The 72,089-nt window shown below is 39.9% G+C and overlaps 1 protein-coding gene across 1 annotated transcript; it reads right to left on the bottom strand.

Annotated features, from left to right (window-relative positions):
- Positions 1-1,889: 1,889 nt before the first annotated feature.
- On the bottom strand, positions 1,890-59,155 carry C7 (complement C7). Its single transcript, XM_004017017.6, has 18 exons — positions 59,037-59,155; positions 53,152-53,207; positions 51,514-51,589; positions 48,632-48,773; positions 46,355-46,502; positions 45,235-45,373; positions 36,133-36,303; positions 34,620-34,863; positions 32,392-32,502; positions 28,813-28,979; positions 27,392-27,620; positions 24,629-24,800; positions 22,416-22,503; positions 17,060-17,192; positions 12,829-13,020; positions 8,464-8,554; positions 5,061-5,245; positions 1,890-3,080 (listed from the first exon to the last, which is right to left on the bottom strand). Exons 1-18 carry the CDS (start codon positions 59,040-59,042, stop codon positions 2,899-2,901), a joined length of 2,532 nt encoding a protein of 843 aa, XP_004017066.2. The 5' UTR covers positions 59,043-59,155; the 3' UTR covers positions 1,890-2,898.
- Between the last annotated feature and the right edge of the window lie 12,934 nt (positions 59,156-72,089).

The following is a 72,089-nucleotide window of genomic DNA, read 5'->3' on the forward strand; positions in this document are numbered from 1 at the left end:
TACATACCTTAACCAAAACAAAAGTAATTAACAGTATGTGGTGCAGCTGTCTCAGGGAACACTGAAAAAACCAGCTGCTCGGTACCTGCAGCTCTGAACAGCTACTCACCAACAGGATGGTCTTGCAGGTCCCATGTGAAGCTGAGATTAGCCATGACCTGCCCTGTTGAGAGGGGGTGCCCTCAATCAAATGAGCCAGTCACCTGGCTTGTTGTTAGGAAACTCAGAGTTCCAGGGGACATTTGTCAGACATCCCCCTTGCCATTCTGCATCCCCACCATACCCCACCTGAATACCAAGAACTTTCCCTCTGTTTCACGGGGATTACAACCATCCTGGACTGTTGCTGCTGGGAGGGAAGTTCCAAACAGAGCAGTTAGGATAGGGCTCATTAAATCTCAGGGCATTGATAAACAGCACTTCTGTTGGCCAATTGTTAGGAAATGTGTGGAGTGTCGCAAGAAGACACAGTCCAGTGCAATTAGGAGAACTTCCAAAGCAGCTTCTCTGCCCAGGTGACTCACAGGGTCCACTGAAATTGTGAGTGATGGGCAGCAGGATGTGAGTGGGCTCCCATGGAGCTCCCTGCAGCGAGTTAACGCCTGAGCCAATTCCCTCCTCTCCTCTATCCCCCAGTAGGTCCAGACAACTTTCACTTCAGCATTTTCTGCCTTCTCCTCCAAGGCTAGATCCCAGCCAGGTGCCCCTCACCTGGTCTGAGGCAGAGGAAGGGGCAGACGAGGGCATTCTCCCGCTGCCTCTGTTCTCATTGTGTCAGTTTTCATGACATAAACAGTCCTTCCAGCTTTCCTAAAACCTTCTCCTTAGATGTTCAGGAACTCATTTTGGAAATCTCAAAAGATTTTTAATGTTGTATGTTACTTTCTTCCTGCAGCCCTGATGCCATGATGCTAATTCTCTCATAGAGAATTGTGAATGGCTCTGTCCAACTAGAGAAAAAGCCAAGGATAAGGATGTTCAGAAAAAAGAAAAAAAAGGATGAAGTTTAGTATTTCAAGACAGCATCTCTGTCCAATCTCATTCACTGGTCCCTGTTTAGCCACCAATTAGTCACTCATCCAGGATAGAACCTGGAGGATATTATGCTAAATGAAATAAGCCAGACACAAAAAGATAAACACAGCGTGATCTCACTTATACAAGGTATCTAAAACAGTCAAACTCATGAAGCAGAGAGTAGAGTGGTGGTTGCCGAGGGCTAGGGACAGGGAAAACGGGGAGGTGACGGTCAAAGGATATCAAGGTTCAGTTATACAAGATAAAGGAGTTCTAAAGATCTCCTATACAACACAGTGTATAGCTAACAATGCTGTAATGTATATTTAAAATTTTCTAAGAGGAAAGATCTTATGTTGTGTTCTTTCTGTTCTTATCATGATAATAATTACAATGAGAGTGGGAGGCAACTTTGGGAGGTGATAGATACGCTTATGGTCTTCATGGTGGTGATGTTTTCACACACGTATGCATGCGTGCATGCTACGTCGCTTCAGTCATGTCTGACTCTTTGGACTGTAGCCCACCAGGCTCCTCTGTCCATGGGATTCTCCAGGCAAGAATACTGGAGTGGGTTGCCATGCCCTCCTCCCAGGGATCTTCCCGACCCAGGGATCGAACCCACATCTCTTATGTCTCCTGCATTGGCAGGTGGGAAGTGCCACCTGGGAAGTGTCTCACAGATGTATACTTATCCCCAAACTCCTGTACAGCTCTTTACATGTCAATCATACCTCAACAAAGCAATTTAAAATGCTTTAAATGTAAAAAAGAGCACATTAGCCATCCTTCATGGCAAGATTCTTTTAAAATTAAACATAACAGATTTTTTTAATGTCAAAGAATGGTATCTTTAATGAGTTTTTAAATCATTGTCATTTAAACTAAAGTTTTATTAAAATGTATCAGAAAATACAGATATTATTTGTGTATAAATGCATGCTTAAATCCCACTGAATCCCACTCATTTAACCTCATACAGCTGCTATTTTGGTTTGATGAAAGATGAATAGGGGATAAATAGAGAGCTAATGCTTCAAACGGATCTACCTGTGGAGTCCCCGGAAAAATCTAGGTGTGTATCCGTATTAAAGAACACTCTTCACCCCAATATGCAATTACTCAATAGCTCAAACATAAATGATGCTTCCTACCAAAAAAAAAAAAAAAAGAGAGAGAGAAGAGGAAGGCAAATTACAGGAATTTGGCACATACTAAAGAAAAGCTCCAGCGTGAAGCCTGAATTGTATTTGTTCTCAGACAAGAAGGTAGCCATCACAGAATGGATTCCACTTTGATGATGGGTGATTTAACCTTCTGATAAGATTAGGGATCTCCAGGTGTCCTGCCTGGGTCAACAGGGTGAAGCCTGGGATTACCATTTGGGATGGAATAATTGTATCTGTCTTCCTCCATTCCAGATCCCCTTCCTATTCGGTTTTACTGAGTGAAGACAGCCTCTCTAATCTTTCTGTTTTCCTAATCAATTTGTAGAATGTATTCTGGCTTATGAGTGGAGTCAATCATACTTAAAAGAATCATAGAGCATTGAAATTTCTCTAGTCTAACCCTCTGATTTTCAGATTTAAAAAAAAAAAAAAAAAGGCAAGGTCCAGAGAAGTACAAAACATTTGCAAAGGTTCATCAATATCCTTCAGACTGACATTTTTTAGAAAGAGAAGAGAAAAAAGATCTGAATTCGGGTCTGGGAGGACAAAGGGCTGTGGGATTATGCAGGGGTACAAGTTGGGGGAAGGGGACACGGAGGGGAAGGAGAAAGAATGGGCCTGCGTGCTTGAAAGCCTACAGGGCTAGCTGTGCAGAGCTTTAGTTCAGCCACAGCGCCTGAGGGACTGCGAGCCGGCCCTCAGGCGCCGGCACCTACGCGGCCTCGGCGGCGCAGGGCCGGATGCCGGTGACGGAGATGCTCAGTCCTCTGCATCTCAGGACGCCGGCCTCGCACTCCGTCATCGTCTGCTCCCTGCCGTTCACCTCTACGCAGACGCTAAATCCTGCTTCCTCGCACTCCGAGGCGGCTCTGCAGACACATTCACTGCCCTCGGCTGGAAAAAGAAGCGAGACAGGCCTAATGGCACCTGGTGGAGGTGGGGGAGGCCAGGCGCATCCTATCCAAAGTTATGCAAGTGGTGACTGGAGAGCTACCGGTGTTCCTGTCACCCACTAACTGCCCTGCCCCGACTGTGGGCTAAATAATACAGACGGTAAATAATCTGCCTGTTACGCAGGAGACCCGGGTTCAATCCCTGGGCCAGGAAGATCCCCTGGAGCAGGGAGTGGCAACCTGCGCCAGTAAAGGGAGGCTTTTTGCTCCAGAGTAAGCAGGTTCTGAGGCTGGTGCCCGGCTTCCTGTCAACTGGACGCCCATGGGGCGGTTCACTCCTTCAGGTGCTGCCCAGGGGGGCCCCAAACATGATGTGACCCCTCAATGCCCAGACCGAAGGCGGAGACCTCAGCAAAGAGCCGGGCAGCAAGCCTTAGAGGGAGACAAAGAAAAGGAGAATTAACTTGCTTTGAGAGAGAGGAAGTGAAACCCAAAAGGCCTCATACCTCGTAAAGACCAAACAGAAACGAGTGGGAAGGAAAGCTGTGAGGGCGCTGAAGGGGTGATGCTGGAACAGGCATCCCCCGAAGGAGGGTAACCAGGTCAGCCAGCAGACTGTGATGACTGCCAAACCGAATGTGTCGCAGACATGGCCATAGAGTTGTGTGTGTCGCCTTTTCCGCTGCAAATGGGACAGGGGTGAGGGGAAAGATGCCCAGGGGGTACCAGCCAGGAGCAGGAGGCCCTGAGGAGCTGGTAGAGACCTTACAGATCCAGAAAGCACCATCAGGCTCCCAGATTTATAGATGGGAAAACTGAGGACCATGGCCTGGCTTGGGCAACTCAGCTCTTCCCCCTTAGAGGTGGGGCCCCTGGTGGTAGTGCTGTTAAGTGCTGCCAGGACACCAGGACAGGAGACCAGCAAGTAGTATCTCCTTTTCCATCACATCCTTCTGATTGCTTCTAGGAGAAAGTGTCAGCCTGGCACTGGTGCTTCCAACATGCCCCTTTGTTGTTGCTAAGTCAATAGGTCGTGTCTTGATTCTTTGCAACCCCATGGACCATAACCCACCAGGCTCCTCTGTCCATGGGATTCTCCAGGCAAGAATACTGGAGTGGGTTGCCATGCCCTCTTCCAGGGGATCTCCCCAACCCAGGGATCAAACCCTTGTCTCCTGCTTGGCAGGCAGATTCTTTACCACTGAGCCACGTGGGAAGACATTTTTATGGTTACTTAATATTTATGGTAAGGGATATTTCCTATTAAAGATGTGCTATAAAGTTTCCTCTTTTAAAAATTGTTATTTTTATGTGAGGCTGTTTCTTTTTTAATGAATATATAATATGGATACTACAAGGACAGAGCAAAAATCATGAAGGTGAAATGTGATATTTGGGAGGACATTCAGGCCATCAGGGCTTCCCTGGTGGCTCAGACAGTAACAAATCTGCCTGCAATGCAGTCAACCTGGGTTCGATCCCTGGGTAAGGAAGATCCCCTGGAGAAGGAAATGGCAACCCACTCCAGCATTCTTGCCTGGAGAATTCCATGGACAGAGGAACCTGGCAGGCTACCATCCACGGGGTCTCAAAGAGTCAGACACGACTGAGTGACCCAACAAGTTCAGACCACCATGGAGGGTTCTGCATCCACCACTTCCCCTCCCCAGGGAAGGCAGCGGGGGAGGATAGTGGGGATAGCAGAAGACTGGGGTTTGGTCCCTGGGTCGGGAAGATCCCCTGGAGAAGGGAATGGCTACCTGCTCCAGTTTGGAGGATCAGGCAAGGGAGGCATTTCGCTCCAGAGTAAGCAGGTTCTGAGCCTCATGGCAGGCTTCACACTCAGACCAGTCTGAGTCTTTGACATACTTAGGGATGTGCTGTCATCCATTGCTAAACATCCATAGCAAACTACATTTTTGAAAACTTCACTCCTACTACTGAAGTATTTTTATCATCACAAATATGAAATGTCCCTTACCATCACATTTTTCCCATAGTGGACACACACCGCAAGCTTTCTCAGCCGAGGCAGGCAGAATGCAGCTCTCCCTACCAGCCACAGTGTAATTTCTACCCTGGCACTGGAGAACGTGCATCTTGCAAACGGTCAGAGGCAGTATTCTTTTGCTTCTCTCATCTCGAGCACATACATGCAAGGAGGACCTGAAACAAAATTTTTAAGTTACTTCCTTTACAAAATTTTCTTTCCTCAAAGCTGAAAATGAAAAGTGAAAGGTGAGGCTCTGGGCTCAGTGCCTCAGATGTTGTCTCCCACAGCCAAATGAGGGGACAGAAATTCAAATCCCCCACATTTCTAAGGCCCAATCCCCTCCAGTCTTCAAAATGAACATATCTTGCTTTTTATTTGCTCACAAGTTTTATAATCTTAGGTATCTGGTGCCGATCTAGTTTCATTTAGAACAGATCAGATACAGCAAATTAAAACAGAAGGCAATGGTCTGTTAGCAACAGGTAGATTGATGACAAAGGAAGAGACAGAAAATTAGCAAAGATCACTGGAGGAGGGCATGGCAACCCACTCCAGTATTCTTGCCTGGAGAATTCCATAGACAGAGGAACCTGGCGGGCTGCAGTCCATAGGGTTGCAAAGAGTCAGACACGACTGAAGCGACAGCACACACACACTCACTCAGAGGGACCAAAGTCAAATGCGATCATGTGATTGGGGCAGGAGGAGAAGGGGACGACAGAGGATGAGATGGCTGGATGGCATCACCTACTCAATGGACATGGGTTTGGGTAGACTCCGGGAGTTGGTGATGGATAGGGAGGCCTGGTGTGCTGTGGCTCATGGGGTCGCAAAGGGTCGGATACAACTGACTGACTGAACTGAACTGACACCTATGGCTGATTCATGTTGAGGTTTGACAGAAGACAACTAAATTCTGTAAAGCAATTATCCTTCAGTTAAAAAATAAATAAATTTTGAAAAAGTGGGACTACTAACTGCAGAAGAAAGCAGCTCTTCCCAGCCCAGCAGTCCTGAGAGTTCACATCCACATGATGGCATTATCCGCAGCCAGTGACTAAATTCTCAAGGGAAGATGAACTGTATTTTTCAATGCTATTTTTAGAGTATCTATGTTTACAAAATAGTTCAGAAATATTTCCGTGAAATGTGTTACTTTTTTTCCTTATGCATGGGTGCTAAAAAAGTGCCAGTATTTGAAATGTCACAAATAAAAACAACCACTTATCTGAATACTGATGGGTAAGGATGCCATTACTGTAGTGAAACCTTAGACAACAAAAGGCAATTTTGAATAACAGACAGAATCTATATTTACTTACATATATTTAGCTCTAATGTTTTCTTCTCTAACCAAGAGCTAAATTTGTTTGGACAAAGAAATACAGAAATACATAACAGAAACAAATCCTTGTATCTTTTTTTTAATCTGTTTATTTAAACTTTAAATAGAACTACTTAGAACAGCTTAAATGGCAAAGCCTTACAAGCCACCTCCCTTGTTATCAGTGCACATTCAGTCGCTCAGTTGTGTCTGACTCTGCAACCCCATGGACTGCGGCTCCACGGAGGAGCCCAGAGGACAGGCTCATCTGTCCATGGAATTTTCCAGGCAAGAATACTTGAGCAGATTCCCATTTCCTACTGCAGGGGATCTTCCCCACCCAGGGATCAAACCCATGTCTCTTGCGTCTCCTGCATTGGCAGGTGGATTCTTTACCACTTGGGCCATCTGGGAAGCCCATATCAGACATTTAAACTCTTCCCAAGTGTATGAACAACAGGCTGCAGATAAGCTCAATGAAGCAAAGAAATTGAAAGGAAGATGAAGGTGAATCAAGGTAAACAATGATTAACAGAATAACCGCACAGTCAGAAGATTCTGGGCTGAACTTTTTTGTGTGTTTGTTTCCTTTTTCTCCTTTTTCTTTCTTTTTTTTTTTTAAGATTTCCATTTATGTTATTCAGCTATATATTCTCCTTCACACAAAAAGTTACTTCTTATAGGATACCCCTTAGTCATCACTACCCAATGTAGGTATTCAAGGAGTTGGATATGTGTTTTGATGACCATACTAACTGAAAGCCAAGTAATTGGCCAATAAATTTGTGTTTTGATTGTTAACCTTAGAGGTGGTCAGTAAGCCCTAGGGACTGGATGTTTTCTATTTGCCTCTCCAGATTCACCCTCCTCTCTTCTTCACCCTGCCTGGGAAGCTGAAGTGTATGGACCACAACAATAGGCTTCCTTGTCCTCTAGCTTCAGGCGTGTTTGATCATTGTGGGGTTCTGGCAGAAGAGGAGGGAGGAAAGAGAGTACAGTTGGGGTATTTATTCCCCTGGCTCACTGCTAGGCGCCTCTGAAGCCCCTAAAATGAGAGACTCAACTCCTCAACTAACCCTCTGTCAACAGAGTTTCATAAAAGCTCCTCTCTCACAACTTCTGACTTAGGCATGGAAAAAAATGGAAACCAGTTCAGTTCAGCTTCTACCAGTTCCGGAATACTGCCCTGTTATGTGCAGTTTTCTTTGCTCGACCCACATTTCTGTAAATAGTCCCACCAATAAATCTCCTCTGGTCCTAATTTAATCATGCCATCTGTATTCAACATGTAGTAATTACTTCAGCTATATTTCTGCAAAAGAGTGATTTCAAGTGGGATGCTGTTCTTGGAATGCAAATCCAGAAACATATTTCAAGAATTAGAAAAGCAGCTGCTTTTTCCTCTATTGGTATTGCTTTAAGAGTTTATGTCTCTGGGGCTTCCCTGGTAGCTCAGTGTAAAGAATCAGCCTGCCAATGCAAGAGAGACAGGTTCAATCTCCAATCCAGGAAGATCCCACATGCTGCGCATAACTAAGCCCGTGCACCACAACTACTGAGCTTGTGCTCTAGAGCCTGTGAGCCGAAACTACTGAGCCTGCATGCCCTAAAGGTCATGCTCTGCAACAAGAGAAGCCACGGCAAAGAGAAACATGTACACCGCAACTAGAGAGTAGCCTTCGCTTGCAGCAATGAAGACCCAACACAGCCAAAAATAAATAAATTAAATGATTTTTTTTTAAAGTTTATGTCTCAAGGGAATTTCAGCCCTAATCTCCTCAGGCTCTAAATCCCCCTGTTTTGTCATTTTGTCCCATTTTATACAGAAAACAAGCAGCCTCAAGCAATCCTTCAGCCCTTCTCACCAGCCAGACTAGAACACTGCCTGACACCACCAATGGTCAGCCCTGGTGATCCAGGCAAAAACAGGCAGCAAATGGACTGGCCTGAAATGCAAAGGGCCTTGGTGCTTGTTCAGCAACACCTTTGACCCAACAGAGACTAGCATCTAAGAAATCATTCAATCTATTTTGAAGAAAATAAAACAGAGAAGAAAACAGAGCTTACCCACATTCATAGGGCATTTTACAAACACATCTCGAATTCTGCAGTTTCTCCCAGGGCTGACATTTAGGCACTTTCGGTGTCAAAGGTGCTTCTAAAAGAGAAGAACAATGGAGATGTGACCATTAGGAGAAGAGCTTGTTTGTAGTAAACAAGGAATGTTTCAGTTGTTGAACCAGGCAATAAATTCTTATAATCAATAAATTAATAAAGCTTTAAAGCATTTTATAAGAAGTACAGCGTCACAGACCCAACAAATAACGTCTTTGGTCATAATAGCCACCATTTCTTGAGCATTGACTCTTGATCCTGCCCTTTTTATGTGATATTTAATTCTTAATAAATAGCCATTTAAGAGATGAGGAAACTAAGAGTCAGAAACGTCAAGAAATTCATGCTAGTTAACAAATTGGCCAAGCCAGGATTTAAGTCCATGTTTGTCTGAACTGAAGTCCCATGGTGTAGGCTCCCTTTCTTCAAATAGGTGGAGTTTAAAATATCATAAGAGAGTAGCACTGAAACGTAAACATTACACATGTAAAAGAGATAGCTAGTGGGAATTTGACGATTGATGCAGGGAGCTCAACCGGATGCTCTGTAACAACCCAGAGGTATGGGATGGTGTGGGGAGTGGGAGGGAGGTTCAGGGGGAGGGGACACGTACATACTTACAGCTGATACACATTTTTGTATGGCAGAAACCAACACATTGTAGAGCAATTATCCTCCAATTAAAAATTTTAAAAAAGAAGTTGGGGTTTAAAAACCATGGGTTATTTGGGAACGTTCTGCCTGCTGTGCCTATCACGAGACAGAAAGCATACCCCTGACCTATACAAGAACTCTCAGTATCTCAAGGATGACTATAATAATCTCTTACATGTAAATGTCCAAGTGGTCTCCCCTCAACAGTGAGTAAATGTGTGGAGGTGTTTACATTGGTAAAATCCTTTCCTTCATGTTTTCTACAAACTGATAGAAAGCCAATTATCATTCCAGTTTTGTCAGGGAAACACCTTGGTCCGACTTGCAAGAGCTTCATTTGCCATGGCCGCAGCTAGGCCTGACTGCAAGGCGGGCAGTGTTCATTTTGCCATTTCCACTTGCCTTGCCATTTCTGCTTCCAGCAGCTTCATTACAATGGAATTCTGTGGCATATACTTTTTCATCATCAAACTAGTTACCTGTTAGATACACCTATAAAGGTCATGTGTCTGAAGGTCATGTTTTTATGGATGTACAAACTGTAGAACGCTTCCTTACTTTTGGAAAACTTAAGAGCTTTAGACATGACAGGAAAGTCTCATGAACAAGGAAGGCATAAACTTGTAAAAATGGTACCAAGGTGAAGTATGTCTGTCGTGTCCAGCATTGCCTGTAGCAAGTATTTATTCTTTAAGCATTTTTCTTTAAGATGGTATTATCTTAAATGCGATGTAGTATCCTGAATTGGATCCTAGACCATGAAAACGACATCCGTGGAAAAACGTGATGAATGAAGAGTCTGTCGTTTAGTTGACAGTGTTGTACTAATTAATATTAATGCCTTGGTTTTCAACTAGATTGTGTCAAGATATGTGAGGTGTTAATAGTACGGGAAGATGGGTAACTTTTCTGCAACTTTGCTGAAATCATAAATGATTCCAAAATAAAATACTTTAATGGTGTTATTTAGATCACTGCTTCTCAACCAGGGACAGTTTTGCTCCCCAGGGGACATTGGGCAACGTCAAAGGACATTTTCAATTGTCACCCCGTGAGGCAGCAGAGACCAGGGATTCTGCCAAACATGTTACAGTACATAGGACAGTCTCTCACAGCAAAGAATTATCAGGTTCCAAAATTCCAATAGTGTGGGGGTTGAGAAAGTCTGATCTAAATGTACCCAAGGTGAAGTTCAATGATTAAGCTGTGTAAATGAATTTTGCATTATTATTAGCAGTTTTTTGCTAATCATTCTTAAGGATGAAATGTTAGATTTTACATATTTTCTAAAAGTTCTCATAATTGCTTTGTAAAAAAATCGCTTGTGGAATTACCTAGACAAGAGACTTGCATGTGAAAAGAACATGGCTTTGTCATCTTCATAACTTAATTAACCAAGTAAACCCACTCTTAGGGCCCACCTACAGAATGTACCTTCACTATTTTAAAATCAAATATCTTCACATCAAGTCTAAATACTGCTGGGGGTGGAGATAAATGAGAGACAAATGTTTAATGGGTAGAGTTTCAGTTTGGGAAGATGGAATGTTGGATGACAGTGATGGTTGAACAATAATGGGAATGTATTTAATGCTACTGAATTGCACATTTTTTAATGGTTCAAATGATAAATGTTGTGTGTATTTTACTACAATTAAAAAAGCAAAAGACTACCTAAACAGCAGGTATTTTAAAACTCTGGAGGCTAACAAACCTGGCCTTTTTTTTGTTTGTTATAGGCTTATTTTAAGGGCAGTTATTATTGTTATCCACATCTTTCAAACAATACAGAAGTTTGGAAAACATCCTTAATTAGAGCCTTAATAGAATTTGCTGAGGGGAGAAAATTCATACCAAATTGCGCTATAAAGTGACTGTCACTATATGTTTTATATTTTTAGGATACCAAGAAAACAAAGAATTTCTAAAAGCTGATTTCTGGCTTCCTCCTGACTTTTTAAAAATGTACTTTTATGAAATACAGAGTTGAGATCACAATTTATATAAAATTCTGCCTATTTCATTTTTGGGTTTATAAAATATAAAGTGACAAACTTCAAAGTGAAAGTTGCTCAGTCATGTCCAACTCTTTGCAACCCCATGGACTGTAGCCCACCAGGCTCTTCTGCCCATGGGATTCTCCAAGCAAGAAGACTGGAGTGAGTTGTCATTCCCTTCTCCAGGGGATTTTCCTGATCCAGGGACTGAACAGAGACTCCTGCATTGCCAGGCGGATTCTTTATCATTTGAGTCACCAGGGAATATTATTATTACTTATGGAATTAACTATCTTTGCCATAGAAGACATACTTCAACATCAAATTAAAAATCATATACTCATGTATGGCAAAAACCAATACAACATTGTAAAGCGATTATCCTCCAGTTAAAAATATGTTTAAATCATATACTCGAGAAATAAGAATATCATATAAAATAGAATGCAAGTATGACTTCTTCCTTTTTTTCAACTGTTGCAAGCATAATATTTTCCATTTATTAAAGGGAAAGTCACTCAGTCACGTCCGACTCTTTGCAACCCCATGGACTATACAGTCCATGGAATTCTCCAGGCCAGAATACTGGAGTGGGTAGCCGTTTCCTTCTCCAGGGGATTTTCCCAACCCAGAGATCAAATCCAGGTCGCCCACATTGCAAGCAGATTCTTTACCAGCTGAGCTACCAGGGAAGTCCATTTATTAAAAAATGTAAACTAAAAAGAGAGAGTTTATTTTGAAAACAAATCTTAATCTCTGGACAGAAATAGTTTGGACCATTTTATACAAGTGGACTTATTCACAAAACAGAAATGGAATCACAGGTGTAGAAAACAAGCTTATGGTTACCAGAAGGGAAGAGGGGAAGAGTTAAATTGGGAGGTTGGGATGGACATATGCACATTATGATATATAAAACAGGTACTAGTAAGGACTTACTGTATAGTACAGAACCTGTACTCAGTACTCTATAAAGGCCTACATGGGCAAAGACTCTAAAAAAGAGTGGATCCATGTGTGTGTATAACTGATTCACTTTGCTGTGCACCTAAAACTAACATAGCATTGTAAATCAACATTCTCCAATAAAAATTAAAAACATTTTAACAGGCCATTTAAATTTGCCATGTGTTCAAAATACTGGCTATTTGGATTTCTACTATTAAGAATAATTTCACAAACCACAATACTTTTCCTTTCATAACTTCTGTTTTGTAGGCTTAAATGTAAATGCTTTTAAATATTCAATTTCAGTAACACTAATAAACTAATAAATACTAATAAACCCAAAAATGAAATAGGCAGAATTTTATATAAATTGTGATCTCAACTCTGTATTTCATAAAAGTACATTTTTAAAAAGTCAGGAGGAAGCCAGAAATCAGCTTTTAGAAATTCTTTGTTTTCTTGGTGTCCTAAAAATATAAAGCTAATCTTGGACATGAAGGATTTAAGTTAAAATTTGAGAATCACCTATTCTTGCCTTTCCTTGAATTCTGTGAGTCTATATGTTATGTGCAAAAAAGTCTAGTTACCCAGTCTAGACCTCCTTCTCATAGTGGGGTCTGGATGGAGGGAGTGATTTTATTACAGCAGTTCGGAACGGCCACAGGGACTCTCACTCCCTGAGTCCATGTGTCCTTGGACAGACCCAGGAGCCACTCACCTTTCTGCACACACTGGACATTCTTTACCTCAGGGCTCCACTTAAGGCTGGAACTACAGAGAAATGTCGAGGGACCTTCTAAGGATCTGCTGCCTGAACAGGAAATGGTCACCTTCTCGCCAATGGTGTAGAAAGGTTTGTGGGGATGACTCTGTATGCCATCCATCAGTGCAGGCAGAACGCAGGCAATTTCTAAAGAGAAAAGAGAGCAGAATACAAGGTTCCTTGCTTTCCTAGACCATTTTTTTTTAAATGACAGCCCTGAATGGTGCTGATACACTTGCTCTGCTTTTTCAAATTAGAGGACAAGGTAGAAAAGGTGAGTTCACTCTTAGGAGGCCCTGAAAGACATGTCCCACCGCGCCTGTCATGTAGTGATGCAAACGACTGAAAACCAAAACAGTTCCCACCCTCTTACCCCTGCCCTCAAAGTTATATGACAACTTGAAATGAATGAGCATTATCAGGTCCCCGAGTCCAGCCTGCTGTCAAAACCAGACTTTTCACAGCTGCCGCTTCTCTCTCTCATCTGGTGAAGTCTCACCAAAATTTTCCCAAGAGCTGTATTGATTTGCATATCATTGCATATATCCAATTAGATATTTTGCTATCCGAAATTTTTAAAGAACCACCTTTAACCTTGCAACCATAAAAGTGTTAAATCTTTCTTGGTTTCCCAGTCTATCTTTCCTTATTCCATTACAGTCATTAGTTCATATCTTCTACTTTAAAAAAAAAAAAGGAAAAAAATGGAAAACATGCATAATGGTAGAAAGCAAGCCAGAATTCATGACTTCAAAAAAATCTTTCTAGTGGGATTTTGGACAATATCCTACAAAGTCCTGCTCTATTTCTGCACCATTTTTATCAGAAAATCCATTCATTCATTCAAAATCAGCATTTATTGAGGGCCTACATTTGGCCAAGTATGTTGAATGCTGCTACAGACACAAAATATTGGTCACATACTCTGCTTTCAAATAACTAATAATCTAGCATCAGAACTGTTTATTTCTGGCCATGATATATTTGCCAGTTTCACATTAATGCTCCCACTAGGACATAGAGGAAGGCTGTAAAAGTTACAAGAAAAACTATTTCTGAGAGCATCAGAGAACAATCAGAGCAGTGGAAATCCCAAGGTATAAGACTCTAGAAAAAGGAAAGTCTAAAGCAGTGATTACAACATTTGATAATGCTTTTGTCCTTGAGGCTATTTGTAAATTTGAAAAAAAAAAATTCTTCTAATGTGCTGAAGGGCTGCTAAACTAAGGAGAAAGCTGCAGCTCAGAAGCTGAATAGCTACAGAGAGTTTTTAGCGGTCTCACAGGGCTAGGAGTTCAAAAATTAAAGTCCAGCCCTGTTACAAAAGAGGAGCCTCAGTAGAAATCCAATACTTTCCCTTATGATCCCTTAATGGTTATAACCTAGGATAAAGGTAAACGATATAAATCAGCCTTGTTCTTGCCAGAAACAAACCTAATTTTTTTCTAGAAAAGAATAACATCATGCAAAGTCTCAAATTATTTATTTTTTTATAAATAAAGTCTGGCATTCAATCAAAACTAATCTAATATTCAAAAATACAATAGAAACAGATCTACAGCAGATCCAGATGATGGGGCTAACAGACACGAACCATGAAATCACTATGATTAGTATGTTGGAAAAAATTAAATTAGAAGAGGGAGAGTTTCAACAGAGAATTAGAAAGCATAGAAAAGTGGACAAATGGTTTATCTGGAATTGGAAAATGAAATTAAGAATTCAGTAGAGTTCTTGAAAGCAGATTATAACAAGAATACCAAGAATTAATAAACTAGAATATAGATCAACAGAACATGCTTAGAATGAAACAGAAAGAGAAAAATTGATGTAAAGCAAAGAAATACAGGGCATTCCCTCATGGTCCAGTGGTTGAGACTCAGCGCTTTCATTGCCATGGGCCTGGATTTGATCCCTGGTCAGGGAACTAAGGGGCTTCGGCTTCCCTGGTGTTTCAGATGGTAAAGAATCTGCCTGCAATGCGGGAGATCCAGGTTTGATCCATGGGTCAGGAAGATCCCCTGGAGAAGGGAATGGCAACCCACTCCAATATTCTTGCCTGGAAAATCCCATGGACAGAGGAGCCTGGCGGGCTACAGTCCGTGGGGTCGCAAAGAGTCGGACACAACTGAGTGACTAACATTTTCACTTTCAAGTAACTAAGATCCAAAATAAGCAAAAAAAGAAAGAAATGTAGCACACACACACACACACACATATATATACACGTATGTATATGTATATACATTGTAAAAAATGTCTCATCTATGTCTCATGAGCAGAGATGGACAAGAATTAAATAGCAATATTTAAGGAAAAAGGTGAATAGTTTTCTAAAATTGACAAAAAACATTAAAGGATAGGTTAAAAACTGCTTTGAAGATCAACCAGGACAAAGAAAATCACACTTAGGCACATCAGATTAGAGTTGCTTCTAAAAAAAAAAAAAAAATTCTTAGAAACATCTAGACCAAAATAGTATATGATTTCCAAAGGAGAAATAATAAACCTAAAAGTTGACTTCTCACTAGAAAATAGTGAAGTCAGAAGGCAATGTAAAAAAATCTTTAAAGGGTTTAAAGACAATAATTCCTTACCCAGTAGAAATATCCTTCAAAAGTAAAGTTAAAACAAGAATGTTTCAGATGAACAAAGAGTGGGACAATTTCTCACCAGTAGATACACAATAAAGAAAAAGAAGTTCTTAAAGCAAAGTAATCTTTTCAAAGAATCGACTTTTAGCTTTAATACTCCTAGCTAGGGGATATTTATTAATACATTCTATTCAGTAGTATTGATATCCTATTTCTTCTGAAAGACTCAAGGGTGGAGAGACAGAGAGACAGAGACAAAGAAAACAGGAGAATTTCCAAGTCATTAAGACAAAGACTAACAAACCGCCAGAAAAAAATGCCCAAAAGATTAGACAGCCATTTCATCATAAAAAAAGTATCCAAATGGCAATAAATACATGAAAACAGGCTTAACAACATTAGTAATCAGAAGAAATACAAATTTTAAAACACAAATTAAAAAACAAGATACTGCTACACATTCACCACTATAGCTAAAAAAATTTTTTTAAGATAGATGTTATCAAGTGTAGGTGAGGATACAGAGCAATCTTGACTTCTTGGATTCTGTCCAATATGTAAATTGGTACAACCACTTAGAAAACTGATGTGGTGGCTTAGTCCCTAAGTAATGTCCAACTCTTGCAACCCCATGGACTGTAGTCCGCCAGGATCCTGTATCCATGGGATTTCCCAGGCAAGAATACTGGAGTGGGTTGCCGTTTCCCTCTCCAGGGGATCTTTCCGACCCAGGGATTGAATTCACATTGCCTGCATTGCAAGCAGTCTCCTGCCCTGCAAGTGGATTCTTCACCAAAACTGATAGCATACCAAATCTAAATGTGCATGCGCCTGACAGCTCAGATATTTCACTAATAGGTATGTACCCAAGAGAGTAAAATGCATGTGCGTGCGCTCAGACTTTCCTCACACAGCACAGAAGAATCAATACAGGAAAAATACATCACAGTAGTGCTGTCTATCCATCTGCTGCAGAATCTTATGTTGTAGTACAGCTGAGATGGAAACCCGGGAACAGTGTTAGGGGGATACGACATCCAGAAGCACTTACTCAGATGCTACATCTAAACAGACTAGGATCCAAAGCATCTGAGGAAGTAGACTGTAGTACATCCCTGCTAACTGAACTCTGAAGAATGTCTTGACTAGAACTGAGAACTGGCTAGAACTGAGCTCCCTGACCTATTCTGATTTACCCCAGAAACTTTAAAATTGCAATTAGGATTTCCCTGGTGGTCCAGTAGTTAAAATTCCAGTAGTCACATGCTGCCAATGCAAGGGATACTGGATTAGATCCCACATGCCATGTGGAACAGCCAAAAAAAGAGTTTAAAAAAAAAGGGAATTAAAAAAAAGGGAATAAAAATGTAGTAAAATGTGCCTCATCTAACAAGACCACTAGCAACTACAGAAAGCTGAGGATTTTTTCAAGGTACTCCTGAAACCTGATTGGGATCATATGAGCCTTTCAGGAAAAAAAAAAAAAAAAAAAAAGAGACAGAGATCAAGACAGGAGCATATGATAAGTAGCTATTTATTCTGATTTATTCCTTTCCACTCTTAAATGAAATACCACAACCAAGGCCACTCACTCTGACAATGCATTTTCCCAACAAGCCATTGCAAATCTTCTCCACATCTGGCAACAGGGTCTCCAACCAGAGAGTATCCTTCATTGCAAGTATACATTATGTTTTTCCCAACAGGAAATGTGGCACCTTCATCCTAAATAGAAACGAAAGAGGGAGAGAGAAAGAATACATCTCTTTTGCATTAATAAATTGTTTCTTTAGATATATTCAGCCTATAAACCATGACTTCTGTAATCATTAGGCAACCTATATTCAAATAGCTCACTTTGAAAACTGGCCATAAAATCATTTTTTCCTGTACAGTCCTAATTAACAACACTGATACCATCATCATTAAGCCATGCCCGTGGGGCCACTGAAGACGGGCGGGTCATGGTGGAAAGGTCTGCAGAATGTGGACCACTGGAGAAGGGAATGGCAAACCACTTCAATATTCTTGCCTTGAGAACCCCATGAACAGTATGAAAAGGCAAAATGATAGGATACTGAAAGAGGAAATCCCCAGGTCAGTAGGTGCCCAATATGCTACTGGAGATAAGTGGAGAAATAACTCCACAAAGAATGAAAGGATGGAGCCAAAGCAAAAACAATAACCAGTTGTGGATGTGACTGGTGATAGAAGCAAGGTCCAATGCTGTAAAGAGCAATATTGCATAGGAACCTGGAATGTCAGCTCCATGAATCAAGGCAAATTGGAAGTGGTCAAACAGGAGATGGTAAGAGTGAACGTCGACATTCTAGGAATCAGCAAACTAAAATGGACTGGAATGGGTGAATTTAACTCAGATGACCATTTTATCTACTACTGCAGGCAGGAATCCCTTAGAAGAAATGGAGTAGCCATCATGGTCAACAAAAGAGTCTGAAATGCAGTACTTGGATGCAGTCTCAAAAACGACAGAATGATCTGTTTGTTTCCAAAAAACCATTCAATATCACAGTAATCCAAGTCTATGTCCCAACCAGTAACGCTGAAGAAGCTGAAGTTGAACGGTTCTATGAAGACCTACAAGACCTTTTAGAACTAACACCCAAAAAAGATGTCCTTTTCATAATAGGAGACTGGAATGCAAAAGTAGGAAGTCAGGAAACACCTGGAGTAACAGGCACATTTGGCCTTGGAGTACAGGATGAAGCAAGGCAAAGACTAATAGAGTTTTGCCAAGAAAATGCACTGGTCATAGTAAACACCCTCTTCCAACAACACAAGAGAAGATTCTACACATGGACATCACCAGATGGTCAACACTGAAATCAGATTGATTATATTCTTTGCAGCCAAAGATGGAGAAGCTTTATACAGTCAACAAAAACAAGACCAGGAGCTGATGTGGCTCAGATCATGAACTCTTTATTGCCAAATTCAGACTAAAATTGAAGAAAGTGGGGAAAACCACTAGACCATTCAGGTATGACCTAAATCAAATCCCTTATGATTATACAGTGAAAGTGAGAAATAGATTTAAGGGATTAGATCTGATAGATAGAGTACCTGATGAACTATGGACTGAGGTTCGTGACATTGTACCGGAGACAGGGATCAAGACCGTCCCCATGGAAAAGAAATGCAAAAAAGCAAAATGGCTGTCTGGGGAGGCCTTACAAATAGCTTTGAAAAGAAGAGAAGTGAAAAGCAAAGGAGAAAAGGAAAGATATAAGCATCTGAATGCAGAGTTCCAAAGAATAGCAAGAAGAGATAAGAAAGCCCTCCTCAACGATCAATGTAAAGAAATAGAGGAAAACAACAGAATGGGAAAGACTAGAGATCTCTTCAAGAAAATTCAAGATACCATCATCTCTAATTTCATGCAAACATTTCATGCAAAGATGGGCTCGATTGAGGACAGAAATGGTATGGACCTAACAGAAGCAGAAGATATTAAGAAGAGGTGGCAAGAATACACAGAAGAACTGTACAAAAAAGATCTTCAAGACCAAGATAATCACGATGGTGTGATCACTCACCTAGAACCAGACATCCTGGAATGTGAAGTCAAGTGGGCCTTAAGAAACATCACTACGAACAAAGCTAGTGGAGGTGATGGAATCCCAGTTGAGCTATTTCAAATCCTGAAAGATGATGCTGTGAAAGTGCTGCACTCAATATGCCAGTAAACTTGGAAAGCTCAGCAGTGGCCACAGGACTGGAAAAGGTCAGTTTTCATTCCCATCCCAAAGAAAGGCAATGCCAAAGAATGCTCAAACTACTGCACATTTGCACTCATTTCACACGCTAGTAAAGTAATGCTCAAAATTCTCCAAGCCAGGCTTCAGCAATACGTGAACTGTGAACTTCCTGATGTTCAAGCTGGTTTTAGAAAAGGCAGAGGAAGCAGAGATCAAATTGTCAACATCCACTGGATCATCGAAAAAGCAAGAGAGTTCCAGAAAAACATCTATTTCTGCTTTATTGACTATGCCAAAGCCTTTGACTGTGTGGATCACGAGAAACTGTGGAAAATTCTGAAAGAGATGATAATACCAGACCACCTGACCTGCCTCTTGAGAAACCTATATGCAGGTCAGGAAGCAACAGTTCGAACTGGACATGGAACAACAGACTGGTTCCAAATAGGAAAAGAAGTACATCAAGGCTGTATATTGTCATCCTGCTTATTTAACTTATATGCAGAGGACATCATGAGAAATGCTGGGCTGGAAGAAACACAAGCTGGAATCAAGATTGCTAGGAGAAATATCAATAACCTCAGATATGCAGATGACACCACCCTTATGGCAGAAAGTGAAGAAGAACTAAAAAGCTTCATGATGAAAGTAAAAGCGGAGAGTGAAAAAGTTGGCTTAAAGCTCAACATTCAGAAAACAAAGATCATGGCATCCGGTCCCATCACTTCATGGGAAATAGATGGGGAAACAGTGGAAATAGTGTCAGACTTTATTTTGGGGGCTCCAAAATCACTGCAGATGGTGACTGCAGCCATGAAATTAAGAGACAGTTACTCTTTGGAAGGAAAGTTATGACCAACCTAGATAGCATATTCAAAAGCAGAGACATTACTTTGCCAACAAAGGTCCGTCTAGTCAAGGCTACGGTTTTTCCTGTGGTCATGTATGGATATGAGAGTTGGACTGTGAAGAAAGCTGAGCACTGAAGAACTGATGCTTTTGAACTGTGATGTTGGAGAAGACTCTTGAGAGTCCCTTGGACTGCAAGGAGATCCAACCAGTCCATTCTGAAGGAGATCAGCCCTGGGATTTCTTTGGAAGGAATGATGCTAAAGCTGAAACTCCAGTAGTACTTTGGCCACCTCATGAGAAGAGTTGACTCATTGGAAAAGACTCTGATGCTGGGAGGGATTGGGGGCAGGAGGAGAAGGGGACGACAGAGCATGAGATGGCTGGATGGCATCACTGACTCGATGCACATGAGTTTGGGTGAACTCCGGGAGTTGGTGATGGACAGGGAGGCCTGGCGTGCTGCGGTTCATGGAGTCGCAAAGAGTTGGACACAACTGAGTGACTGTACTGACTGAACTGACTGATACCATCATTAATTGAAATAAAGATATTAATGCCACTGTACTATAATTTATTGACTGCTCCCCAAATGAAGCACTGTACTAAACATTTTATCAAAATTATTTTAGTGGATACTGCCCAAGTAACTCCTCTTTTACTTTCCGGAAGGTCTGTTATCAGATTTTAGAAATGTCTTTGTTAGTCAGCTCTTCCTAGTGAGGTGTCATGGGCTGTTCACTGGCAATCACACCCAACAAAAGCCATTATGGAACAGGGAGAAACGTTTACATCTTATCAGCATGTTCATGGAAGTCTGAGTTTCCCACTGATGACTTTTAAGAGAAGCATAACGTTGCTCTTCGCCCACCACCCTCCCCTGCCCCATCATGTAAGGGAAGTGTTGCTGGAGCTGAGTCAGATTTGAGGACATGTCATTAGCCTATAATGCCAAGAGGTAAGATTTCATGGTGAAGCAAGGAAGAATCTGAAGTCTGAGCCTTGAGGGAGTCATCATGCTTGTTTGGTTTCTCTAGTGGTGCCTTTCCTTATCTTTTTGGTTCTCTGCTACTCAAAGGGATGGTGAAGAAAATCGGCCTGGAAGAGGACTTGCAGCTGGAACAGCTCTGCCGTTGGCATTAGAACAAAATTCTATGGAGCCTGCTTCTCAAAGTCCTACTCATCCTGGTCCATTCTGCCTCCATTATGGGAATTGGTAGGAAACACAGCACCCAGATTGGCGTTGAGATTTGCAGAAAATAGGGAAAGATATTTAATCTGCTTTGATTCTAGTCCCTAAGCCTTTTTCCTGCAGAAGGGACCTCTATATGAGAAAGTCTAACTCAACAGTGTCTAAACCTAGCCATCTCTGTCAGAATCACTAGCAGCAATTTTAAAACAAAGAAAAAAGATTCTCAGGCTCTACCCCAAACTTACAAAATGAGGGGGAGGGGGTGGAAAAAGAAGAAAGGTCAAGTAATAATCCATTGTTCAGTTCCCTGGGTGCCTGTGAGGTAGCCAGTCCACAGGAGTGTTTAGAACCTCCAGTCCTTTACAGGTCACCACATGCACTGCAGCTGAAGACAGCACACACACCTCTGAATAGTACCTACATCCGGGGACATTTCAGCCGACACTCAGCGAGTATGTGTTCAAGGGCCTGGCATTTGAGAGACAGAGACTGTCATGGAGCAAGCACTGCTGGTGGCATTGAGAACATCCTGATGAACAGTAACTCCTATGTGAGCACAAAGAGACACTTACTGGGGTTCGGAGCCAAAGGTTCATCATATCACGGAGTGAGAAGAGCACGAATTAATACGGTCCCAAAGGCAAGAAAGTTCTCCCAAATGACAGTGGCAGATGACTCGTGTTGCTTCCTGAGCAAGAAAGCTCAAAGTACAATGACCCATATCTCACCAGACACTGGCTAAATGTCTCACTGGCTCCTGGAATAAACAGAATGCTTCACCCCAGCCCTGGTAGTTACGAAAAACCTTAAACGACTCCTTTCAATGGAAAAAATGTGGACAGTTCTCTATATTGAAAACCTTGCTTATAGATTCCGACTTTCATGTTCAGAATGGAAATGTTTAGCAGCCCTCTGGCATGATTACATTTCTAATTCATTGGGTGGTGATATCGATTTCCCTTACCATAGGAGATACACTGCCTTCTGCAGAATTCTAATCACCTTGGGCCAAAGAAGAGAAGTCACAAACTAAACCCCTTGCTGATTAAAAACTAAAATGCACACAAAAAACATTTTTTTAGCACTGCTTCATCACAGGAGGAGGAAATAGATTATGAACATCAGTAGAGAGCTAGGACTTAGAGCAAAGAGGATATGTAAAGAAAAAAAATCTCTTTCATAACCAACTTGAACAAATCCGTCCTTCAAGGCAGGAGGTGATGAGCAGAATTTTGTTGGAACCAAAGACAAGGGAAAACAATGTGGTTCAAGCAATCTGAAAGGAAAAGGAAATAAAACATAATTAATGTGATGGATTTTCTACTGTTAATATTTTACACTACAGTGAATGTTTCATTTGCATCTGAAGGGACTCCACTATGTGATGTGATGTTTTTGTCATTCTCAGAACCGAACATCTGATCACATCCATGACACAAACACAAACTTGAGCTTCCAAAAGAGAACAACCAGGTCAGTAGTGCAGAAAATAAGCATAAAGGAAAAAGAAAGAAAAGTGATTGGACAACATACATCCTTATATGACTTCTAGAGGACATCCATGTAATACTACCTTTTCTCCTACTGTCTGTCTCTTAAATACTTTAAACACAGAATTAATTCTCTATTGACAATAAGGTAATTCAAGTTCGTGATCGTGGAAGAGAGATAACACAAAATAACCACTTTTGACTGAGCGCTGACTATGTGCTAAGCACCATGGCAGATGCTCTACAAATGTGCCTCAGCTCAATTCACTTGCAGAGTAACCCCCTGAGATATGTGGGAAAAGCCTCAGAAAGTCTGAGTAACTTGTCCAAGGTTATAGAGGAAAACATACCAGGACTAGATTCTCATCTAGTCAGTTGTTGTTCAAACACACAGTCATGTCAGACTCTCTGCAACCCCATGGACTGCAGCAAGCCAGGCCTCCCTGTCCTTCACCCTCTCCCGAGGTTTGCTCAAACTCATGCCCACTGATGCCATGCACCCACCTCAGCTTCTGTAAGCTCCTTGAACTTACGCTCTTTCTACCTCTCACAAGGCAATCTCTAGAGGAGCTCAAAATAATTTAATTCAAACAGGTCCCTGTGGGGGTTCCCAGGCAGGGAGGCCTATTTTTGTCCCCTGATTCTTATAGGCAAGACTCCAGCCTCCATGACCTTCCCTAAAGGCAAATTTAAATAGTTGCTAATCAGGGGAGAAGCAACCAAGAAAACAGCTGAGGCAAGACTGAGGAGACCCATCATCACCTGAGAGGAGATGAAGACAGTGCAAGCCAAGTACACACCCTGATCTTGTCAGAGACCCCACCCTTGGACGTTTGTTACAAAACCCCCTCAGCAGATCCTCTGGGCTTGGGACACATAGTTTCTTGAGGCAGGAGCCTGCTATGTCCTCCTTTGCCTGGCACAGTAATAAAGCTATCCTTTTCTGCTGCTGCTGCTGCTGCTGCTGAGTCGAAAACACTGTCTGCAAGATTTAATTCGGCACTGGCACAGAGAGGCCGAGTTTTCAGCATCATAATCATGGTAACAGTGACATCCATCATCAGGCAATGATTATCAGTGGTGCCTCTGAGGTCACTCTTTCACCAATATTAACTCCACTCCAGGAACATGAAATCTGAAGGGAAGCCTTACAAATAGCCTCTGAATGTCACCTCCTTCTGAGCTAAGTTCCTTATATTCTTGTCACAACTGACGAAACTCAGAAATGTGAAGCAGTAAGCATAGTTTTCCTTTTTGTACTAAGGAGGAAGAGGATATTTTCTCTCTGAGCACCAAGAAGAGTGAGAATTCTCTCAAAGCTTCCTTAGGAGGCTCCTGTCCATCCAGCTTTATGTCTGTGGGTGAGGAAATACATCCACTAGGGCCAAGGCTCCCTCAGAGACCCTCATCTTCCCAGAAATCTGTGCCCTGAATGCAGCTTTCTCCTCCTTCCAGATTTCATATGTTTGCCAGCTGATTTCCCAGGTGGCACTAGTGGTAAGAACCTGCCTGCCAATGCAGGAGATGTAAGAGGCGCAGGTTCAATCCCTGGGTCGGAAAGATCCCCTGGAGGAGGACATGGCCACACACGCCAGTGTTCTTGCCTGGAGAATCCCCATGGACAGAGGGCTATACTCCATAATGTTGCAAAGAGTCAGACACAACTGAGTGACTTGAGCACATCTAGACCAAAGAATAGAGGGATGGCATCTAGATGTCAAGGCACTCTCAGTGATTCTTACTTCCCACATGCCTCTCCCGTTCAGCTGACCCCAATGTTAAAAACCAAGCACTCCCTGATAAAATCATCATGTAGGGTTTAAATGTTTCAATAGCAGCCATCATGCATTCCACGCTTCTGCAGAGGGCATTGAGTTTTATGTAATTGCCAGGAGGTCTGGACTCCATTACCGCAAATGCTCCAGCTCCTCATCTTCGCATTGCCTGGTTTCTGAGGTTTCTCCAATGCAGGATTTCCCACCCGCCCTGGGAGAGGGGTTATTGCATTCTCGGCTTCTTGTTTTCTTCCCTTGAACACAGGGACCCCAAGAGGACCAGCAGTTCCACCCTCCATCCACCCCTCCTGCAAATAAAGAGAGATATTTTGGAGAGCACTTGGAGAGAAAGATTTCTGAGCTCAATACTAAGCCTTCTGCTAAGTGGTTATTGAGGAAGGGGACAATCCGGAGTGTACTCCCTTCACTCTGTTCACTGAGGTCTTCCACGATGGCCAGACTGTCCCTGCACACTGACTAGGATTGTCCATATTAAGAGTGCATTAACAAATTTCTTGCAACAATATCTTAAATTTGTGTATTATTTTACATTTTCAGAGCACTTCCACGTGCATTTTTTCATTCATTTACTTCTCACAAGAATGAATGGAGGTGGCCAAGAGGTCTGTGAACATTTTCACTTGATAGGCATGGAATCCAAAACCAAACAGTTAAATGCTCTGTCCAGTGCTGTACTGTCAGCCGGGTGCCACATCCCGACAGTAACTCGGTCTTACAGCTGAATCCAGGCTCTTTTTTTAATCACCTCACAGTCTCTCAATAAAGGCACATAAGGTCCTATTGTTAAAACCGTGATTGGGCCTCAGAAGAACATAATCTATTGGGTATCCAGGTTGCCCACCCTAGGGTTGGAGCTGTATAACATGAGGAAATATGCAAGTAGGAGAAATGTGTCTACCTCCTGTCAGCATCCTACTTAACCTGCAGGTACCTCCTCACTCACCCTGGCCACCTTCCACCTCAGGGCTGGTTCCTGTCTCACAGTTTTTAGTATTTTCCCCATCATGTTCCTTGGGGGAGGTAAGAGAGAATTTGAAGCATATACTAAGAACTTTGCTTTCCAAGTTAGAAACTAATCTCAGGAACCACTCCCTCAAAGCATTATTTTCTGCTAGTAGAAGAGGGTGTTTACTGCTTCTTAGCTATTTCTGTTGGAGAAGGCAATGGTACCCCACTCCAGTACTCTTTTGCCTGGAGAATCCCATGGACGGAGGAGCCTGGCAGGCTTCAGTCCATGGGGTCGCTGAGTCGGACATGACTGAGCAACTTCACTTTCACTTTTCACTTCCGTGCATTGGAGAATGAAATGGCAACCCACTCCAGTGTTCTTGCCTGGAGAGTCCCAGGGACGGGGGAGCGTGGTGGGCTGCCATCTATGGGGTCGCACAGAGTTGGACATGACTGAAGTGATTTAGCAGCAGCAGCAGCAGCTATTTCTACTGCGTGACCTAAATCCCTCTTCCTGTCTCTCCCCCAACTCTCATTCCTCAGTATTGTGGACACCGAAACTAAAATAATTTGTATAATAATTTTCCCCAATCTTCCTTACTCTTTCCTCCACAATTAGAAATTGAGTTGTGTGCATGTGTGTGCTTAGTTGCTCAGTCATATCTGACTCTTTGCGACCCCATGGACTGTAGCCCGCCAGTCTCCTCAGTCCATGGGGATTCTCCAGGCAAGAATACTGGAGTGCGTTGCCATGCCCTCATCCTTCCCAATCCAGGGATCGAGCCCAGTCTTCCGCATTCCAGGCAGATTCTTTACCATCTGAGCCATCAGTATTAATAGTAGGTAATAAGAGCTTGATGTTTTATGATTGCTACTCCATTCCTCACCAGCAGGGGGAGCTTCCAGTTTGGCAAATAGCTGTAAATCAACCCTTCAAAAGAATGAATCATAGAGGTGGTATTTTAATTTATCAGGCCTGGTCACTTGGGAAGATATTAGAAGGCAAAGATGCTTTCTTGATGTTTGTCTATAAGCAACCATGGTTTATTCATCTATTCATTCATTTATCAAACATTTATTTATTAAGTGACTTTATGAATCAAGCCCTATGTCAGGCTCCAGGAATAAAGGAAGCAAACAGTTCTGACCTTAAGAAATGAGTTTCGAGATGAAAGAGCCACATAAATAAATATAAAAACAAATATACACAAATCGTCTCATACTTTGCCTACTCATAAAGTCAACTTCATGTGCTAAATACTTAAAGCACCAAATGCTCTGTTGAGTACACAGCTGTTGTTCAACAAATATTTGTGAATGAATGATTAATTGGTGAGACATAATGGAAAATAAAAACAGCGGTGTTTCCAAAGGCTTGCCACCAGAAAGGTTAGTCAGTGCCGACGAAAGCTCTGCAGACCTAAGTTAAGACAAAACTTTACCGAGATGACCACGGAAGGATGCAACATGTTTCAGGCAATAAATCTATTCTAACGGAGAGTGGAGGATTGAAGGCAGGTCTGTTAGTTCAGCACCTTCCCTGGTGGCTCAGACGGTAAAGAATCTGCCTGCAATGCAGAAGACGAGGGTTCGTTCCCTGGATCAGGAAGACCCCCTGGAGAAGGGAATTGGCAAGCCACTCCAGTATTCTTGCCTGGAGAATCCCATGGACAGAGGAGCCCGGCGGGCTACAGTCCACGGGATCACAAAGAATCAGACACAACTGAAGCAACTAACACTTTCTGTTAGTTCAGATGGGGAAATCAGTGAGACAGCAAAGGGCCCTGACCCTTAGCTACAATCTGGGGGTGGCATAGAGAGGAAGAGTCAGATTCAAAGCCTGATGGGACTTCCCCCTATATCCATACATGAAGAAGCACAATCTCAGAGGCCAGAGGGAAAGTGGCCTCCATAAATGCAGCACACTGACCTGCTTGATCCCCTAGGAGGACTCCTTGCTCACACGCCACACCAAACGTGTTTGGTTTGCAGTAGCACTGGCACTGGCTTCCCTGAACTGTGGCCATGCCACCATTTTGACAAGGCCGGCAATGGCAGGGGTCAAATTCATCCAGATACTCCTCGATGGCCCATTTCAGGTATAGCTTTTTCACAGAGGCACAGGGAACTTCCTTGACCAGTTCATACAAAGGTGTAAGCTACACAGATAAAGATATCACGTGGTCAGTAATCAGAGTTTTAATAAGAAGATTTTCCTTTCAGCATTTTGGCTCAACCCCATTAAAATAAAATCAAAAGCCACTCATCTTCATTCCAACTATTTATTTTTCAAATAAAAAAAGAAAGCAGCCCACTTCTTTATAAGACAAACCTAGGGAAAACTAGAACCAGATAAGGAAGGAATATTTTTTGCATCTTGTGTGAATGCATAAATTTTTTTTAAAACCAATAGGACCTTCATTTTCTAGTTATTAAAAGATTATTTTGAAGACCACACATTTCCACCCTTGCAAGATTCAGGTTCTCTTCAAGGTGATGCACCACATTTGTTGCAGACTATGCATTTCTTAACAAGTTAACATGTATAAATCTGAAGCTGTTTTTATTGGTGCCTGTCTTTTTTTTTTTATGAGTGTCACAGATCAAGTTTTTGTGTGTTGTGTTCCTAACACCATTTTCCCCATAAGCCCTGTGGTCTTTATTGCAGTTTTGCCTCACTCTGAATTTTAGGAACACATATGTTGTGTTATACAAGAACTGACTGTACCAATAAAACATCCTAAAATCCTGCCAGCCAGATTGATTCTATCTTTTTAGAACTAACCTGCATGACTCCAGGAACCAATAAACCTTGGGTATAGGAAGAAAGATGATCTGCCAAACGTAATACTAGACAAGCCTAAGAACCTTCCTATTGAAAGAATCTATAACTCCTCTGAATCAGGGACCAGGAAAGCATAACCAAATTTAGATCAAATGCTAGAAATGCAAATTTTAGCATTAATTTCTCTCGGGATTTGCAAGACATTTAACCTTTACAACTGAAATATGGACATACAAGATAATGAACCTTCTGTTTCCTACTATGTATGCATTCATTTCACTATACAAACCATAATTGGGATACAGAAAACGCTAATTACAGCCTTCTCTGTTTAACCACCTTGATTTAATCTCACTCTCCCAGTGCAAATAAACATGACTGCTTTCTGGTGCTTTCTTCCTTTTTTTTTTTTTTTTTTTAAGTTTTTATTGGAGTACAGCTGATTAACAATGTTGTAACAGTTTCAGATGCACAGCAAAGGGTCTCAGCCATACATAAACATGTTTCCATTCTCCTCCAAACTCCCCTCCCATCCAGGCTGCTATATAGCACTGAACATCACATACCTTTTGTTTTATGACTTCAGGAAGATCAGTTACAGATCCTGCCCACTGAGAATATCGACGTTTGTTTCCAGCAGGATTGTTCAGCTCCAGGTAACTAAGGCCAGCCGAGAAGCCAGGACGTCCTCCTCTGACAGATGGGACCCCTCGCAACAAATTGCCCTCATTTTCTACTCAAGGAAAAATCAAATAAGTTCAGATGTACAAATGAAATGAGAATGAGAAAATGAAATTGAAAGTCTATCAAGTATTTTAACACAATCCATTTAATTGTACGACATTCTGGGAAAGGAAAAACTATGGAGACAGTAAAAATACCTGTGGTTGCCAAGTAGGAGGGATTTTTAGTGGATTTTTAAGATCCTTAAAGGGCTTCTAGAGCAGTGAAATTGCTGTATATGAAACTATAGCGGATTGTTGTTGAGTTGCTAAGTCGTGTCTGACTTTTTCAATCCCATGGACTGCAGCCCATCAGTCTCCTCTGTTCATGGGATTTCCCAGGCAAATATACTGAAGTGGGTTGCCATCACCTACTCCAGGGGATCGTCCCGATCCAGGGATGGAACCTACATCTCCTGCATTGGCATGGAGATTGTTTACCACTGAGTCATCAGGGAAGCCCACTATAACGTTTACAGGTCATTATGTGTTTGTCCAAACCCACTGAATATACAGAAAGTGAAAGTGAAGTTGCTCAGTCGTGTCCGACTCTTTGGGACCCTATGGACTGCAGCCCACCAGGCCCCTCTGTCCATGGGATTTTTCCAAGCAAGAATGCTGGAGTGGGTTGCCATTTCCTTCTCCAGAATATACAGAACCCTCATGTAAACTATGGACTCTGAGTGATTATTCTGTGTCAGTATGGGTTCATCAGTTGTAACAAATGGACCACTGTGGCCTGGATGTTGATAGTGGAGGAGGCTGTGCCTGTGGTTGGGGATATAGGGACTCTCTGTCCTTTTTGCTCAATCACTTAGTGAACCTAAAATTACTCTAAAAACAATATCTATTAAGAGAGAAAATAAAAGACACAATCATTACCTAACAATAGATGATTATTAAGAGATTATTACTCATATTCTTAATGTTCTTACTATAATAAGAATATTTGTTATACAGGAGACTGTCTTTCTCCTTAGAAAATACATGTACATACTTAGGGATGAAACATTGTTGTTTGAAACTTCCAAGTGATTCAGCAAATATTATAAATATGTTAAATACATATTTTTGTATTGCTAAACAGTCAACATTATAAATACTATACATAGATATATATGCAAACATATCAAAATAATAATTATTACATATAAGGTATGTGTACATGGGTGTTTATTACTATGTTCTTTCAACATTTCTGTATGTTAGAAATTTTTCATAAGAAAATGTTGGGAGGGAAAGTTCATTGCATCTGGAATACTATAGTAAACAAAATGCTTTTAATTAGCAGGCATACATTAACACATAAAAAGTGTTTTTAAAAACTCAAATACTAATCAAATCCCTTTTTTTCATATCTGTACCTTATAATTTCAGAAATATTTTCATCTCCATGTGTAGCTGATTCTACACTGATCATGACTGGAAATTCCTAACTTGCTGATCAGAACTTGATTTTCATTTCCTTTTTTTAATCAAATTTTATAATTTGATCCAATTTTACAAATTTAAAAATTACAGTTTTATAATCAGAATATTAAGAAATACTAAGTCTCATATTTTTAATAAAAATACCTGAATGTGTCCTCATCTTGTTAGTTACATCTTTAATATGCAAATAGAACCACTTTTAAAGCAGTGTATTGCGAAGTTCAGTCCCTGAACTACCAGAATCACCTGGAACGACTGCAGATTTCTGATATCAGATGGATATCTAGAAGGAAATAGCTGGGAGAAAAGCCATGGACTGAGCAGCTGAACAGGCTAACCAGGTAATCCTCATGCACACCGAAGTGTGAGAATTACCACCTTAACTGATAAACTTGTTTACAAAATACAGAGTCTAAGAAATCAGCTTTCATATCTATTTTTAAGCCTGTAGCCTCTCTCTCTACACCTCAGTAAGCTCTCTGCTCAACTGGCCCTCTTCCCCTAGACAACAGCCCAGGACAACAGCGAAGGGTCCAGCCTATGAAGCCAGACATTGGAATCTCAAGCTTGACACCAACTGTAGTCTTAGGTAACCTCTCTGTGGCTCAATGCCCTTGTCAGTAAAATGGAAATATGGAATAATATCCAGCTCTTAGGTGGGAGTATATTGGCTAATTCTTGTAAATCACTTAAAATGGTGCTGGGCACATTGTAAGTGCTACCTGTTTGGTAAGCCCGAAAGAAAAAATTACACAAAATAAAATTGATGAGCCACTTCTAATCACCAACCCAGCTGATAGCTGATGTCAACACCTTTCCAAAGCTCCCACTTTCATTTCTATTTCCAGATCGTTGTATGTCCACGTTGTTCAACTACTTGTCCTTCCCCTTTGTCCTGTCAGCTCTAAGAAGACAGGCTCTTTCTCTAGCGTGTTCACTGCTGCCTCACCAGGGCCTCGAACAACTCCTTCAGACACTATAGGTTCCATAAGTAGTTGATGAATACAGTAAGTAAATGAGGAATTAAAGCTTGGCTTAACAGTGTCTCCCTCCTCCTTGCATTTATCTGCTAAAGAATCCTCACTTCCTTGATGAGGCCCTTAGTACCTGCATCAGTCTTCTCCTTCATCCCAATTTCTGCCATCATCCCAAGAGAACTTGAGCCCCAATATCACTCCATGGCCTTACACATTTCACGGCACAGTCTCATTTCCATCCCTACACACTAAAACTCTCTTCCTGTTAGGCAATTAAGTCTTAGCACAAAATCCAATAAAGAATCTTCAGACGTTCTCTTACTTAACTTCACTCTAGCACTTCTCGCTATCAGCCTCTTCTCCTCTGACTTCCATTTTACTCATCTCTTCTGGTTTTTATCCTATTGGATTATTCCCTTTCAATCCCTCCTGTTTCACTACAACTTTGTATTTGTCATCTTTCGTTTATTCGCTCCCTGTATTGAATCTTTTAACAGCATCCCTTGCCATCAGGATGAAACCCAAACTCCCTGACACAGTGTCTAGACAGTCTGAATCAGCTTACCCTTCCAGTTCCTTTCTCAATCACTCAAAGACTAACACACCACCTCCCCTACTCTGCCACCACCATCACCACCACCACCATACACCAAAATCTTTGCCTGCACTGAGCATCCACGTTACAGAATGAAACTGGAGCTTCCCCTTTCGGTGTCATTTATCTAGACTGGTTTGCCAACCATCCTCACAGGAGACAGTGGTGGTGTACACGGAGGACATAGTTACGGAGCACAGGACATACTCAGTGAACCTTCTGTTCTGCATGATGGATGGATGCATGGATGCAGATGGATATCCATGACATTCGACAGAGAGATCACAGGTAAGATAGCCAAGTATTTGAAAAACGTAAAATAGAACGCCTGCTGAAATGTCAAAGTCCCTGGGAGACCACGAATTAACCATAAGGGGATGGAGGTAAACATGTAATGAAAATGACCCCCTTCTCATTTACCTGAAACCGATTTTAAGGCCTCTTCCATCGTTGTGCATTTTTGCTTTGATGATGTAAACAAAAACTGGAAATGTGAGGAAGCACATTTCCTCTTGTCCTCTGAATGGAAATCTGGAGGGAAAAATTTTAAATGTGCTTAGTTTGCACATTTGTTGAAAATCTTCTTTGAGATGCCAGGTGTGAGAGTGGGAGAAGAGGTTGTTTCCTACCACTGTGGCCATATAATCAAACATGATATGATGTGTGTATTTTCAAGTGCTCTAGATGGATCAAGGGTCAGAAAAAGCAATATTTGATCTTTGTTATAAACAAAATAAGATACATGCATATATTTAGGGATAAGGCATCAAGTGTCTGTCTTACTTTCAAACGATTCAGCTGATATTGGCTTCTAATATCTTTGACCAGAGGGTGGGGTTACAGTGGAGGGAACTAAAATTGAACACCCCAAAGTTTGATATCTTTCACCCAACCACAGTCAGCTTCTCAGGCACAAGGCAAATAGGTAAAAGTTAATATGCAATGGCCTCCAGCCCACCTACTGGAGACACCAAAAACTGGGTTCTGGTTCTATAATAATTAATTCCCCAAACCCTAGTTCTAGTGCCTCAGTCTCTCCATCTTTAACATCTCTGGTTTCTACATTTTTTTCCAATTACATCTTAGTTGGTTATAATTTCTGCTCATTATCAATTGGAATTTTGCCAATGTAATTTTAAAAAAGAGGATAGAAATAATAAAGAGTTGAAATACATTTTAATATAATTTTACTAACAATATTATAATAAACTCAATATTTCTTAAAGAACATGTGTATGTATCATATCCCAGGAGCCTTGATTAATTTCAATTAAAACTTTTGGGAAGAACAGAAACTACTCAAGTAAAATTTTTACTCATAATTTTTAACAACTCAGATGGCTTTTTTAAAAATCCCCTTCATTTCTTTTAAGTGTTAAAGAAAAAAAATGACCATGAAACTGAGTTTAGATCAAGCCATTTTCTGGATTAATTCCCCAAAGAAATATTGCCTCTGTTGTTGCTACAAAAACCTATACTTGTGCATTCATTTCCAACCTGTTGAGGTTGGAGAAGTTAACATTCTAATTGAACCATAATTGGTAAAAAAAAAAAAAAAAAATTAAGCTCAAGGTGGGAAAATAGTCAATGGAAACAGAAAATATTGTGGTTTACCCATAAGAGAAGGCTATATTCCTCCTCTGAATCTCATCTGAAAAGTCTTACTCTCCTCCAAAATGGTAAGAAAGTGTTGACTGAAGAATAAAGTGCTGAAGAGGTGAACTAGGATAGAGAAGCAAGTGTGGCCATGGGCTTCAGGACAAAACTGGGAAGAAGTCTGGACCTGGCCCATAAATAAGCCAGGGCCAAAAGGTCTTTGGAGAGGAGGAATGGATCCTAAGACTCACGTGCTCCTCCAACATGGCAGTAGCTGGTGAGGAACATCCTCTCACCGTGGAATCGACCAAGCATGAACTCAGTAGCGTGCCCAGTTTCTAACAAGAATCAGGCAATTCCAGCAACAACATAACATAAGGATAGAGCTAAGCTGATGCTGGAGCCCGCTAGACCTCCCTACAATCTGTATGCCTTGAGAAGAGTCTCTTCACAGCACTGAGTCTCCATTTCTCAGTCTGTGGGGCAGAAGCCATAATGGGCATCTCACTGAGCAGCAGTGAGGATCCTTGCTGACATAGACAACTCACCTGTTGAGGAGGAATCAATAAATTTAAGCTATTGTTACAAGTCTTAGGTAGTAAGCAAACTTGTGATATTCAGAGCAGATTTGTTTTTAAAGGCATGTTAATGGTAAAGAACAGAGGCAAATAAAAAAAAATACTTCATTGAAACATCTTGATTTCTGCAATATTAGTAAAATCCTCATCAGTTTTCCTCAAGGAATATTACTTAATCTGAGAAATGGGGAGATCAAAAAGTATTATAAAAATCCAATCAACATCCTCTAGAGATAACAACAATGATAATGACTTAACTCTCATTTCAGGATACTAACCAAAAGAGTAAGCAAGCTTTTTCTTAAGGCCTGGAAGATTTTGTGTAGAGTATAACGGACTCACAATTTTGGATTCCTTTGCAATTTAACCACTATTTCTTCTATTTTAAAGCTCTAAAGTTTATGTTAACTACAAGTTATTCCCCCATTAAAATCCTTGCAATGCTTATATATAGCAATGTTTTTAATACTCTACCAAATTTTTTGACTTTTTCTGAGTCCATATGAAAGAAAACTTTGTATTCTCCTCCTAAGGACCCAGACTGAAGATAATGTGTCCCATACTGGTCAATCAATCTTCGGTAGGCGCTGTAGTCATACAGAGAGGGAAGGTAAGAGAGTTCCTTCCAGAATGACTCAGCCAGTTGTAAAAATTCCGGATTGTTATTGATAAACTGAGCCACTTCAACAGTGTTCTGAAGAACCAACAATTGATAACTCTATAGGAAGAAGAAAGAGTAAAAGGCATTTTAGATTGAAGATTAAAAGGCAACAGAAATAGTTTCTAGTCCAATGTCTCCATCAACAGTCACCTACATTAATGCAGGCTTTATGAATTTTTGTCTTTGATGCATAATGAGGTCTCCTCTGAGCTCACCCACTTGAAGCAATCTAAGGAATTTTTGGAATCTCAAACAAGAATAACATCTGAGTGATGACTTCATAACTTGTATTATAGCTAACTTTTAAAACCCCAAGACAAAATTGTTATGCCCTCCTCAACTAGCAAAAAGGAATCAGCATCATTAACTACTAAATAATCTCACAAATAGGGATATAATGTCCCTAGAGTTCACATCTTGACAATGACTTATCAGTAGGGTGACCGTCTAATTTGTCTTTCATACTGGGGTATTTGCAGGGTAAGCCACTAAATAATGAGATCTTTTAAACCCTTCCTAGGCATCTTTTCATGATATCCAAGACAGAGTTAACTTACACTAAATTCTCACTTCTATGAATAATATAATATGGATATGATAAATGTTTTTACACTCGTATTTCCACTTAGTCATAAAACAAACAATATCTATATTCCTTTATACCTTGCTTATGTGATTTAGTTATCCAGTTACTGACTTTAAGAATGAGATGAATTGTGCATATTATGAATGATAATCAGCCTGAAAAATCCTTCAGCACTAAGTATGTATCAATTAGTACAATTCATCTCAACTGTTCAAGTTGCCCGTGATGAAAGTCTTAGTGTCTCAAAACAACAGAATATCTAAAGTTAAGTCTTTTAACTCCTCAGATGAAAATGTTTGTCTCTCCAAAGTAATAAGGTATTTTAACATCTTTTATTGTAATACACCTTCTTTAAAAAACTCTAGTATTAGTGTTTCAAAAGCACCTCTTTATTGGATTTTTGAAATTGTAAATAGCACCTATAGTACCATCAGTAATCATGAATTAGAAATTTATGCTAGTTTTAACTAGAAGATTTTAAGGTTATAAGTATTTTTTAGATTTTTAAATAAGAACAAATAATGAGAAAATAAAAAATGTAAATAAATACAATATGAAAGAGAATTAACAAGACAAAAGCTATACATCTTAAAGAAGTATATTGGATTATTTCTTTGAAGAAGGTACTATGCCCTAATTAAAAAATGATGGCTGATTATTTTGGTAAATACACTTTTGTTAATGTTAGAAATATTTAAACCAGCAAAATATAGAAAAGTTAATGAATATTTCACACTAACCTTTTTCTTAACGAGTATATTCGTATTTGAAGAGTAACCATATGAAGAAGATGAGGAATGAAAAAAGAGGATACGTCCTTGACTAGATGATGAATGTTCTGTTGATGTATCTTTTACATAAGCCCAGGTACTATTGTAAAATTCATGATTAAAATCATTATTTATTTTCACCTATAAACAAAATGGAAATATTTGCTATGAGCAAATTAAGGTCTTAGATGTAACCAAGAATAACTTGTCATGGCTTCCCTGTGGCACAGAGGCTAAAGGATTTTCCTGCAATGCAGGAGATCTGGGTTTGATCCCTGAATTGGGAAGATCCCCTGGAGAAGGAAATGACAATCCACTCTAGTACTCTGGCCTAGGAAATTTCATGGACAGAGGAGCCTGGCAGGCTACAATTCCTGGGGTTGTAAAAGTCAGACATGACTTAGTGACTAAACTACAACCACCACACCTTAAATATGTACCATAAAAAAAATGAAAATTTTGCTATGATCAAATTAAGGCCTTAGATGGAACCAAGAATCTTTCATCATGGACCCCTTATCATGGACACTTTCTTCGCATGATCTTCTCCAAAAGACAAAGCTCTTCATTAATGTAAAACAACCGTGATTCTAAGACCAGGCCTATATGACTGTAAAGAATAGAGTTCATTATAATAATTACTTAGTCCATATTATAACAATTAGTGCATTATTAGAATTACTCTTTGTCAAGCAGGAGACATAGTACTACTAACAGCAATCCCATGGGATTCACAAAATATGTTTGTGCACTAACAGCTTGCATCTTCCTTTAATGCCAGCATTTAGCCCAAAAGTGAGCAAATTACCAGAGTTACACTAACGGAGACCTACAAAGCAGCTGGCTCTTGACTTTTCATCCAATAGAGGGACACAGAGATGCAAACAGGTGATATGAACTAGTTAGATCTCTGGGGCTTTGTTTCTGAAATGTTCTATATGATCCGTAGTGGATTTAAATTTCTAACTCTGTTAGACTTAAATAAATGCTAGGATTGGAATTGTCTTTCCTTTGCTAGATGGTAGAAGAAAAAGCCATCCCAGAAGAATTTTAAAACAGACAACAGGATAGTCACATGTGGCTGAGAAGTGACAGCTCCAGCATTCATGGAGAAAACTATCATTTCTTTATCCTTTATTTTGTCCTAGATTAAGTGTCAAAATGAGAGCTGTAAAGTAATATAAATGTTGGAAGCATCCAGTGGAAGGTAGGGTAATGAAGAAGTGAGCATACATCCCATCTAAGAGGGTCTAAACATTCAAACCCATCAGACAGCTTGTATGTTACTATAAGTTCTAGCATTGATAGATATCTGATGTTTCAGGAAAATAAATATATATATATATCTAAATCTTCATAAAAAAAACTTTACTTTTTTAAATCATAGGCAACTAACTTGCTCAAAATGTGAGTCACCAGGAGAATAAAACAAAACATGCAATATGACTCTCAGTCTGTTCTGTATGAATATTCAAACCAATAACTCTCCTTTCACAAGTATTTGTCTTTTATTATATGTTTATATACCTCTGTATTTAAAATCAAGGTATAAAAAATGCATAGAAAACTTAAACGATGAATATGATACATTTTTTGGAGAAGGAAACAGCAACCCACTCCAGTACTCTTGCCTGGAAAATCCCATGGATGGAGGAGTCTGGCAGGCTACAGTCCATGGGGTTGCAAAGAGTGAGAAATGACTAAGCTACTTCACTTTCACTTTTCATGATACATTTTTAAAATAAAGCTAAAAAATAAAGTACAATATTATGCAGCCATCGTAAATGATGCTTGTGAGGACAAACTATTCATGTTAAATGAAAAAGCAAGTATAAATGTGATATTTAGATATCCTATTAATTATAAATATGCAAGTATATGCTCAGTCCAAAAAAAAAAAAAAAGACTAGAAAGAAATTCAACAGCAGAATGCCAGGAAATATTATAATACTTTTGTCACTACTCATGTTAAAAATTAGGCATGCCTTCTAAAAACATGCCAGGAGAGAAGAAAAAATGGATTTAGCTATACCTTTTATTTCAGCATTATTTTCAATATGTTATGCAATTGACTTGCTTAAAATTCAAGTGCAAAAATTCAGCTCAAGTCAAAATGAAGGCTACACTATTATCCTTGACTACAAAGAGGACATTATTGCTTTTGGCTGCACCATTGGAATTGGCGTGTGAGAGCTTAGTTCCCTGGCCAGGGATGGAACCTGAGGCCCTGCAGTGGAAGCACTCAGAGTCTTAACAACTGGACCTCCAGGCAAGTCTCAAAAAGGACAGTATTAAAAATGTATTAGAGATTTCTAGAGTCATTAGATAGTGTCTCAGTCATATTTGGTCTTGGATAGACACAGAAGTTAGTTTTTCCTTTCTTAAGAAAGAAAAGTTATCTACCTTCCTGTCAAAGCAAAAAAAAAAAAACAAAACTCTATTTTTTTCTTATCTTCAAATGCACAATTCAAATACTTGATTCGTGATTTATGCACATAAGCCTCTTCAGAACATGAATTCAGCATCTCCTCACTCCTGTGAACTCTCCACATTGCCACAGGAATCTTTTCTCCAGGTAGTGTGATCTTAAATTTGCTTCAATTAATACCCTCTTCATTCTGGCTAAGATCCTGAATTCCCCCAGACTGAGTCTTCCTCTGAAATCACAATTCAAACATCCTACACTCTGACTTTTTTACTCTTTTAACTCTCATTCTACTATTGCCAGAGCTTATTATTCAACTTCATAGAAAGAAGCTCTGCAAGTTACTTTCCCTTCTCTTTCCCTATCAGCACCTTCATTTTTTCACTTCCTTCCTGTTGTGGGTAAGCTTCATGGTTCATGACTTCAACCATTCTCATGCCAATGAACCTAACTCTTGCCAATGAGCCTTGTCTAGGTATGTCCTGCCACAGTATTTGCCAAGCAAAAACTCAACTCTAGTTCAGTCCTCACAGCCAAGCAGCTTAGCACTACTACAGAAAAATCACACAACTATCAGCTGGTGTTATGATAAGTTCATTCATGATGTCTAATTTCAGGGGAACCCTCAGTACATGCCAGCAATCCTAAATCTCTAGCCAATTCTTCCTCCCATTCCCTACAGTATCAGTTTCAAAAGTTCTGCACCCATCTCAACCCCTGACCCTTACAGCCATTTCTTTCACTCTTAGAAGATAACCTTAATCTCTTTCTTTACAAATATTCCCTCTGTCAGACAAGAGACTTCTCGTACTTCTGGCTAACAAATCTAAAACCTTATGAACACCCTCACTTCCTTTCTGCACATGTGTTCCTCTTCCTATCTAAGGCTAATTTCTCTGACTTCTTTCTATATCGCATTCGTTCCCACCTCTCCAAAGGACCAATTAAATCGATAACTCCCTGTCTTACAGCTTCAAGTTTTCTTTCTCTACTGGCTCGTTTCTATTAACACTTACACATATTCTGGGGCTTCCCAGGTGATGCTAGTGATAGAGAACTTGCCTGCCAGTACAGGAGACATAAGAGACACAGGTTAGATCCCTGGGTCGGGAAGATCCCCTGGAGGAAGGCATGGCAACCCACTGCGGTATTCTTGCCTGGAGAAGCCCATGAATAGAGGAGCCTAGCAGACTACAGTCCATGGGGTCGCAAAGAATTGGACACGACTGAAGTGACTTAGCGCACAGACACACACACTCTAATCCTGCCAAAGTAAAAGGCACTACAGTGACTCCAAAGTCACACTTCTGGCCTTCACACCCTATAGCTGTCATCTCCTAAAATAGTAGATGATACTACCTACTTACTTAGGTTATTATAAAGAAAAATAAAGGTACATTTAAAGCACTTGAAGCAGTGCTTAGTATACAGAGGGCTCTTAATATATGTGAGCTATTTTTATCATTATTCAAATTATTTTTTTGTTAACAAAGTAGATTTTGAAATCTTGGACAACTAGACTCATACCTTCAGAGGATGCAGAGGATCAGATAACTAAGCATTAGTTAAAATTTCCTTTAGAATATGTTTTTGCTATTAATTTGACAGACATATCTGATCTCTAAATAACAAAGTGAAGTAAATCAAAGACAAATATCACATATCACTTATATGTGGAATCTAAAAAACTGACACAAATGAACTTGTTTACAAGATAGGAACGGACTCACAGACATAGAAAACAAACTTATAGCTACAAAGGGTAAGGAGAGGGATGGTAAATTAACTGGGGATTAGCAGATGTCAGCTACTAAATATTAAAATAGATAACCATCAAAGTCCAACTGCATAGCACAGATAACTATATTCAATATTTTGTAATAAACTATAATGGAAAAGAATCTGAAAAGAATATACATACATATATATATTTAAAGACTCACTTTGCTATACACCAAAAACTAACACAACATTGCAAATCAGTTATATTTCAGTAAAAATTTTAATATTATGAAGTACATCCAAGACCAAAACAGGAGGATCCAAAAAGTTATTTTCTCCACCCTGATCTTTGCTCACTCCCATCTGCAACTCATTACATGCTAAGAATAAACAGGACTGTCTTTCAGCATCTTCCAAGCTGCACTAAGCAGGGTGGCACCTGCCCAAGTGACCAGGGAGCAGAAATGTGCTTGAATTTCAAAGGCTTCCTTGCAGCAGGAAAAACATGAGCAAACAGAGAACAAGCATAGCTTCAAAGTAAGTGGCCTACGTGGTACGAAACGGGGTTTGTCCTGGATAAGCTATCAAGCTGATTTCGAAAACAGAGAGTCGAAGAGAGACTGACCGATTCTGTTTTCTTTTTATTCACTAATGTTTATGTTCCAACAAGCCAAAAGTCATGTTCTACCTGAAGAGGGCTGAATCTGCAGTGGCCCCCAGTCTGTCTGAACTGAGGAGAACATCGACCACCTCCATATTGGCACCTGGGTTTCGCACTTGCCTGACTGACTCACTGCCTGCTACTCCCACCTCACTTCCCTCGGGCTGAATTCTCAAAACATCTCTACCCTTCACTCACTAACAGGCTGTAATTTCCCTCTACCTCTGACAAACGTTCCTTCAAATTCAGTGACTGGAAAGGCATTTCAGATGTCAATCCAAAAACCAAGCCACGCTGTGAAAAATGAATGGCAGGATTATGCTGTTATTAAATTATTTTTCTTCTTCGGAAGTAGCAGGCTTCAACATGTCTTCCTTCCAATCATGTCAAAAGTCCTCTCCCTCATTATTTCCTCTGTTCTATACGTGTATGTACACACACACACATACACGCACGCACGTGTGCACACATGCACACACACACACACACTTCTCCCCCTTATAATAATGAAAGAATTATCAACACATTACCCTAGGAATAAGAGGAGAAAAATCTCTGTGCATATACCTACCTCACATTCTCCCTTTAGGCCAAAGGATAAATTACATGTTTTTCACCATGTTAGAATCTAGAGTTGAAAAAGCATTTAATACAATACATTGGGAGAGTAAAATGGGCTTCCCTGGAAGATCAGCTGGTAAAGAATATACCTGCAATGCAGGAGACCCCAGTTCGATTCCTGGGTCGGGAAGATCCTCTGGAGAATGGATAGGCTACCCACTCCAGTATTCTTGGGCTTCCCTGGTGGCTCAGATGGTAAAGAATCTGCAGTGTGGGAGACCTGGGTTCGATCCCTGGGTCGGAAAGATCCCCTGGAGGAGGGCATGGCACCCCACTCCAGTATTCTTGCCTGGAGAATCCCCAAGGACAGAGGAACCACATGGGCTACAGTCCATGAGGTCACAAAGAGCAACTAAGCACAGCACAGGGAAAGTAAAATATACTAGAAAAATGAAGGGCTGTGAAGTCTGACATACTGGCCTGTGTGCTAAATCACTTCAGCCATGTCCAACTCTGTGCGACCCTATGGACTGGAGCCTGGCAGTCTCCTCCGTTCAAGGGACTCTCCAAGCCAGAATACTGAAGTGGGTTACCATACCCTCCTCCGGGGGATCTTCCCAACCCAGGGAGCAAACCCATGTCCCTTAGACCTCCTGCATTAGCAGGCCGATTCTTTACCACTAGCACCACCTGGGACACGCTGGAACCGAGCCCTAAGCCTTACCACGTATTAATTTAGTGACTTAGAGCAAGTCAGCTGAAGTCCTCTGAGCCTTGATTTCTACTTATATAAAACAGTAAAATATTATTTACCTTCCACAGATATTGTGAAGATATTGTGATTAAAATTATACAAATTTCTTAAAATAGTATGGATGCCACCAGAGGTATTCAAAACTTGGTAGCCATGATCATTTTTCAGATCTGTTCCACTTTCCATTTTCATGATTCAATAATTTTTAAGTGTAACTTAATTCCATTATAAGTTGGAGGTTTGTGGGTTTGCTCCTTATAATCAGAACTGCTTTCTGAAGATGGTTAATTTTGGTAAACTAAAGGCCCTTCCCTTTGAACATTCTAATAGTTTTGCTTTACAAATTTGGGAGTAATCAGTAAGCAGGGTTGAACTGGAAAATTTTGAGTTCTTGGAAGATGAAAGGAAAAGCATGAGAGAGGAAACCTTGGAAGAGAAGAGCAAGAAACAGGCTAAAACAGGATGAGACCAGAAACTTCTTATTGTTGTGGTTGTGGAAGGACAGACAATTTAAGATGGAAGATCGAAACTGTTTTTGTTGAATGAGTTGGCATTGCTACAGCAGACAATCTCTATGTTCCCTTTAAATCTTCAGGAATTTCCCCTAAAGCCATTACGCTTCTGTCTGAGTAGATTTAGGTAGTGTATATGACAGAAACAGCCCACAAGAAGCAGAGGAGACCTCAAGACCATAAATGAAGTTTAAAAGCCTGGAATACAGATGCTGGCAATGATATGGAGCACAGGTCACTCTTCCACACTGCTGGTGGGGTATAGATGGACCATATATATATATCCATTTGGAAACTTTAGTAAAATATAACCTGCACATAACCTACAAGGCAGCCATTCGAGTTCCAGGTGTTTGCCCTAGAGAAACTCTAGCTCATTGGCATGGAACAACTCACGCACAAGAACTTTCAAGGCATTTTCATAAGGAAAAATAAAAAAGTAAACTAGTAAAAATGCCATCTATGTCAGCATGAATAAATCTCAAAACTAATCTTGAGTGAAAGAACGATTCACAGAAGAAAACATACTATATGATTTATCTGTGTAAGTGGCAAAGAATAAGCAAAACTAAATCACAAATTTTTCTTTAGGACAAAAACATATGGGATAAACATATACAGGAAAACAAGGAAGTGATTAATATCAACACAAAATGTAAGATAGTGGCTACACGGTCTGTACAGGTGGAGAGGATGCGACAGAGAGGGGTAGATAGAAGCCTTTAAGTCACTGGCAATACTCTATTTCTTAAGGTGGGTGCTGGGCATACATGAGTCCTATTTGTATAATTGTTTTGTTGTCCAATTGCTAAATCATGTCCAACTCTTTGGAACCCCATGGACTGCAGCACACCAAACTTTCCTGTCCTTCACTATCTCCTGGAGTTTGCTCAAACTCATGTCCATTGAGTCGGTGATCCAACCATTTCATCCTCTGTTGTCCCCTTCTCCTCCTGCCCTCAGTCTTTCCCAGCATCAGGTTCTTTTCCAATGAGTCAGCTCCTTGCATCAGGTGGCCAAAGTATTTGAGCTTCAGCATCAGTCCTTCCAATGAATATTCAAGATTGATTTCCTTTAGTATTGACTGGTTTGATCTTTTTAGTTTTCTCCAAACTGCAACTATATGTTATTCACACACTTCTGTACATATGAAATATTTCATAATTGCTGCCACCAGGGGGAGACTCTGTGGCCAGCAGAGGCCCCATTGTGATAGTGCTGCTTCCTGACCCACTTGTCTTCAGGAGTTATTACATTAGTGACATCCTGGAGCGTGTGCTCTGTTTTGGAGAGGATATCCTGAATATTACAGGGAACATGCTCCTGGCACTCCGAACAGTGGAAAAGAATCCACTGGGTGACATCATTACCCTGGTGGCCAAATGGAGGCCGCAGATACAGAAGGAATTTGGGATCTGCCGTATCAGAGCTAAAGATAGTTCCCTGCAGCTAAAGATAATTCCCCCACCAAGGACTGATCTCCCCTCAACCTCCACAGTGAAAGCATGGAGTCCCAACCACTGGACCACCAGAGAATTCCTTATTTTGCGTTTTTAAGTAATGTTATATAAGTGGTATCATACAGTATGTACTTGTGGGCTACTTTAATTCAGCATAACTTGCGATTCATCCATGTTGTAGTGCATATGAGTAGCTCATTCCTTTGCATTGCTGGGTAGTATTGTATTGTATGGATGTAATATCTATTCACTTTCGATCTATAATTGGACTGTTGTCAGTTTTTAGCTATCACAAATAAAGCTGCTATGAACATCTGTGTAAAAAAAATAAAAAATAAATGCATTTTTAACCTTGGCAGTGGTTAGGAAATTATCACAATCAGTTATGACCAGAGTCTTGAGTTTTAACACCCACACAGGAACAGACCATCAGGTTCTGGGAGCACGGAATCGAAAATGAGACAATAGATATTTCAGCACGAATGACACAAATTAAAAGTATTATGGCCCTGTACCCCAGAGTTAAAGAATATGTGTTCTTAACAAACTAGAGAATATAACATGAAAGAAGTAGACTCACAGATAAGGACAACAAACTGAGGGTTACCAGTGGAGGGGGTGGGGGAGGGGGCAAAACCGGAGGGGGAGAGGAGGGGGCACAAACTAGGAGGAGGTGTAAGATAGGCTCAAGGACGTATTGCAAAACCAGGAATAGAGCCAGTATTTTTTTTAACAACTGTAAATGGAAAGTAACCTTTAGAAACTGTATAGAATGTTTTAAATGTTTATGAATAAATAAAACATTTTTAAAAGGAAAATGTATTCTTTTTAAGCTCATATAAGACATTTATAAGAATTGATCGCATATAAGGCTACAAGTAAACTCTCAACAAAATATCGAAAAGCTCAATATCATAAATAATGACCTCTGGCAACAATTTACAGACTAGAAAGAAATTAAATCCATAATTAAGTACCTGGAATGTGTAGGAGAGGATATTTCCACTCAGTCTGTAGAAATCTCTCCCATCCCCACTATACACCTTTCTGCATTGACCATCAAAACTTTTGGTATTGAGGACTTGGTTTCTAAACTGGCCTGTTAGCACATTGTAACTGTTAAAAAAAAAAAAAATGAAAGAAGAAAAGGCTGTTAAGCAGTTGTTGCAGCAGGCATCATTAGTGAACTCTGGATATTCTTGAAACACATTACAGTTAAGCATCTCTGGGCAATCTCAAATAAAAGCCTCCTAAAGCATACCATACATTACCAACTCCCCTTGATTGGTATAATGGCTAACACCAATAAATGGGGAAACCCAAGATCTTTTTAGCCCTAAGAACAGATTTAGGAAACACACAGCTCTTTTGTATCTATGGCAACAGTTGGTTTTGAATTGCATCTTTAGATAAAACCAATACAATTAAGATTACTCTTGAGGAGATAGAACTCTCTACAAATGAATTTCAACTAATTGGCCCCTTAGCATGCTAACTGGTATACTCTTTGGCGTAATTTTACCACTTTTCTGTTAACAAATTTCACATCTATCAGTCTCAGAGATTATCTTAAAACCTTGAAACCGTAACTTGAGCCTGACCTTTAAAAGTTTTTCAGAATTCTTTTCGAAAAGGCAAACAGGATCATTCTAACTTCATTTGAAAGTTCCCAGCTAGCTGAGACAATTACTTTTCATCCCAACACACTTTCTCTTTTCTTCCGCTGCTCTCATTCTGTGCTCTCTCACTTCCCTCGAATAGCCCCACATCATTGAATTAGTTCTCCACCCCATCTCCCTCTCCCATAGGGTGACTGACTGGCCAGGTTTCCCCAGGTCTGAGGGGTTTCCTTGGATGCAGGATTCTCAGTGTTAAACCCAGGACACTCCAGGGACAACTGGTCCTTCTGTGCTTTACCGCATACTTACAGGTGTATATGTAGGAATTTTTTTAATGTTTCAGGATGTGGCAAAGAGTTCTAAGCAAAGGTTGACTGTTAGTTGATTTGCTATTATATTTACCAAGCCACGGAATAAAACCCAACAAAATGAAAACTACAGCTCGTAGATGTATACAGGAAGCCACCCAGCACCTTACCCACGTCCAGTAAGCTCTATGTTGGGAGGAGGTTTAACAACGTCACAGGCGGGTCTGCTCTCTGCATCCTCGCATCTGTCTTCATCAGCACCATCCTCTTCACAGTCAGAATCCCCATTGCAAACCAAAGATTTGCTGATGCACTGACCTGAACACAAGACCATCCACCACACAAAAATATAAGAGGAAAAAAGGAAAACACTACCTGGGGTCAAAAGGTTTCAGCCTGGGCTCCCAACACAGTACTGATACTCTAGTGTGAATTTAAGATAAATCCTCACTGCCCAAGGAATGAGTGCTGATTATTTTGGTCCTCATTTTGCAACATGCAAAATTGATTCTGACCTTGCATGAACAATAAAATTGAAAATAGAACCCAAATTCAAATTCCAGGCTCTTATCCATAACCATCAAGCATTTTGGTCTCCAAAATCATACAAGGTCAACCATTGGGAAGACAGAGTGACTTCCTACTCTTCAACTTTTGATTTCTTTTCTGAAATCACTGACGAAGATGCCAAAGTCCTGCCTTTCTTGATATTTTAAATATATATGCTTTGAGAAAATGGGGACTGGATTAAAAAAAATAAAATTCAACATTTATTTAGCATCTTCTTTGTTCTAGACACTCTTAGGTGTTGGGATGCAAGTAAAAAGGAATTCACCAGGCTTTTCATACACTTTACAATCTAATAGGAAAGAGTGTGACGATAGATCATTGCAATTCAGCAGTATAACTGTCATGATAGATACAAGCTGAGAGTACCAGAAGCACAAGAGGAAACACTAGAGATACCAGATGATCTAGCCCCTGCCCCCCTCCCCAGTATCATCTCCAGCCATTCTCTTACCAGTTGCTTACGCCCTAGTCATACTGGATCACTTACATAAATCAAAGGTCAATCTTTTGGCCACCTTCACTGACTTTGCAGATAGTTTTCTCAACCTCAAAGGGGTTTCTCTACCTCTCGCCTACTTGTCCTTCAAAAATCAGATCATATATTATCTTCTCTCAAAAACCACCCCTCCCCCACAAACTATGATATATGTCCTTCATCTGTGTCTTTATAGCAAGCATGGCACAAAACTGTCCTGTTAGCCCATCCCACTATGCTGTCATTTGACCCAATGCAACAAACATTTGTTGAGTGTCTACTATGTACTACACACTCCAGATGAAAAAAACAAAAGAAACAGAATCCACATCTTCAAGGAATTCACAGTCTACCAAGAGACACCCAGGGCAACATATACTTTAGATTACAGAGGATACAATTCACATGGAAAACATGGAAACTAGTTTGTTAAGTAGCTTTATTAGTTGGATGTTCAGGGAAGGTTTCCCTAAGGAGGCATTGTCTGACTTGAGTTTTGAAATTAAAATAGGAGTTTGAGAGATATTGTTGAGAAACACTTCTAACACAGGAATTTTTTATGTCCTATTCTGCCCATAAAACTAAGAATTTTGAGGGAAGAGGCTGTTTCATTCTACATCTGTAACCCTCATTTCTGTATCTGAACATAACAAGAATAATATATGCTTGCTAAAAATTGTTGAATTAACCTGTCTGCACAAATGCAACATAGTGCATGCCTGCTAAGTTGCTTCAGTTGTGTCCAACTCTCTGTGACTCTATGGACCGTAGTCCACCAGGCTCCTCTGTCAACGGGATTCTCCAGGCAAGAATACTGGAGTGGGTTGCCATGCCCCCTCCTCCAGGGAATCTTTCCAAATCAGGGATTGAACCCATGTCTCCTCTACATCCTGCAGGAGATGCAGGAGGGTTCTTTATCACTAGTGTCACCTAGGAGGCCCAAGACAAGAGGTCAAATAATATCCAATCCAAAATTATGTTTCAGTCCCCTATGCATAGGGATGACCTGTATCACTCCTTAATTAACTAATTAGAGTTGTTTTTCTTGTAAACATAAAAATAATTTGGGCAGTCATATTGTTTTTGCCTGACTTCAGTCTTTATTCCAGTCTCCTTCTACATCTTAACCAAAAATGCAATGTCAAGAACTGTTCGGGTCTGTCAATAGCCATGTTTCTTTTCAAAGAGTATCCCCATCTTTATTACCGGATGCCACCCATGCATTTGAAAGAATGATAGCTGAATATGCAAATAATATGCCAATAAAAATCCAACTGATTTGGAGGAAAACTGGTATCAGCTAATATAAGTGCAATAGAACTCAACAGGTATATACTGAGCAAGTTAAACAAATAACATCTGAATTCACCCTCTGCATGCTGAGCCTATGAGAAGCAAATACCTGAGAAACACCTGAAACGTTCTCCACATCCTTCTTCTGTGGGACATCCTCGAGTAGGTTTACATGGTTGTGTTTCAAAAGCACTTCCCACACAGGAATGGCCACCATACTGTCCATAAACAGCAATCGACCGCCTGCGAGTCTAAATACAAAACAAACACATCTCCAGTATCTCCAGGTTCCTTTATCTGAGAAATAAAATCTGAGATAAATGAATACATTTGGAGAAATGACATTCATAAAATTTTTCTGGTGTACTACAGAAGTAAAACGTCCAAAATCAATGAATCCAGAAACCCACTTGTCTTTGAGTCTGGTGACACTTGGGTTATTATTTCTAGAGCACTCCCAGTTTATAATTATGCTTAGGGTTGAGTGGAAAAAAAAAATAGTGAATCTTTAAGAAGGAATTCTGGATAGAACTATAAGCAAATAGATCACAATACAGAATGATTCATTTTTCACCAAAGCAATGTACCAAGGGTTAACTAGAAAAGGTGAAGTGAATTTGGCTGGAGGAAGAGTAAGGGTACTAGAAAGGAGCTAAGATGAAGTGGAGTTAGGGAAACCTTTAGAAAAGTGGTGGAAATTGATTTGAGCTGAACCTTAAGCCTTCTTCAGGAAGGCAAAACAGTCCAGAGAGAGATATAGGCTACCATGAGAGTCAAATTTACAAAACAGAACCCTAAGTGGTCTACAGATGAAGGTACATCTACACTGAAACTTCACTAGAAATCCAAAATCAGTGATCTGTGAAATTAGAAATATATCAAATGCACCTGCTGGGGGTAGGGGTAAAAAAAATTAGGGGAAATCACTAAGCCAAGCGTGAAAACTAATTCATCCTAAACTTCATTCATTCAATATGAAGACATGTATCTAGTGTTTAAACAAAAAGAAAGATCTACAAAATCCTTTTCCTCTCCAAAGGCAATCAAAGGTACATCTTTTAAGCCTCTTATCCATTTATTAATCTTACCCATTAATAAAAATGGGCAAAATCTGAGATTCCAGAAAGTTTAAACCTTGAGCAAAGACCGACAGGGAAGACTATATATATATATAAACCAAGGTTGCATCTATTCATTCATCCTAAATTGAGATTACATATAATTTGAACTTTGAGCAGGTTTGCATCAGCCTGGGCCTGGTTCTGGCACATTTCATTGCACCTAAGCAGAGAAGTCATAGAGGAATGAGTGAGGAATGGCTCAGTACACTTTCTCAGTTAAGTTTTTAGTTTCTGTGTTTAGTAGAAGACATCTCTTATATGTGGCTTAGAAATGTGTGCTTTTCTGAAGTTCCAGAGCACAGATTGTGTTGGTGTGTAAGCAATGTTTTCCTTCTCCACAGATACCAGCGTGACCTTGATGGCTGGCTGCTCTCAGCGTCTCGTTCTCACCTGTCAAATTCTGATCCCATGACCTCATTTTCATTTTCACTTGTCTCCTTCCGGATGAAAATTCTGTTTTTATAATCTGAGCATGATGACCTTCCCTCAAAACAATTACTCATATGAAAAGTACCTTCTATCCACCTCTATTTAATGTTCTTTCTTAACTTGTTTTTAAATTCTAAAAGTGTTTTCTGAGGTTGGTGTTTGTTTGAATTTTGTCTTGTTATTCATGTACCTGTTTGCCTGTAATCAGAATTGTCATCTATTATATTTGCCAGAAGCCAAATTCAACACTTGTGTAATTTATTTTGTAAATACCCTTCATGTAGATACTAACTAAATGCTTGAAAATTGTGATAATGGTGATGCTTCCAAACATAAATTATCTTCTATAATATGGTTCTTTTAGTACTTCTAAATGATTTTTAAACACACATTTTTATCTAAACTGAACCACTTTTAAAATGCTTTATGAATATCAAATCATGCTGTATACCTGAAATTAATGTTATATGTCACTGTGTCTCAGTAAAAAAAAATCTAGTCATTCAAATGTTCAGAACCTTTGAAACAGCATTATATTTTTTAAATTATCCTAAGATGATTATCAGACAAAAGACATATCTATATACAAAAATGTTCATTAAAGTTTCATTCATAATTACAAAATATGTAAGTAAACTAAATCTCAAACAATAAGAAAATGGATAAAGAAGACTGGTATATTCATATAATGGAATATAATACAGCTGTTAAAATGCACACTGATAGCATAATATTAAGTTAAAATAGTAGAATACAAAATCATGAACAAATGATCCTATTTTAAAAATCATTAGCACACAGAAAGAATAAATACTAAAATACTAGTATATTGATTTCTTCTAAATGGTAGAATTATGAGTAGCATTTTCTTTATACTCTTCTGTGTTCTCTCCAGTGAATAATTTATAATAAGGAAAAAGTAGACATTTTAAAGGTGCTCTATAAGCTAAAAGTCAAGTCAGGTTTTTTATTTATATTACTTTTGTATTAAACTTTAAAACAGTGAAAAATGTTTGACTTTTCATGGTCGTTCACTATTTGTTAGGTAAAATTAAGCAACGATTTCGCTACTCTTAGTGTTTGTTTCAACTGAAAAGTTGAATGCAAGAAATATGAAATTTTGGATTATTTACTGACTTCATTTCAAGCTATTCCATTTCTCTGATAATGAAAGAATAAGTGAGTAGCTTTTAGCTTCTCTCCCATGTATATTTCTAGGCTCAAATGTAAGATTTAGAAAAGTTCTTCAAGAAAAATGAGAATGCAAAAAAATTTTACCACAATATTAATTATTAAATAAATCACACTTTTCCCCTTCAGAATTACTAATTACATTTTCAAAAACCATACAAAGTAACATTCAAGAGTTAATGTCATTTTGTTCATACCTAAGCTATTTTGGCATATGAATAAAAAATACAAAGTTTTCACGTGGTCCTACCTGAGTCTTGGTACAACCATTGCATTCTGACCAAGGAGCATAGGAACCCCACTGGCAGTTGACTGGCGAGGAGGCACTGCCATAGTATTGAATTGTCCATTATAAAGCCGACAGAAAGGTAAGAGAGAAGACGTAAACAATAGTCAAGAATAGTCAAAAGCAGTCAAAAATTGTGAAGCAATTTTTGCTTCACCAAAAGGATCTCAAAATACATTTAAAAATACATAGGAAGGGCTCACTTTTTCAGAGGTTTATTAAATATCATTTATAAGATATCTAGAATGTTCCAGGCACTATTTAGACCCTAGAGCTATAGACATAAGAGATAGGATAGGACATCCCTGATGGGACAGTGGATAAGAACCCACCTGCCCATGCAGGAGAAGCAGCTTCCACCGCTGCTCCGGGAAGATTCCATTTGCCTCTGAGCCACTAAGCCTGCAAGAGGCAACTACTGAGCCCACAAGCCACAACACTGAGCCCGAGCGTTGCAACTACTGAAGTCCGAGGGCCTAGAGCCTGTGCTCGGAAACAAGAGAAGCCCCCAAAATGAGAAGACCAAGCACGCCAGCGAAGAGTAGCTCCTGCTCACCCCTAGAGGAAGCCTGTGTGCAGCAACGAAGACCCAGAGCAGACAGAAATAAAATAAATAAATAGACGATGTTTTAAAATGAGATAGTATACTGATCATTGATGGAGGAAACGAAGAAGACATAGATGTGCAAACAAATAATTAGAACACAATAATATGATCACAACGTGACTATGACCAGCACATTCTCAGTCGCTAAGCCATGTCCCACTCTTTGCCACCTCATGGACTACAGCCTGCCAGGCTTCTCTGTCCATGGGATTTCTCAGTCAGGAATACCCGAGTGGGTTGCCATTTCCTTCTCCAGGGAATCTCCCCAACCCAGGGATCGAACCCTGGTCTCCTGCCTTGACAGATGGACTCTTTACCACAGAGCCACCAGGGAAGCCCCATGATCACAATACAATACAGCTAATTAGATAAATTTACTAACAGAATTGTGTACTTTACGATGTGTTGTGGAAATACAGATAAGAGAGGGTCCAGAAGAGGGGTATAAGTGAGAACACATGGAAGGAAGGTGTTACGGCCTTTAAGTGATTCTGGATGATGAAGAGTTATACAGAAATTTAACTGAGAGACAATAAGCTGTAAAATGACCATATAAGAGGTAGGAAACCAGAATCTGGCAGCGGCTAAATGGATGAGAACTTAGTTCTACACGCTCCCCCTGTTTATTGAGGCTACTTTCTCAAGCACACACCCAAGTACAACAGGGGCAAGTTGAGCTCAAATAATTCCACTCAGATAATAAAATACACGTGGAAAATGGTGAGCTGACTCTTTCACAATGCTTACAACGCAGAAAATCTTGAGGTGTTTTTAATCTTCGGGTTTCTTCCTCACAGTGAATAAAATAAAGTAAAGTAAGAATAAAAATAAAACATGCTTATTCTATCATTGTCTTTCCTGAAAATGTGGAAAGAAACAAAGTGTGTGAGGGAAAAACATGCTCACACTGCAATGTAAAAATCAGACCACAGTTTCCTCAAAATAAATGAAACAACTGTTAATGATTTCCACACACAATCCAAAAAAATTCTCACCTTGAAAAAACTTGAAACTCTCCTATAAATCCCACCAAGAAGAATAAAGTTATTGCCTAGGAGGGAAAAAAAAACAATAAAGCAATATTTGAACTCGCATTGCTTTAATGAGTCAAAAGTGAATACATTTGTACAAATCAAGATTTGTGAGTTGGGAATAAAAAGAGTGAAAGAATCATGGAGAAGCTCGATGATTCTGCTCATCTTACAATTTTTCATTTTAAATAAAAGTTTAACACAAAAATCTTGAGCTCACCTCCCACGGTTCATTTCTGTAAAGACTACTAGGCATTAGATGATATCACAGACAAATAAATTGGAAAGACTCCCCAGAAGTTAAATATTCACAAACATTTTTCTAGAGTCCCATCATCTTTTATTCCTTAATCCACACTCCTCTCTAACTTTGGTACCATGAGAATGCTGGAGTAGAGAAAGCCTAGAAAGAGCAGTTCCAAGGGTTGAGAAGGTAAAAAGGAACCAGTTTCGTAAATGGAGAAATCAAAAGTGGAGGTGGCATCGCTAGCCAGAGGAACCAAGATGCTCATCACAATCCCTGGTTCTATAGGGGGTACCCAAACACGACAGAGGCCTTTTATAATCATCTTTATGTGATAGGGCAGCCTAAATACTGAGCATCTGACAGGCTACAAACTTGTATGCAAAATGTAATTATATTTCATTTGAAAATCAAATGTGTCTTAAAAACAAATCTAGAAAGAAACATTATAAAGGAAAATAGTTTATTTCTGGTTGTGAAATTATAGGTGACTTTCATTACCTCATTTTTACTTTTATGTATTTTCCTACTTTGACAACTGAAAGTGCAAGGGAATACAATTCACATTTGTACTAGAGACTCTAAGAATATTAAACACATTCAGTTCATAACCTAATATGTGCTGTGCTGTGCTCAGTTGCTTCTGTTGTGTCTGACTCTGTGTGACCCAATGGACTGTAGTCAGCCCAGGCTCCTCTGTCCACGGAATTCTCCAGGCAATAATACTGGAGTGGGTTGCCACGCCCTCCTCCAGGGGATCTTCCCAACCCAAGGATCAAACCCACGTCTCCTGCATTGTAGGCAGATTCTTTACCCTTGAGCCACTGGGGAGGTCCATATCCTGGGATAAAAGTCCTTAAATCATCTCACCCCACATTTTAACAGGCCAGTATTATTTCTCTTCTCTTGACCTCTCCAAACCTCTTTTCTCTCAGTAGTTGTGGAATGGCTTCTCATCATTTCTTCCAGACCCTTCCACTCACCTTCTTAAATCACTCATCCTCTTATTAGGTATCTCCCTTTCAGTTATAAAATCCTAGTTGCCTACTTCTGCCTTTTATAGTTCTACAAACCTTTTAGCTTATATTCTGATTAGCATACCATAAGGGCTGAGAAGTAACATAGCCGTGAGCACTCCAGAAATGTGAACAACGGTGGGAAAGGCTATAAACTTTTCTGATTCTTCAACAAATATGTGAAGCACATAATGTAAAGCAACAACTTTAAAAGGTTCTTTTGTTCTTAATTTTAAACTATAACTTTTTTTCTTTTTCAACACTACAGCTTTACTTGTGCTGTGTCAACTCATTTTTCCTGCCCTTGGGCAAGCCTATCTCACAACTTTATTAGTCACTCCCAGTCCCTAAAAGGGGCTTCCTTGGTGGTTCAGACAGCAAAGAATCTGCCTGCAATGCAAGAGACCCGGGTTTGATCCCTGAGTCAGAAAGGTCCAGTACTTTTGTCTGGAGAATTCCATGGACAGAAGAGCCTGGTGGGGTAGCAAAGAGTCAGACACAACAAAGCAACTAACACTTTCAGTCTTTAACATCATCACATTTTCAGAAAATAAAAATTCTGAAACAATCTAAGAGTAAAATTTCAATTTATCATCCAATTTTAAATATCTCTCCTATTCCCCAGTTCCTGTGGGAGGGGTGGTGTCCACTTCAAAATCTCTCCCTTTTATTTTCCTGCTTCCCTTCCCCACCTCCCCAGGATGCCTCTGTCTTCTTCAGAGTCAGAGTAGCAGGAGTAAGAGGGCAAGAGCAAAAAGGCTCTTGCTCGATCAATGCAGCTGCAGTCTGGTGATTGTAAATCAGACTGTGCTGGACGTTTGAATGCCAGCTATCTGTCCCTCACAATATTTTCGTCATTCTTTGAATATCACTCTTTTGGACATCTACAACCACTGTCCTCTGCCACAAATGATTCATCTCTTTGTTCATCTCTATTGACTCTCACCATTGCCTGCTTACTGATGCTATGTATTGGGGTTGCTTCATCCTGCAAGTGTCCCTCAGGGAGTCCCTGACAACCCAAGCCAAGCCCTTCTGCAAAAATCCACATCTGATCCATGGGATACCTGCATATCTTCTTGTCCTGTCAGGATGTAACTGATACTGTTCTGTTGACTTTGCTAAACACAGGGCAGTCAACCAGTCTGTTCTTTTAGATTTTCTCAAATGTGAGACTAGGGTGTACGTCCCCCTCCTCCAATGGACATAAACTTGCCTACTCTTGAGGATGGAGATGGCCAAAGGGTCACCAAACAAATTTAGGGCTACTTTTTGGTAACATTGCATTGAATGTGCAATATTTCACTTTAAAATGTGAGGCTACTAAGCACTTCTTATTCTTGGCCTTTGCCTCTCAGCCAAAACAGGCATCATGAAAAAAATCCATCTTAACATTCTACCACATATTTTTTTTAATGTCAGTGGAGTTTTAGGGTATTCACTTTCACCAGAACTAATTTTGCTACTATTTTCCACATGTACCATGTGCTCTGGCATGTCTGACTCTTTGTGACCCCATGGTCTGCAGTCTGCCAGGCTCCTCTGTCCATAGGGATTCTCCAGGCAAGAATACTGGAGTGGGTTGCCATGCCCTCCTCCAGGGGATCTTTCCAGCCCAGGGATCAAACCCAGTTCTCCCACGTTGAAGGCAGATTCTTCACCAACTGAACCACCAGGGAAACTAATTTCCTCATATGCATATTATAATCCATGAAGATCTGCTTATCAGTAGTTCATGAGTTATACAAGCTGAATCTCTTAACCAAAAGAATTTCTTGAAAATTGGCTAGCTGGGTACCTAAAAATGAAGCAGTTATCATTCCCTGCCTTTGGAAAGGGTATCTCATCAAATGGACATGACAAAACAGTTACAAATTAATAAATTAATGACAAATAGACATACATCCGAGTTAACTCTATAAAAGAATTCCTTAGTTGAAAAGATACAGGACTTGTCTGGTGGTCCAGTGGTTAAGAATCTGCCTGCCAAAGCAGGGGACACGAATTCGATCCCTGCTCTGGGAAGATCCCCCATGCTAACGGGCAGTTAAGCCAGTGCACCACAACTAGAGAAAGCCCTCACGCAGCAACGAAGACCCAGCACAGCCATAAATAAATAAATAAATAAAATTAAAAAGATATGGTATCTTGGCAGTGTGTAATGTAGCTAAGCTGGGGCCACATTTCACAGAATTCTCTTCTCTTCTTCTTTATGACTAAATGAGCATTAGCTCTGCCTCCTTCCTCTAACATTTTCCAGCTAACCACTGTTTCTCTGCTTTAATTTCTCCACATCTGGCCTTTTACATTTGTCTGTTGAACCATGAACCCATCTAGGGTAAAAATAAAACACTAATTTCTGTAGCATGCACTGGGTTCCAAATGTCCAAATTCCAGAGGAAAAAACCATGGAAAAATCCAATCTAATTTCTTAGCATACCCTAATTAGTATCTTGATCAGTAAATTTAGAACATAGGGCACCATACAGATGAAGAAGGAGGTAGATTTTAAAATAAATCTTCTTACATCTTTATTAGAAATGAACATCAATTTGTAACACTAGCAATAAAGAAATGCACAATGACATAATAATATGATTGAGTACTGAGTAGCCATTCGAAGCATGTTATAGCTTGATCAATGACAGGAGAACATGCTTATGATACAATGAGTAAAAAGATTCACGTATAGATTGATAAAAATGTCATAAAATATATCTTATACATATTCATTTTAAAGTCTGAAAAGAAATAGATTAAAATGTTAACAATGGCTATCTCTGAGTGGAGAAATAATAGATACTATCTTCTTTTTGAACTTAATTACCAAGATGGTAGTGCTATAATCTAGATAGGGACATTTTTAAAAGACACAAAGACCATCACAGTATAGTTGGTAGAAGATGGTGATAATGTCAGGTCAGCTTTGGGTGTGGTGAGGGAGCAGAGAGACCATCATCTGAGATATCATTGTGCTTGACCACATCCCAGCCCCATGAGAATCATGCTTCAGGTTTACAAACCCCAGGGACGAGGTTTCATCTCAGTCCAGGGACGAGAGAGTGAAGGTCTGGACCACAGTTAGATCAAAGCGAAACCCTTTTTGCTCTAAAGTCCTGAAACACTTCAGATCCAATTATATCCTATCCAAGGGATACAAAGAGTACCAGTGGAATCCTGGGACCACCTCTCTGAATTCAGTTCACATGTTATCAGGGAAAAGACAAAAGAATAGTCCTTCTTAAAGGCCAGACTTGGAAACCACAGTATATCACAAAAGCATACCCTTCAGATTAACTGTAAAAATATGAGTCTCTACTCTCAAATATAGGTGAGAACTCTGAATGCAGCTCACAAAGAAATCATTTATTTGTTGATATTTTATCAACCAACTGAAAGATAAAAGTAAATATATTACCCCAGTAGAAAAATATCATAATAATCAATGACTATGAACCCATCTTCAAATACAAAACAATTATTAAGATGTCTCATCATAAAATAATAAGGAAATTGACTGATAGTTAATACAAATATTAGGAGAAAGTATACTAGCTGCATGACTCTAGGAAAGGCATCCTATTCTAAGTTATCAAATGTTCTAAATTTTTAAATAAAAATACAAAACAGACAGAGATTAGATTATATCATAATTCTAACTTTGTACAGTTACTTGGCATTCTAGCATTATAACATTAGACAAATTAACTTTGTGATTTGTGTTTAATTTTCAATGACTTAATGAAGTGCAATTTCGCACATAAAATACTCAAGACCCATGTTTCCGTCCTCCTCCATCCCCCTGGAAAGTGAGCACGGAGTCCCTACTGTACTCAGGCAGCATAGTTACAGCAAAAGCAATCTAGCAGCTGACAGGGCTGAGAAATTACTGCTCCAGCATTAGAATGTAAAATTTTAAAAGTTTAAATACAAAACTTTGCAATGATAAAATTGCAGTAGCAGGTTCAACTTATGTTTACATCCCAGAAATATAGTTTATGATAGTTACATCTATCTTTGGTCCTACATTTTTTTTTTCTTAACATTCGGCCATTTTGCATTAGGCCACTGTGTGTTTTTGGTAACTCTTTATTGCCATTCCATTTATCTGTATCTTGTGCTGTTACAATCCTGATCCTTTCATCCAGATTCCAAATTCTAAAGTTCCAAGTTTCCAAATTCTCTCTTCTATAAAGCTGTTAGATAAGTCAAATCACAGGGATTCATTGCATGACTCCAAATCAAACAAACAAAATACATTGGAGGGAATTTTTCCCTAAGAAATAACAGTTGTGTTATTGTATTTCTTAACAGCTTTCTTGGGACTTTCATAAATACTGCTTCCAATCTCCGATTCCCAGACCTCTAAACCAATAAAATAAACTACAAGAAAAGAAAAAGAAATTCACTTCAGCTGAATTGTTAAATATATTTAATTAAGGATTTCTTAAAAGTCACCCTCAGAACTTTCTCTTTTCTATTTTCCCATGTCTTTTCTTTTTTTTTTTTAATTTATTTGTTACTTAAGTGAAACCTTACTCCCTTTAGAGTTAGCTCTGTTCACAAAAGTAATGAAGTTATTATCTTACCTTCATGTTTGGGAAAACATTCAGGGCAGCAGAGAGAAGGAAAATGTCCTCCTCCAGCGCCCAGTGAATTTTCAGCAGTGGGAAGAGGCCAGCAGTCTACTCCCCGCCTGTCTCTCCCTGCTGGGGATTCACTTGGCATTCATATATAGAGCAAGCAGTTCCGAAACTTTGCTCTGACCCCAACTGGGTTCTCTGGGGACACTGAGAACCTGCCCTGTACTTAGTCTGTGTCTTGAGACCAGATGCATCTTATCAATTTGCACAGGCCTTAGAGACAGTCAGCTGGGACTGTTTGGAAACGTAGTTCTGAGGAAACATCTGTAACTCAAGAAAAGCAGAAAATATTCTCACTTCAATGTTTAAGTGGTTTTCAACCAAAGGAGACTCTGTGTAAGGCGAGGAACAAGCATCCTTCCTGTTTCAATTTATCACACAAAGCAAATGTTTTCATGATTCTCTAAAAGGGGGTTATACAGCAGACTCTGAGATTAGACGCTGTGGAAGAAAAAACTTACATGCCATTCTGTCACTCAAAATGGAAATGGAAATTCTGGAATGGAATCGTGTGTGTGTGTGTGTGTGTGTGTGTGTGTGGCCTAACACAATATAATATACATTTCCTCATGTGAAGAATGATCCAAAAGAGCACTGTGTTTTGCAAACATATTTAAAGGCATCACTAATTGCTCCCAAGAATCCCCCTTAACGCTGTGATATCCAGAAATCCTTTGATATCCTTTGGAAAGCTCTTGTCACAGTCACCGTTTATGTCCCGTCTGTCTTCGGCTGTCTTGTCTTATTGTGCCTGATCCTCACTTTCCATGGCTTTGCACAGATTCTAGCAGTTCTCCAACATCATTTTCACAGACTTCATGAAAGGCTGCACTTTTGCAAGATTTCAGATTTTCTATTGAAGTTGAGCTACAGTTTTATTTGTATGATTTAGCCAAATATTCTGATACTTGCTGTTAGGACATTATGGGGAGGAGAGACAGAAGCATGAAGTGGGAAAGGAAATTTGAATTTAGAGTAATTTTATAGTTAAACATTCCATTAGTGACTATTTTTCAGTTTTAATATTTTTTTATATCTAAAATGTCTGAATAATAAAGAATGACCCCACACACATTCTCCCTTTATAAATTAATGGTGATCTTCCAGAGACAAAACTTTCCCATCTTTCGTTCAAGCCATTAGTGATTTGTGTGGAAACAAATTTTTGCCACAGAGAACAGGATGCTGATTCCTGAAAGATCTTTTTTTCATTCAGCTCCAAGTGCACGAATTCCAAATGTTGTGGACTCTCCTTAAGCACGCAGTGTGCATTTCCAAGTTCAGTGGCTGTCTTAGTTTGAGTTTTCCCAGAAGCGGATTCTGAGACAAGAATTCAATTGCAAGGGACTTGGGGATTTTTCTGCTTTGGGGGTTTTGTGTTTGGGGAGGTTGTTTTGCTTTATGAAGTGAAGTGATCCTAGAAAGCACTGCTGAAGGATGAGAAAGTGAGAGTGAGAAGGAAAGGCAGTCAATAGAAGATATTTCAGCATGCAAGGTGCATGTGTGTGCTAAGTTGCGTCAGTCATGTCCAACTCTGTGTGACCCTATGAACTATAGCCGCCACGTTCTTCTGTCCATGGGATGGATTCTCCAGACAAGTGTACTGGAGTGGGTTGCCATGTAGGGGATCTTCGCACCCCAGGGACTGAACCCACATCTCTTCTGTCCCCCGCATTGGCAGGTGGGTTCTTTATCACTAGTGCCACCTGGGAAGCCCAGCGTGCAAGATCCTGAGACAATTACAGCTCAGTCCCAGTGAGGAAATCTGGGAACCACTGAAGAGCACGTTTCAGTTATTCCAACGAAGGGGTTAGGCTATATATACCAACACTCTGTTCATCACTGGTTAAGGGTGGCTCCTGGACTCACTGAATCTCTGACACTTCCAGTTTGAACTAAGTGTAGGTTGAACATACATCTCTAGCCAGGGGAAAAAAAAGACTTCCAGTAGAAAGTTTCAGGTATTTTCAGGATTTTCCGGTATTTGCAGAATATCAACAGCACCTGCCAAAGTAGTTTTCCCATTCACTCGCTCACGCATTCATTCATTTATTCTAAATTCAACAAATATTTACAAAGCGTGCATAATATGATAGGCTAGGGGCTTTGACAGATGGAAGCCTTGAGTAACATCCTTCTTTATCTTCATAACGTATCCTCAGTACAGAGGATGAGTCATAAGTACAAATGCAACTGCAATAATTTAGAATTTGCATTGTTCAGCTTCCAGAGACCATATTGCAGAAATTAAATCTAAAAACTTTACAAAAACTTCCATTCACCAAGGGCTTTGCACTCACCCATTTTACAGCTTTGCTGTCATATGAACAGTGTTTTTTCTTTCTAGAATTTCAGTGGAGAGCCACTGGAACAAAAGTTTCAAGTATAGGTGGAAGCCACACTGTGGGAAATTTGATTACCAGCAAAAGTTGTGTGGGCTTTATTCAAAGGATAATGGGAACTCACCCTTTGCAAGTTTTAAGGAAAGAATCAAAGAGATGTTTTAGAATGATTTAAACACTGGTAGTGTGCAGGCTACATGGAAAGGATATGGAGGGGAAGCAGAAAATGTGATTTGGAATTTATTTCAGTAATCAGACAAGGGGCAATCGAGGCCTCTTTTGAGAAGAGGAAGACAAAGGACCAGAGGTTTCACAGGGTTTAGTGATTGAAAGTAATCTCGTGTCTGATTGACTGACAAAATTGGAAGAATTTAAGAACAAATTAATGAAGGAGGGAAATAGGAAATTGAAGAGAAAAAAAGTGGTTTTAGAAAAGGGACATTTTTTATTTTAGAGAAAATATCCAACACAGAACTGGAAATGTAGACGTCTTTGGGAAAAAAGTATCTTGGCAGAGGGCACATAACGAAAGTCATAGGAAACTCATCACAGCGAAGACTAAAACCACAAGAAATGCCCCTATTCTGGAGCAGGAAGAAGGAGAAAAGCCAAAAACGGAGGGAGAGAGGTTACAGAAGGAGAAGGAAAACCAAACAATTCATGGTCAAGCCAGCTGAGGGAGATTTCAAGGCCAGGCCAGCCAATGAAGATAAGTGCCTTATGGAGGTGAAAGAGAAGGAATATTAAGGGAAGACCACACTGCTCAGCAATTAAAACATAATGTAAACATTGCGGATAAACTGAAGGCAGAGTTTCCCCACACATTTTCCACTCTAGTGCTACAAAACACATTCAGAAAAAACAATTTTGCAGCTGAATGTTACAAGCTATGTATATTATGAGCTTCCCAGGAGGCGCTAGTGGTAAAGAAACCACCTGGCAATGCAGATTAGATGTAAGAGACGTGGGTTCCATCCCTGGGTAGGGAAGATCCCCTGGAGTAAGGAACAGCAACCCACTTCGGTATTCTTGCCTGGAGAATTCCATGCGCAGAGGAGCCTGGCAGTCTGCAGTCCATAGAGTCACACAGAGTCAGGCACGACTAAAGCAACTTGTCACTCACATGTCTATTATAGAGCATGGCTTCTCAATCTCTAAATTGCTGACCTTTGGAGCTTGATCATTCTTTGTTGGTGGAGGGAGGTGAGGGATCTGTCTTGTGCATTGGAAGACAGCAGCTAACCTGGTCTCTTCCCACTCAGTGGTCATAACACCCTTCCCCAGTCATGACAATCAAAAATGTCTCCAGACAATGTCAGATGTCCCCAGGAGGCAAAACCACGACCCTCCACTGAGAACCACTGTTAGTGTCTACCCCTAGCAAATGCTCAGCCCTAGATTCACAAAGTGCCGTGCACAGGGCAATGTCAATTAAGTGTTCTGAAAGTCTGATACCGAGTAAAACTTTTTAAAACTTTTTCAAACTAGAATTTCCCAAATTCATGTGACCACAGAACATGTATTTCTAACAACGCTCAAAGCTGGTAAATGTGACAGGCTTTGGCAAAACTGTGTCTAAGCCAACACTGAATTGATAGAAGGGAAAGCAGATTTTTGCCAGTCTGTGGAAGAGCCTGAAAGTCACGCTTGCAGACTTCTCTCCCCTTCTCCTGCTAGACACAAAAGTTAGCTTGTGTTCTGTTCCCCACTAGCCCCCAGTTTCTGAGGTGGCATTTTAAAATCTGTTACTATCCCCAAACCCTCATGAAACTATTAATATTAGACCACTGACGATATCAAGAAGCGGTTCGGCTCCATCTCAGAGAGATACTGGAAAACATTTTAACAAGCATGTTTCATTTACTAGCCATTCTGTTTTGTTCTGAATTGTTCCAACAGATTCCACTTACTCTGGGGAGCAAACTCACTGGGGAAGAATAAAGCCTCCTTTTTTCTGTTAAGCCTGATAAGGTCAGAATGGAAACTGCCAGAGGTGGGCATAAAGAAGCAACAGCACCCCCTAGTGGCAAGCATGCTCCAGTCTCTGGAGTTGAACAATAACATTAGGCTCGGGAGTTAAACCATTCACGGGGAATGAGAAACTGAATCTTCTTAGGCTCTAAGTCAGCGGCTTGTGAAGCCTAATAAGTACTCCTACTAGGAGCCTAATAAAATCTAATAAAGCCTAATAAAATCTCTTTTTCCATTACAACTTTACTATGTGAATACTTTGAGAATGGAAAATGATTGCTAGCCAATGCCCTAGCTAGAGGAGGATTTCAGCAAAATATTTACTGTTAAATGCTTTATCATTACATCTAAATACTGTGATTTGTTCATAAAAGTGAGGTCACTAGATAATATCCTCTGTTGGTATCAAGTCCTTCATAAGGATGTTAAGGTTTAAGTAGATTAAGAGTATGAACAGGGCTTCACACCTCCCCTTTGGAAGAGAGGTTCTGACCCTATAACTGGACACATCTTTGCTCTGGTGGTCCCAGTGACTGCAGGAGGTGATGAGACATTTTGTCATAATGGTTTTCAGCGCTTGCTGAATTTAGAAGCGCTTGCTGTATCTCTCTGACTTCTAGTAGTCATCCGGGGTTTTCAGTTCTCCGCAGTATGTGGCAGGAGCCTGTAAGTCTAAAAAACATTTCATTCAGTTTAAATTTGAATTAAATCAAACAGCGCTAAGAAAGATGATATGAAATGCAAAGATCTCCGTGAGCAACAGCTAATCAACAGCTGCTAATATCACAAAAGACAAATTAGGCATGAGGTGCCTCTGAAGGAAGGAACATACCACTACCATCCATGTTCCTGCCAGAGGGACCAAACCTGAATCTGATCAAGCCTCTCAGTGAGTTTGCAGAAAGCTCTGAGGACAGAGAAGCAGGCAAAACAGCACCACAATATGCAAATAGCAACATGCAGACTAGGAGAAACCGCAAGTCAGACACCCAGGACCCAGAGACTGTTTGAGCTTCCTGAGCCATACAGCAACTGTATCAACCTAGAGAGGTGTATCAACCTAGGCTGTATCAACCTAGAGAAGGGAGATGGGAGGGAGTTTCAATCATGTTGAGGTTTGAAAAAAACAGCAAAATTCTGTAAAGCAATTATCCTTCAATAAAAAATAAAATAATTAAAAAAAAACACCCAGGACCTTTAATAGATTGTGAATCGTACAATGCAGGAAGAATGAGACTGAATCATAATGTCCTGGGATGCCCTTTAAGTGATAAAGCTATAGAGAAATGCAGGTGAGATTGTTATGAAATCAGATGGAGGTTGCATTGGGGGATGAGGCAGGTATGACTGAGATGGACACAGGGAGTGGCTATTGGATGACTGAGTTTTTTTGCCCGGATGGAGGTTATAGGGTAACAATTCATAAAATGTATTATGTCATATGTTGATTTTCTGGACATGCATTTCATTTAACAATAAAAGTAATTTCAAAAAAAAATTTTAAAGAAAAGAAAAAGATTTCCGTGGCTCTATTGTGTAAAATCCTGCAGAGGAAGGGTGAATATCAAAGGGCAAGGTCATTTTTTGATCTTCACTTTAAACTTGTGGTGCCCAAGTAAAAAAAGTGATTTTTTTTTTTCAGACCAAGAGTTCAGCATATTATGCCTTAAAGTGAAAGTCAATCACTTTCAGAAAATGTCAGTTTATCCCATAATTTTAAACATTACATCCTTAAACTGTCTTTATTTTCTTAATATTTATTCATTTATCTGGATAGAATGAGTCTTAGTTGTGGCCTGCTGGATGTGGGATCTAGTTCCCTGACCAGGGATCAAACATTGAAGTCTTAACCACTGGACCATCAGGCAAGTCCTTTAAACAGTCTTTAAAAAGATATAATTTTATATCAGAGTCATCATTACATATTCCACAGGTTAAGAAAGAATAAAAGGATGAGTGATGAAAAGGAATAAAATCCTGAATTATACAAATTTTTTAAATGTTTGCAGTAAAATCTTAGAAACCAATGGAAAGCAGTTGTAAACATATAACTAGAGACTCAAAAAGTAGGAATTTTCCTGAAAGCAATAAAAGGTACTTATTTGTGTTTCTCTAGTACAAGTATGTGCTCTAAAGGCTGACAGTCTGTGTTCAAATCTTGAGCAAGTTGTTTAGCCTCCTTGATCCTCTTTCTTCCTTATCCAAAAAGGGGAAACAATATCATCTAACTCAAAGGGTTGCTGTATTAAATAAATCCAAATGAAACAATCAGCACTGCATCTGGAATATAGTAAATTGAGTCCATACAAATGTAAGCTAGTATACAAAAGATTAGAACCAAGCCAAATATTCATCAGCAGTGGATTTGTTAAATAACTCATAGCATACATATTAAATGCAATATTTTGTAGCTATTAAAGAAGTTTCCTATGCAACGATATGGAAAGATCTACAAAACGCACAAGAAGAAAGATACAGAACAATAAGTTACTTTGGGGTTAAAAGGAGGAAGGAGAGTAAGAATATATTGGGAAGGGTGGGGTCTCTGCACATTCCCAGGGCAATGCTGTTCTCTGGGTGTGTGAGGCTCACTGAGTGCCCAAGGAGAGGCAGGGGCAGAGCTCTGCACCACTGCGGAAGTGGACTGTGCTTCAGTTTAGTCTGTGTACCCAGATGATTTCCATCCACCTTGGGTGGTTACCCCCTTCGATCATCAACACTACTGCTTGCTATATATGGAAGTTGTTAATAAAGTAAATCCTAAGAGTTCTCATCACTAGGGAAAAAAATATATTTTCTACTTCTTTACTTTTTATCTATATGAGATGAGGGATGTTCACTAAATTTATTGTGATAATCATTTCATGATGTATGTAAATCAAACCATGCGCTATATTCCTTAAACCCCTACGCTGTGTGTGCTCAGTTGCTCAGTCGTGTCCAGCTCTCTGCGACCCGATGGACTGTAGCCCACCAGGCTCCTCTGTCCGTGGCATTCTCCAGGCAAGGATACTGGAGTGGATTGCCATTTCCTCCTCCAGAGGATCTTCTCCACCCAGAGATGGTACCTGTGTCTCCTTGCATTGGCAAGTGGATTCTTTACCCCTGAGCATCCTTTACCACCTGGGAACCCCTAAACTTATGCAGTGCTTTATATCAATTATATCTTAATAAAACAGAAGAAAAAAGACATTTTAAACAACTAATTAATTTTAAAAAAATATTTTTTAAAAAAAGGAATATATTTATATACATGTTTGTATTTGCATGAAGAAACTCTGAAAAGATATACAAGAAACTAATAAAAATTATGATCTGACCAGGGATGCATAGAAACAGGGACTGAGTTGTCAACTGAAAAAAAAAATACAAAACCTAAAATTTGAGAATTATGTTCTATTCAGAGGATTTTCTATGGACTTAAGCCTGGAAGGCAGCCTCTCAGATGGCTCTGAGGAACTGCCCCAAAGAGGCTGGGGAGGATATATAGGAGTTCTGCAACATAAACCAGGTAGCTAGATCATAAAAAGATTACTGTTAAAGAAAACCAGGCATCTCAAGTTATTGAATTTAGCACTGTTCTGTGTATGGAAAGATTCAAAAGTCTGGGCTCATTGAAATCATTCCTTTGATATACACCTAGCTATCTAGAGCCTGCATTTTGCTTTTCTCCATCCTGAATCCCTCAGGGTGCACAGCTCGGGGTGACTGCAGGGGCTGCTGGCTTCTAGCTGCAGAATCCTGTTTTACTGATATGGCAGGCAACGTTTTTTATCCACAAAATGAAAAGATGGAAACAGGTTACACTGAAAAAGAGATGGGACTAAGGCTTTATACCTTACATTAGTATATATTTTTTATATGTTGATGAATGTATTACCTATTCACGAAAGAAATTTTAAATTATTTAATTTTATTTTGTTAGCTTCTATTACTTTTTCATTCATGGGTGCATGCTAAGTCACTTCAGTTTTGTCCAACTCTTTGCAACCACGTGGACTATAGCCCACCAGTTCCTTTGTCCATGGGATTCTTCAGGCAAGAATACAGAAGTGGGTTGCCATGCCCTCATTCAGGGGATCTTTCTGACCCAGGGACTGAAGCCATGTCTCTTAAGTCTCCTGCATTGGTAGGCAAGTTCTTTACCACCAGCGCCACACTTGTTTGTTCATTCATTTGGTTGAAGGAACTGGGGTACGTGGTGGGGATACACACAGCCATGACAGAAACAGGAATCTTACTGAAATGGTTCACCGGCACCAGGGCCAAAAGGATGATCTGGATCCAAGGCAGATCTAGTGATTTCTAGATCTCCACTTTAGTGCACTGCTGGTATATTTCCTTAATATTGACGTGGCCATGTTTCCAGTTTATGCTCTTTAACAGGGAGCACATGCAGGAAGGGCAATGATTGTATGTATTTAAATATACATATGGGGACTTTCCTGGTGATCCGATGGCTAAGACTCTGAGCTCGCAACGCAGGGGCTCCAGATTCAATCCTTGCTTTGGGAACTAGAGCCACAACCAAGAATTTGCAGGTCACAACTAAAACCCAACACAGCCAAATAAACAAATACACTTACACACACACACATATATATAATAAGTTACTCATATTCATAAAGAAATCAGTTACACTCTCTTCCTGCTCGTTTTTCAGCTTCTACTGGTATGGGCCTGCTTCTTGGGAGAAAATGTGGCTTACCAGAAAATCAGTCAAATTTTGTCTCAAATGTAGGCTTTATCTTTGCTATCTGTGTTATTCTGTTAAGCCTCAATTTTCTTACTTAAAGGATAGTGAAACTTCTTTACAGGGTCGATGAAATTCAGGATGTATAAAATACACACTGCAGCATCTTGAACACACATAGGCAATGGGCAATAAGTGAGTTTTTTTAAATATACGTGGGGCTTCCCTGGTGGCTCAGATAGTAACGAATCTGTCTGCAGTGCAGGAGGCCCGGGTTTGACCCCTGGATAGGGAAGATCCCCTGGAGAAGGAAATGGCAACCTACTCCAGAATTCTTACCTGGAGAATTCCATGGACAGAGGAGCCTGGTGGACTGCAGTTGATGGGGTCACAAACAGTTGGACACGACTGCAGGACTAACACTTTCTTTTCTTAAATATATGCATAAGCAAATGTGAGCCAAAGATATTTAGCAAAACAGTTGATCCAAAGATATTCCTCCAATAATATCAAGTTTGGGTGCCAAATTTTCTGAGAACAATCAAATCAACTCAGTTCAATAGGAATCTGATTAACAATTTCCAGGGAGATTACCAGCTATCTGACATTAGATTCTTATAGGTCTGTGAAAATAGTCATTGGGGAACCTAGTGCTATTTTACAGGTCTAAGTTGATATGATTTAAAATAAGAATGTACAGGCTTAACCAAGTATCGAGATCCTTTCCTTTAGATTCAAATTAAAGCAACAAGCATTGTGACAGTGATGGTACAGCTCACCCAATGAGAAAGTCCAGTTGACAGTTGCATTATTATAACTTTGATGAGGCAAAAAGTGAAACCAATTATGTTAGTAAGTGCTTTTATTGTCCAAAAGAATTTTCAAAACATGTGGCTCAATGCAGGGTGAAATGAAGAGGGCACCTCATATGTAAAAACATCAGGAAGAACTGGGCAGAACATTTAGCACTTAAAGTCAATAAAGGTTAGTGGTTTTTCCCATCAAGCCTATAAAGTGTGTGTGTGTGTGTGTGTGTGTGTGTGTGTGTGTGTCTGTGTGTGTGTTACTCAGTTGTGTCCAACTCTTTGCAACCCCATGGACTATAGCCTGTTCCTTTGTACAAGGGATTCTCCAGGTAAGAATGGTGGAGAGGGTAGCAATTCCCTCCTCCAGAGGATCTTCCCAACCCATGGAACAAACCCAGGTCTCCTGCATTTCAGGCAGATTCTTTACCATCTGTGCTACCAGGGAAGCCCAAAGACAAAAGTGGGGAAACCTCAAATTGAGAAGTAGCCTTTCAACACTGTGCCAACACAGAAAGTAACCTCTCAGTTCACTGGGGAAATTGTGTAACACTCTTCAACTGTATAAAACAGACTCATGAAAATGGGCATACAGTTGATTTTTATCTAAAGTGTGTCCCTTACTTCTCCTTCCCCAGAATAGACCTTGTGTTTTTGGCCGCAGTAGTTTGAGAAACACATATTTTAATGGGTGCCAGAGTAGTCTGAGAAATACATATCAGTGCAATTCAAGGTGATAAGGCACCCCTGAATCATTCTAGACTTTCTCTTCCTTCTCACTGTCTCCCACATCCAATTAGTCAACAAGTTCTATAGAATGCGCTTCTGGGTTATACATTGCTTCATTCCTTTCTACTGTTAATGTATAGCTAAGCCCTCCATTTCTCTTACTCCATATTCTTGTCTGGTACTCTTATTTGAAAGTGTTAGTCACTTAGTCATGTCTACTCTTTGTGACCCCGTGGACTGCAGCCCATCAGGCTCCTCTGTACATGGGATTCTCCAGGTAAAAATACTGGAGTGGGTAGCCATTCCCTTCTCCAGGGGATCTTCCCTGACCCAAGGATCAAACTCGAGTCTCCACATTGCAGGCAGATTCTTTACCATCTGAACTACAACTCACCCTTTCAAAGTGTATAATTTAGTGGTTTAAAAATATTCTCTTGCGTGTGAAACCATCACCACTGTTTTAGAAGTTCCGTAACCATTAGCATTCACTTCCCATTCTCCACAACCTCTAGCTCCTGGAAACCTCTAATATATTTTCTGCCTCCATGGATTTGTTTTTCTGATATTTTATATAAATAGAATCATACAATATATGGCTTTTTTGTCTCACTTTTTCACTTAGCATAATGTTTTTAATATTCACCCATGTTATGCTATGTATCAGTACTTTATTCCTTTTTATGGATGAATAATATTCTACGGCTGTGATGTATTTTGTTTATCCATTCATCAGTTGATGGACATTTGAGTTGTTTTACTTTCAGGCTGTTCTAAATAATGCTGCTGTGAACACTCCTATAGAAGTTTTTATATGGACACATGTCTCTAAGTCTTTTGAGACCACTCCTAAGTATAGAATTACTGGGTCATACAGTAACTCTTTGCTTAACATTTTGAAGAACTACCAAACTGTTTTTAAAAATATGGGGGGAGAGGTGGGAGGGGGGTTCATGTTTGGGATCGCATGTACACCCGTGATGGATTCATGTCAATCTATGGCAAAACCAATACAGTATTGTAAAGTAAAATAAAGTAAAAATAAAAATTTTAAAACAAAAAAATTAAAAAAAAGCTGCATCATTTTACATTCCCACCAACAATGTTTGAAAGTTTTCATTTCCCCACATCCTCAAAAGCTGTTTATGCATCTGTTGAGAAGATTGTGGGTTATCCTTTATTCATTTAATATGATCTATTACCTTGATTGATGTTCATATGTTGAACTAACCTTGCATTCCTGAATAAACTCTCATTTGGCCATGGTATGTAATCCTTTTTATGTTTGGTAGATTCAGTATACTAGTATTTTCTTGAGGAAACTTGTGTCTATACTGATAAGCGATACAGCTCTGTAGCTTTCTTCTCTTGTTATATCTTTCTCTGCTTTTCATATCAGAGTAACACTGGCCTCCTAGAGAGAGGAACATGTTCCCTCCTTTTCTATTTTTGGGAAAAGTTTGTGAAGGATTGGAAAGACTCCATCTCTGTCTCCTTACCCTCCTATTAGTAAGCATTTGTATAAGTAACAATTTCTATTTGCTTGGGCTGTCCTTTCAATGTTTCTTTTATGCAACTATAAGAAAGACAAATATATGTTCTTATGATTGGACAGAAGGAACAGTTATCCACATGTCTTTCACTGTAAGAATTCTTGGATTCCTACAATCAAAACTACCCCTGCCAATTCTCCATTCTGCCCCATCAGTTATCCCTGAAATATATGTCAAAATCACAGCCCTTGTTAAACTCACTCTGCCTGGTTTCCCCCTGTACCCTGCGATTGGTCTTACTTTAATTGATGACTGTGAACCTCAGGGCTAAATGGTAATCACACTGCTTTTCCTAGTCCTATCCCCCCTATTTCACACTTCTTTTTCTAAACTTTTTTTTTTTTTTTTCACAAACTCAGTATCTGGTAATATCTTTCTTCTTTACCTCACTGAGACAATGAAATTTCCACATACCCTCACTGAACCAAAGTATTCTGCTTTCTCCCTGGTTATACTTTATTGCTTCTTTATACTCCTAATTCAGTACCTAGAAATTCTACCTCACGTTTCTCTACTAGAAGCCCTGAAGAGAAAGAAAATAACTTTGGACACATACTGAGTCTTTTTGATCTCCAGAATCCCTGGATGCCTATCACAGTAAATTAGTTCAGAATACTCTCAGGCTGGCCTTCTAGACAAGAACAGAGCCTCTGTCTCAACCCTCAACTCTGAAACTGGGGGTACTGGGATGGATGTAAAGATTGGTGAGATGATGCTAACAAGATTTTAAGTGGCAGAAACAGAGCTCTCTCTTAGCTTCACAGAGCTTAGCAGAATCAACACTGAGCTTAACCAGTGTTTGTCTTGCATGTCAGTCCCCTATGACATTCGTCTCTTGTTCAGCTTGTCTTGAATCTTTCTATACTGGTTTCTATTGAATATTGATCTTTGGGATGCTAGAGATAGATACG

This window comes from Ovis aries, chromosome 16, assembly GCF_016772045.2.
Source record: "Ovis aries strain OAR_USU_Benz2616 breed Rambouillet chromosome 16, ARS-UI_Ramb_v3.0, whole genome shotgun sequence".
In the NCBI taxonomy this organism is placed as follows: domain Eukaryota; kingdom Metazoa; phylum Chordata; class Mammalia; order Artiodactyla; family Bovidae; genus Ovis; species Ovis aries.

What these genes read in the sequence shown, in the direction of transcription:
- C7 (XM_004017017.6), bottom strand. An exon ending in CTGAAGTCATAAAACAAAAG is followed by an intron (nt 27,621 to 28,812) that starts GTATGTGATGTT and finishes TTATCTGTGTAG; the next exon opens with CTTACACCTTTGTATGAACT. An exon ending in GAGGAGCTGGAGCATTTGCG is followed by an intron (nt 22,504 to 24,628) that starts GTAATGGAGTCC and finishes TTTTCCTTTCAG; the next exon opens with ATTGCTTGAACCACATTGTT.